This window comes from Colossoma macropomum, unplaced genomic scaffold (genome assembly GCF_904425465.1).
Source record: "Colossoma macropomum unplaced genomic scaffold, Colossoma_macropomum, whole genome shotgun sequence".
In the NCBI taxonomy this organism is placed as follows: domain Eukaryota; kingdom Metazoa; phylum Chordata; class Actinopteri; order Characiformes; family Serrasalmidae; genus Colossoma; species Colossoma macropomum.
Window position 1 is genome coordinate 50,108 of NW_023495818.1, and position 72,089 is coordinate 122,196.

A 72,089-nucleotide genomic window follows, 5' to 3' on the forward strand; every position below is an offset into this window, starting at 1 on the left:
GGTTCTCCAAATCTTTTTTTTTTTTTAATGTCAGCACATCCACTAACAACAAAGCCATATTTTAGAAAACAGCTATTGTGGCAGACTACTGTGAAATTCTCTGAGTTCTAGCCAGAAGCTGTTACCTGACATCATGTTAGCTACCACAATAGTAACGTTAAAGTTAAATTAAGGTAAATTCAAACAAAATCCGATTTGATGTGATTAGTTCAGCGTCTGACCAAACAGGCTCTGGATCTGGTGACATGTTGTTTTGTTACAGAAGGTGGTCATTGGTAATTGTGTGAAAATTTGGTCTCATGGTTTGTTAGAAGGGGAGTTTGACCAGCCCTCTGGTAAATTTATACACAGTAATATATTTTGCAATCCCCTGTACTCAATTTAAACACCAAATGTTATCTGTTGAAAGTTGATTTTTGAATCTTAGGTCAAGATTCAATTTGATTTTCGGTATTTTGTTAAAAAATATCTTCACTCTACAAAAACCTATACCGATTATTTTGGCTTAGAAAAGTAAAGTTTATTTAAAAATGAGAGATTTTTTAACGTTCTCCTCGTTACCATGAATTAACAAGCTTGCCTTGTACACTTTGATTAGCCCAGAGTGTAAGAAGGCACTCGTTTTGGGGATAACCTCAGCCTTCATCTTACATTTCCTTGTTTATCTTCTCACCTGCTAGTCAGCACACGGCAAACGCATTACCTCTTATGTAACCGTATGTGGACACAGAAAAAGTATTCCATTGACACTTGTGTTGAATGTGGTCCAGATCCGTCTCTGAATGTGGTCTGAGTGATCCGGCTGTAATCCGATCACAATGCAACCTGGGTGTGTTTTCAGCTTTTCATGCTGTCAAGTAAAATCTGATAATGGACCGATCAGTGAATACGCTTGTTGATGCAAGGTGTAAACAATCCCCCAAATCTACATATATCAACATCAACATGTCACAAAGGACAATAAAAATCTATGTTCAGTCTGACAGTAAGAATTTAGTATTTCAGTATCAAGACAGCCAATAAGAGAGGTTCGGAGGAGTCCACAGAGCGTATCACTGATACAGACATTTCTGATTTCTCGATACTGTATTTACATTATTAGGAAAGAATTATCAAAAATGAATGACATGAATTCCAGTCCTAAGCTCCCAAATGTTCTACTAATGCTTTGAGCTTTTTAGCACCACCAGTACAACCAAAAATGCAGCTGCAAAGCACTGTCAGGAGATTCAGCTCTGCAGGCTCTTCTAGGATTAATAGGCTCTCTCGGTGCGGGTGGTGGGTACCAGCGAGAGGTTCCTCGACAGCTGAGATGATGAGAGCTATGCTCCCTCATGAACACTAGCAGGCTCGTGAGTGCACAGCTCTAAGACATTTCAGCTCTCCAATGCTCGGTTCAATGCCAGAATGGAAGAGTAGCTAAATAATTCTCTGTTATCACTGCTGAGGATCTGCTGACACTGTCATATCAGAAATAGCTGGGAACTGTGACTTCTATAGCCCCTCGCAGCTTCTGAACGTGTGTGGGGAGGGATGTGTGGTGGGAGTCTCACTGAGCTTGTTGAATGCAGCAGAACATTTTAACAGCAGAAAATGGAAATGCCGAAACATCCCAGACTCTGAGGTGTCTGTAGGGCCATTAAGGTCCGTTCTTGACACTGATGCGGCTGCAGCAGAGTTTAAAATAGCAGGAAACGTAGATCAGTAAAGAGAGAAAGACCTCATGTAGCCGACACACCTGATGATAAGCAAGTTCGTGCCAACTTCACAGTGTATGGTGGTCAGTTTGAAAGCGAGAGGATGGCTCAGGGAAAGTGTGCCTCTTATCTGGCTCAGGCTGTCAGTACTGAAACAGCATCATCATCTTATTCAAACATGAAAATACACAGCAGTTATTCAAGACTCACCACAGGAAAAAAGATACGAACCCAGCAAAGATGAAGAGCCCCGTCTCAACGGCTCACAAACGAACCTGTGTCGACAAAATCTCTGAGGAGCTGCCAGACGAGGCGTTTTTACCGCCAGTGCGGAGTTGGTATCACGGTTACCCAAAAGTACAGTCTTCGTAAGCCGAGTTAAACTCACATCACACCGTTTCTTCCCTCACAGCATCGTTTCTGAGTAAAAACCACGGCAGCAGAAAGACTTACTGACGTGTTCCGTTACAATTCCGTTACTCCGTCAGGGAGAACGCCGCTCGCGAGCGTCGGAATCCTCCAGCAGCAGCAGCGTTCCATCCGCGCGCGGACAGCGGCAGCGATTTGGCGCTCAAGCTGAGGGCGCGCGCCGAGGGGAGGAGTCTGAAAAGGCGGGAAGAAAAAAAGAGTGGCTGGATGAAAAGTAAACTAAACCTCGCTGTGAATTAAAGGCTAATTTAAAAAGTCAGAACATCATATTTGTTGAAAGTCTACTCGCGTTCTGGTAGCTTTAAAAAAAAACTAAATAAATTATGTACACATAAAAGAAAAAATCCCGTGCCTGCGGCCACCAAAGGCTGTACAAGGATGGGCAAATGAATGACCACCCAACATTCAACATTCAACCAATAAGGATAAGATGTATGTGCTTGCGTTTATGTGCTCGTCAGCCAAACAAGACAAGGAGGCTCTACTTGTCTGTGACTCCTGTTAATGAGAATGGAGCTGCAGCATAGCCACAAACTAGTGTGCTTCCAGAGTGGCTCCACAGTTGCGGTGCCAAACCTGTATTTAACCATTTAACCTGTGTTAATCCATCTCAGGAATAACATCTAATTTTCTCTTTAACAAGGTTTCTTTGTTGACAATGTAGTCAATGAGTAACAGGGTTAAGTGTTTAAGCATAGTTTGTGGGTTTAGACCATGTCTCAACGTGGTGGTAGTATGAGGGAAGACTGATTAAGGGAGGGGGAGAACTATGACAACTTGGGCTGGAGTTCTGGGCAGCTTCTGCCTGTAGCTAGAAGGCCAGACTCCCCAAAACTCCAGGATGAACTCAGAAATTGTCCAAATATCTATTTTCAAGAGCTAATTCTTCAGTGACAAACACTGTAGCAGCCTCGGTGGAGAACTTGGTATGGCTTTATGCCAGTGGAATATGGAGCTGGAGTCAGAATCAGGCTGGTCAGATGCTCTAGCATTTGGGTATCTGAGGGATTGTATGGTTAAGTAAAGAAGTTTATCCAGGGTCTAGTTACACTGGCCCGTTGTGTGGTGCTTGGAGTTAGTAGTTTTGCTATTAAGGTTGTAAAATCAGAAGAAAATGGAGCAGATGAATTTGATTGAGTGTGACATGGTGTCATGCTGCTGAACAGACATCCGCGTCTGAACCCCTGATGAGCAAGCCAAGGGCGACAGTGGCAGGGAAAAACTCCCACTGAGGAAGAACCCTTGAGAGGAACCAGGACTCGACAGGGGAATCCAACCTTGGTCAACACCGGATTGTGAAGACTGTGTTAAACATGGCAGGCAAAGGGGTTGGATGAAAGTAAAGCAGATTATATACCCCGAAATGAAATGAACATGGAGCAGGAATGACTGTTGGAAGGTAGTTGGTCCATACAGGAGTTGATGGCCGTGATGACGGATTTCAGAGGGATGTGGACTGGACTACATCTGGAGAAGGAGAAGGCAGACAGCCAGAGGAAATTCAGGAGAGAGAGTCGAGGTCTGTGGCAGAGTGGCTTGTAGCTTCACTAGTGTCTCACAACTGACTGCGAACCTTTCGTCATGGGAACAGCAGGTGAGCGTATGAATTTATAGGCTGTTAGATTGGAAGGAGGGGTTTCAGGCATGTTCTTCCCCCCAAGTTATAACATAACTACATAATTAACATAGATACAATATGTGGTTAGCTAACATCAGTGCTAACTGCAAAAGATTTTCTTGACATGGATTTGTTTGAATTGATCATTTATTTTCAGTTCACGATTTTGGGATCAAGGGTACTTTTAAAGTGACTTTTTCAGGGTGACAATTTATGTTTCTCTTTGTCAAGGGCTTCAGGAAATTTGGATAACTTCCACGTTGAAAATGTGATCTGTAGAACATGTCAGGCATTAGAAATGGATTTGCACATTGATGCATGTATAATAATCCTGCTGAAAAAAACAGCACACACCAGCATGAATTCCATTCTGGCCTATGCTGGTTTATGCCGGTCTGGTGCTGGTTTAGCTGGTCACCGAGCGTATTAACCTCCATTGATGCTGACCAGCACACCAGCATCCAAAAGAAAACATAAGCTGGTCTTGCTGGTGATCAGCCATGCTGATCTATGCTGTTTTTTCCAGGGAACGTTATTAAAATATTTTAATGGCTACATTTCAAGGTAAAGTGTAGTAACAGTCCCCGTGACCCCAGAAGGATAAGTGGCTTAGAAAATGTGTGTGTGTGTGTGGCGTAACAGTGGGTTGTGACAGGTAAAAATGCTAAGTGCTGTAGACAGATTTTATCAATGTTTTAAATATCATATCAGTATTCAAAACACAACATATGCTGGTTTTGATGATGACTAGCTGTGCTGGTCTGTGGTGGTTTTTCCAGCAGGGATGCATATAGGTTGATATGAAGGACACTTTACCCATGTTTAAAATGTCTTTTAACTTTACATACTTATTTGTAAATGTAATATCACACAAATCATACCCTATTCATGGAATCACCCACAAACATGGGTCAATAGGACAGCACACTCAGCAGCTGTCTTAATAACCAATTATTTCCAATATTACAAACAAGGCTCCTACTTGCTTGTATGAGGAGATGTGTCTAAACCTGAAACTCTTCTCCTCCTTTATAATTTCTCTGCTTGAATTCTGTGAATATCAAGTGCAACAGCTTGTTAGTTATTCAAAGAAAAAATGTCAAGGAAAACTAGAGGGGGAAGTTTCTGAACGAACTTTACATCTTCTTGACAAATCTGTTCCTATGAAATACCAGGTGCTTGCGAAGGTGTTGCTGGGCTATTGCTATGGTATCCCAAGTTGTTGCTGAGGCGCTACTATGTTATCCCAGGTGGTTGCTAAGATGTTGCTAGGGCATTGCTATGGTATCCCAGATGGATGCTAGGATGTTGATAGGCCATGCTATGGTGTCCCAGGTGGTTGCTAAGGTGTTGCTAGGACATTGCTAGGGCATTGCTATGATATCCCAAGAGGTTGCTAAGGTGTTTCTGAACAAAATCATGTGATCTCTCCCATCACATGTTTATGACACAGTTTTGTCAATGATACGTAGCAGGTTTCAAAGCAAAGTTTTAAAAAGTAGCTAGGGAAACTATCGAAATATGCTCTGGGCTCTGAGGAACTCAGTCCAACACAGCTAAGATTAGCCAGAGTTATCTGATGTTGGCGAACTAATTAGCTGTGTTGACGTCCACTCATGTCATCATTTAATTTATGACAGTTGTTTACAACTTGTGGATATTTGTTTGGCTGTTTCAAGATAGATTTTGATCTATCAAAACCAATAACTGATCCGAACATAACCGAACAGTGAAACTTTTACCACAGTCAAACATTTACATTGTTCTTACTTTGAGGCCACTGAATATAGGCAAATAAAGAGAGTATGTTAAATATGTGAACTGCAAGTAAACCCAATCAACTGAGTTTGTCAATAAGAGTGCCTACACTAACAATGCAAGGACTGGGCAGTAGACGCATAGGCATGTAGACCTTGCCCACCCATCAGGGAGGCATGCGTCTGGAGCTGGGTAGGTGTTTGTACAGTTTGGAATCAAGCAGACAAATTGGACTTCCCCATGCATGTTTCCATTGGTTGACATACCTCTGCATCATAATCTTTTGCAGCAAAATTTTAAATGGTTTGAACTTTACCAGAATCTAGGCATACCCAACTCGGCATCAAAACTGAAATATATTGAAAGATTTCTGTTTTTGACACTTTGTCAGCCTCTGTAGTGCAGGCACCCTAAATTGAATGTAAGAAGGTTGAACGTCCAATATCATATTAACTCAAACAAATTGAATGTGAATGAAATAAGTAATCACAAAAGTAATGATAGAAGAGTGGTTTTATATGGAGTGCTCCATGATAAAATCCAGTTTTTTTGCAGGGGTGATAATAGGAAAGAAACATCCAAAATGTTTAATTCTTCTAAAAGCTACATCACATTAAGTTATTACATGGAATGGTTATGAATACACTGTCTGATACCTGATGCTTTATGACAGTTTTGGCCTAAATACCTTTTTAAACACTATTTTACCATCATCAATATGACATACACCAGCATCAACGTTGACATACATATCACCATTGCCAGCAAATTTGTCTACAATGCAACTTCAAACCACTTTAATTGACTTCCTTGTTTACATTTTAATGACTGAATTTAATGACTAAATATTTGGTAGAACTCCTCTTTGAGTCAAGTCCAATATGAACACTGGTTGATTATGTCAAATGCATCAAATTACGTTGAATGAGTCAAATATCGATTAAGTCATCTTTATCTGTTTTTCGGTCAGAATTCAGTCCCAAATATCATACTTTATGTTGATTCAGTGTGTTACAGCATCATAGGCAAAGCCAGTTCAAAGCCATTCTTTCATTCAGTTTTCAATAATTACATTTTCAACAGTTCAGACAGTTTGATAAGTTTGATGTAGTATATAAACACTGTTAATGTTCAAACAAACATAAAGTTCAGTCCTAAGTCCATACAGTCCATTGCAAAAACATTCCTTTTTAAATGAATTGTTTTTCAAATGTCACAAAAACCGATTTACTTTTGTATATCTGCCTATTTAGGCTGCAGCAGTTTAGCCTCACCCATTCTTGTCAAAGTTATAAGGAGTGTTTCAGCCAGTTACTGATTTTGGAATGAGGCACAATACAGGGCAGCCAATCAAAAACAGGGCTCATTTACACATGTTAGTCTTAAAAGCACAACAACTATGACAACCTGTTTGATTTTAAGGGCTAAAAAAGTTTGGGAAATGATATGTAGAAAATAATTATGACTGTTTTTTTATACATATCTACACAAATATTATGAGTACAAGGAAAATGTAAGACATTGGCCTATTCAATGAGCCTAATTACAGTATTTTCTTTTACCCATTTAGAGGCACCATCTTAAATTGGTATAGGGAGTTTCTTAAAGCGTACCCTGCTACCTAAATCCACCGTAATACTATTTGAAGTCAAAGCAAATAGCTTCACTCTAAATTTTAGCGCCATGGTTAGATGTTTTAGGCCGTTGTCCAAGCACTGTGGGGGGCCCCGGGCCTGTAGTATATGATTCATAAAGAGTGGCCAGGGAGCCTTCAGCAGACTCTTAGTTATGTAACGGATGAGAGGGTGTCAAACGCATCAGATTATCCCTCAGCCTTGGACATACAACACACACAAGCTGCCAGCTATCCGTTCTGCAGGAGCATGATTAGATTTCCAGACCCATTGTGCACACTTGATGAAGCAGAGAGGATAGAGACGGTGTGTGCGCACACGTGTGGCAAGTTGAGATAATGCATTCTAATGTATGTGCCTGCGTGCCGGGAGCAGCGATGGGGAGAGGAGATTGAGAGGTGATGGAGGGGGTCGGAGCAGCGTTATGAATTTTTGGTGTTGGTGGTTAATGAGGTAAAATATACTGAGGGAGACTGATGAGGTCAAAGTGGCAGGTATTTAACGAGGGACCAGAAGGGGTTAGAAAAATGTTTGGTGTTAGAGAGAGAGAGCAAGACAAACAGACAGTCAGAGACAGACAGAGAGAGTGAGAGGGAGAGAGAGAGAGAGATAAACAGTTGAACAGGTGAGCTGGCACAGGAAGAGAGAAAGATGGTTGGCAGTGTCCTGGCAACCGGGTGAAGCTCTTGCGCAGTCTGTTTCTTTATGCTTTTTCCTTTTTTTTTTCTCCCTCTCACTCAGTCTTCCCTCAAGCAGAAAATTCATCACTCAAGCTTCTCTCTCAAATGCAGATTTGACAATCAGAGGCTTGTGTGACTCAGGAATGTTATTATTATTTTAGTTATTTTTAATTATTTATTTTTTTCTTTATTTTTATCCAGAATTCAACTTTGAAGAGGCAATGAAACACAGTCATGTTATTTACTCCTAGGATCTTTTGTACTGAATCAAATATACATACAAAACTGGGTCTAAACCTGCTCCAGTAGTAGCATTAATGTTGCATGCATAATTCCACACTTGAGTCAATCATACATTGCATAGAATACATAAAATATATAACATATGCTTATATATATATATATATATGTATATATATATATATATATATATATATATATATATATATATGTATATTTACATATATATATGCATATGTATGTATTGGCCACCACAGATCTCCTGGGGCCACCCCTCTAAAACCAGTCTGAATATGCCACTGTGCATTTTTCCAAAGCATTAAAATTTAAAATATGAACCACAGAGTTGTTATTGTAGGAATTAAAGTAGAGTGTTGTTCTGAAGTGATAGCACTGCAGTGGACCAAACAATGCTCCGCCCACAAATGCATTCTTTCATGGCCACTGTTGCTAGGTTGGGCAAGCTTTATAGGATATTGTTCAGAAATTCTAACTCAGTTTTGTTTAAGTGCCTAAATTTAGACTGTTATTCAATTAAAATGGCTTTTGTTTTGAATGTGCCTAAAAGGCATGACAGACTTTTTTTCCTGTTTAATGAACATCAGCATGATGGTGAATTCTTTACTGTTGTTTTCAGCTGCCTAGTTTTGATTAGCTACAACAATGTAGACTAGTTTAACTCAGTAGCATAGTATTTTAAGTAGAAACTCAGTTTCATGTAGCAGCTCCAAATAAAGCATGCTTGAACCCCTCCCCCTTTTGTCTCAAAATAAATAATGCCTTTTTTGATGAGCTGGTTAAATGAATTACCTGCATAATTGATATCTTACATCGATTCAAATCCATTTCAGAAAATAAAAGTTTAACAAAGAAACAAAAAAAAAAAGATACAGCAGTGAAGTGCTGCCACACGGGTGATTATGTTGCCTGGGTTACAATTACTGTGCAGCCAGAAATGCACAAACAGTCCTGCTCAGGCAGATAAGTGGAGCTTTTATAGCTTTTAGCTCCATTTGAATATTTTTTTCAAATCTAACTGTGGATCGTTAAGTCATATATCTTTGGGATTATTCAGAAAGTTTTAATATTTACAGTCAAGTTGCCAGCGCTTTAATAAACAGGCTGCAAAAAGCAGAGGGAAGAGATAAAGGTAGAGTGTATAGTTTTCTGTTTATGGATAATGTGTCTGGACGGGGTGTGTGGAGTCTATATAAATTTGTTATTATGGTACAATTATGTTCCCTGGCTAAAGCTACTGAGATGTATCCTTGAGGGTCACCCCAGTGAGTTTCATAACTTTATTTCTGAGAGGTCAGGATTAGATTAGTTCTAGGTCCTTACAACAAGAAAAATGGAACTGAATGTATATTACTGTTGTAATTAATATCAGATTCGCATACAGAATACCACAATATGAGAATAGCTTTGTTTATAATGGCTTTTTCATATATGGAAGAAAATGGTATGAACTCTTCCAGAAGTGCCCCCACAAAAATGCCCTTTTGAAGGGCACCTCAGCCCTTCAGCCCCTCAGTCTGAGCACACCACTGGTCATAATGTACATGCTGCTTTAGATTTAATGTTATTTTCAATGGTGCATTTTACTGAAGTGATAGAGCCGCAATTATACACATTTAAGAGCTAAGATTCCCCTAGTGTATTTTCTTGGAAGTACCAGAGTCAAACTGATGAGCTGTATGCAGTGTACTCAAGGCACAGTTATGAATGGAAGCTGAAGTGCAGAACACTTAACCGTTTTAACAATGGCTGTCCACCCGTCAGCAGGATGATGATTATGATGATGGCTCATGACAGCTGTAGCCCTTTCAGAATCAGAAGAATGTCTAGACAGCTGCATTTTGAACCGCATAGCACCTAGCTTTCGAACTGGGTGCCATACACATAAGCCGATTTTAATAAAGGATTAGCCTCTTTAATTTGTGTCTGCTCTTATATCGAAAATACAGTTTTCTATAGCTTACTTATAAATATGCAGACATGATATCACTGTGCCTACAGTATAGTGTATCTAGGTCATCCGAATGCAGCAATATATTCTGCCTGCATTTCAGCTTCTGTAATGTTTCTCTATCTGTCTAGATTCTCACCTTGTTAGTAAGAAGGGGCAGGTCAGTTCAATATCGATCTTCCCATGCACACACACAGGCAAATAGGCTGTGGAGGTGCGAGGGGTGTCAGCGCTGGCAGCTCTGCGCCGTACGTCAGGAATACCTGAACAGGTGTTGATACATACACCTTGTTAACTGTTATTTAGAGCATTTCCTCCCCTCAATATGAGCTTGTTTTACTGACAGCTGGGTTATTGCGAGCAACAATCTCGGAACTACATCAAATCCCTGCGTCAAAGTGCAATATTGCTTTCTCCAAGCCTGTTATTTATCATTTCAAAACCAATAAATGGAACATAATGGACTTCTTAGTCCAGTGATGAGCTTTCAGAAGAGGTGCAAAAGTGATATACAGTGTGCCGTTGCACACAAAGTAGTCTTACAGGGACAACTTGTGAATCCTTTAGTGCTGGATTGCAGCGATGTCCACCGCATACATGGATGCACCTCTTCTAAAACCCACCTACACCGTCTGCTCTTTTAACTGTTAATAGATAAGACAAGCAAAACAAGAGTTTAACAGATAAGACAAGCAAAACAAGCTAGCAGGCAGAACTGTTTACTTGGAAGAGGTGATGTTTACTTTTACCGTATATAAAGTGTTCTCCACACACGACACACATCTACAATGCTTAATTGGAGTTTTCTGGGTGGGGGGGCGGCGTTTGGGTGGGGGGGAGTTCAGCCATGTTTACCACCATGATACTCCAAATACATCGGTTGGCTTGTTGTCTGTTGGACAATATTGGGGGACACACCATCACCCCTTACTTCGAGTTTCACATTCACACATTGAATTGGTTTAGAAATTTTATGCTCAGTTTGTTCCAACTCTAATAATTCTAAATTTCCATCCACATTTAGCCCAAAACTTTTATGGTTGTCCCCAGCCAATCTTCATGCCTGGTCCTATGAGACTACCAAACTAACAGGAATGTAAATTAAAGAAAAAATCAAAGGAAAAACTCTAATTTACAGAATGTTCCCCTTATCCCAAGTGTAGTTTATCAGCCAAAACGTTTGGTCTCTAAAGTTTGTGTCTTTAAATTTTCACAAGGCTAATTCATCGAACATGTAATGTGGTCACCAATCATGGTCCTGGAGATCTACCTTCCTGAAGAGGAGAGCTGGTGACCACTGGAGTAATGGATGCTTATGAACATTAGCTGGCATTATGTGAACTGCATGCTTAATCATCACATTCTTACCTCAAACTGCATCAAACTTTTAAATATCCTAAAATAAACTATGACACATTGTTATCTATAAACATGAACACATAAAAACAGTAGCAGTCTTGAAATCTAAATTTATGTCCATATTTTTTGCCACCATTGCCAGTTTCTCTACAATGCCAAACTTCTGGCCAAGCTATTCCTTTAAAAAAGGAATTTTCTTCTGAAAAGAAAACAAACCATTTCTATAAATATATGGAACAAACAGGATTTTCTCAGGGGCTCTCAAAACATGTTGTGCACTGGATTAATGAAAGCTATTTGATGTGTGGTGGTGGTTGGAGATGAAGGTGGACTATTTAAAATCCTGCTCCTGCTTTGAACCTGTTCAAATCCCACATAGCCATGTTGCTGCTATCCACACATGGCTTGTTCGGAGCTGGTGAGATATAGTAGCCCTGTAGCATGCGCATAGCTATCTCTGTGTTTGATCATCATCAAACGATCTTATTGCCCGCACTTTTGCTCATTTGTTTTCCCTCAGCATCCTGCACACCCCCCAACCCCTTTAGTCGTCTCTGTATGTGGGAGACAGAGAGGATAAAGGTGTATGTCAACGTTCCTCTGTTCTCTCTCTCTCTCTCTGTTTCCTCTCTCTGTCTGTTTTCTCAGTGGGCTGTATTAGAGCTCGGTGTGTATCTAGGGCACGGAGAGGGGAGAGTGTGTGTCAGGTACATGGGACCCAACCTCTGAGCTCCTCTTTCATCCCTGTTGACACAGCGCACAATCTCAGAACAGACAGAGAACCAGACGACCTCGCTTTGCACTCCAAAACCTCACTCAACACCAGTGTGTTGGAAGTAGACCACATTTTGTTGTGAACATTTTGGTGCCTGAAAAGTGCACGTGTGATGCCTGCAGAATCTGGGCAAACTTGGATGTATTAATTGTTATTAAATTACATTTTTATTTACGTTTATATTATTTAGATTTTTTTTAAAAAAGTAAATATTAACATTGCATATAAAAAAGAACAAATTATGGGATCACGTAAGTTTTCTATGGCAGTGTAACACACATATTTACGTATGACATTCTTAAAAGCCTTGAGAGCGAAGCACCAGCTAGAAACAATGGAAAAACTAATTTTACTCACCTTTTTCACCTTCAGCCTTCTAACTCAACGCAGAAGCTGCCCAGAACTCAATCCCAAATTCTCAGAGTTCTCTCCCCTCCTGTAATCACACAGTCTCTCCCCTCATGCTACCACCATACAGCGAAGGCACGGTCCAAACTCACAAATATCGATTCCCAATGGTGAAATAAACTGGATGATGTTTTTTTGGGAACCATGAACGCCAAATAGCTCAGGTGAACCCAATATTATACAACAAACATTTAAAAGAGTACAGATCACCCTCTTGCCTTTTTCCACCTTAAATAAACAATCTAAACAGCTAAAGCTCTAGATAAGAGATAATGGATAGATAATAATCTATTTTCAGTGATAACATTGTCACCATGACAACGTTTGCTGGCTACATGCTGTGTTCGCTCGTATACCGCTATGAGGCACAAAATGACTTTTTTTTCAATGCTAACATGTATACCCAGCATTACAATTAAGCAGTCTGTTTTTGTTAATGTGCCTTCAAGACTGATATACAGATGTGTGCAAAAGTTTGGGCACCCAGGTCAAATGAATTTTTGTTGATTTTCTAAGTGAAAATAAGTTAATACATCCTCTACTGAAAGCACAATTCTGCAGATTTTAATGCACAATTACTGTTTATTTCCTTAATATAACATATTTGATAAACAAAAATAGTAAATAAACATAAAATGTGCCCTGTTCAAACGTTAAAGGGATTTTTTACATTTCCTAGACATTTTACAAATGTTAAACTCAGCAAATAAACAAGAATTGTGCACTAAAATGCAGGAAATGCTGTTTTAAATTTTGTCCCCCATAGAGGATGTGTTAACTTCTTTTTATGTGGAAAATCAACAAATGTGACCAGGGGTGTTCAAACTTTTGCATACAACCATAGGTAAATCTTCTCTGTTCTGATTGACTTCCCTTTTTTGGGCCTTATTTAAGTGCCTCAGAGTTTCAATTTGGTCTGAAACACTGCTTATAACTATATATAGCTTATAATGTGAATGGGCTGAGTTTAACTGCTGTAGGCTGAAGAAGTTGATGTGTAAATATATTGCGTTTTGTTATATCATAAAAGCATTGGGCCTCATTCACCAACTGTTCTCAAGAACACATTTCTTCTTAAAACACATTTTTTTTACAAAGATTCTGACATTCACCAATGTTTTCTTATTAGGGATTTGTTCTTAGGTAAGAACAGAATCTACACACCCTCAAGAACACAAGGTGTGAACAATTCTGCGGTTTAAGAACACGTCATGAATCTGATGTAGACTTTTTTCTTAGGACCTTTCGGAAGAATAACTGAAAGAAAAAACATAGGAAGATATTGATGAATGAGGCCCAATGAAAGCAAAATGGGCAGTTTTTTGAAACTTAGTATATATATGTGGACTGTATAGACTGGGGAGAGAAAAGTACATCCAGAAACTTTAAGTGTTTTCAAAAATGGGTCCTCTAGCGTATGGGTCTCTGTTTCTCTGTCCATCTGTCTCTCTCTCTCGCACACACACATACACAGCAGGTCTAAATGAACTCTACCGGCATGTGCCATCTCGGTTCAACAGGACGGGGCTTATAATACCCTGTGGTGCCGCTTGCATGGGAAACAGCGATAAGGATAACAGAAGGACAGACATTCGCACAATATAAGACAAACTCCCGGGTGTTTCAATAAAAGCTTCAGCTTTATCTCCATCTTCAGCTCCTGAAACAAAACCAGGAAAGGTGGATAGATGCACAGACATGATAAACTTGCCATTATATCAGTAATCTGGTGCTTAAATAGTCCAGCAGGAGCTATACTGACTAAACACCGTATGGATTGATACAAAGAGGGATATAGGATTCATAAAAAAAGCCAATAAGGATAAAAGATCTTTGATCAAAGCTTTTTTTTATTAAAAGGAGGGGTGTTCAACTGCAGAACAGGTGCTGTTTTACATCAGTTCAAAGACAATTAGTTTTATAGGTTTCCATGAGCGTGTGTTCGAAGTCAAAGTTGAACGTAAGTGGAGATGTGTGGATATCAATAGGGTTAGAAGTGTGAGCTCCAGCTCCAACTACAAAGCCGACATTGACTGAGCATGTCAATGGACTACAAGCATGTCAGTATTGATGCAAACCCACAGGAAAAGGTTTACATTGACCTTAGTGTAAATCTCTGTTCAAACATTTGAAATCAGTTTTCAGTAATATAAAATTTAGCTGCAAATATATGCATGAAATGATGATTCTGTAACGACTGAGCTATTTAATGAAGTTATAATAAAGGTACCATCTAAAATGCCTCATATTAAAGAGTCATTTTATTTATTAAAATAGTGTATTATAGTACATACACCAATCAGGCATAACATTATGACCACCTCCTTGTTTCTACACTCATTGTCCATTTTATCAGCTCCACTTACTATATAGGTGCACTTTGTAGTTCTACAATTACAGACTGTAGTCCATCTGTTTCTCTGCATACTTTATTAGCCCCCTTTTACCCTGTTCTTCAGTGGTCAGGACCCCCATGGACCCTCACAGAGCAGGTACTATTTGGGTGGTGGATCATTCTCAGCACTGCAGTAACACTGGTGTGTTAGTGTTTGTTGTGCTGGTCTGAGTGGATCAGACACAGCAGTGCTGCTGGAGTTTTTAAACACAGTGTCCACTCACTGTCCACTCTTTTAAACACTCTTACCTTGTCAGTCCACCTTGTAGATGTAAAGTCAGAGACAGTAGCTCTGCTGCTGCACAGTTTGTGTTGGTCATCCTCTAGTCCTTCATCAGTGGTCACAGGACGCTGTTGGCTGGATATTTTTGTTTGGTGGACTATTCTCAGTCCAGCAGTGACACTGAGATACTTAAAAACTCCAGCAGCACTGCTGTGTCTGATCCACTCAGACCAGCACAACACACACTAACACACCACCACCATGTCAGTGTTACTGTGCTGAGAATGATTCACCACCCAAATAGTACCTGCTCTGTGAGTGTCCATGGGGGTCCTGACCACTGAAGAACAGGGTAAAAGGGGGCTAACAAAGTATGCAGAGAAACAGATGGACTACAGTCTGTAACTGTAGAACTACAAAGTGCACCTATATAGTAAGTGGAGCTGATAAAAAAGGACAATGAGCGTAGAAACAAGGAGGTCATAATGTTATGCCTGATTGGTGTATGTACTATGATACACTTTTTTAATAAATAAAATGACTCTTTAATATGAGGTATAAAGCCCCAGAGTGATGGAGCTCCATCCAATACCTTTGTGATAAGTTGGAGTGATCCAGGACTAATCGTTCAACATCAGTACCTGACCTCACTAAAGTTCTTGTGGCTGAATGCAGTCAAATCCTCAACAATGTTCCTAGAAGAGTTGAGTGTGTTACTGCAGGAAAGAGGGGACAAATTCCACATTAATAGTCTCGATTTCAGAAGAAACATCAGTCGATCAGGTGTTTACAAACCTTTGGACATACAGTACTTCTCAGAGTCAGAAAACGTGCATTTAACAGAAAATTAAACAGAAAAGAAACCTCAACAACTGAATGTAATATTAGTTTCTTACATTATTTAGTGTGTCTACCCTTTATTACAGCTTCCATTCTTTTCAAGATACTTGCTTTCAGTTTTCCAAAGAAATCTGCAGGGATATTTTCCACACCTCCAAAGCTTAGTCTTGGTTGCATTTTCTGCTTCTCACAATCCCTTACACATCCAGTGATGTTGAGGTCTGGACTCTAAGGTGGTCAGTACTTTGTTCTGAAAACACCAGCAGCTTTTGCCAAATTTTCTTTTTGTCTATTTCTTTTTCTCAGTAACGGTGTCTTGACAGCTACACATCCTTTCATAGTGTTGAGTTGTCTTCTCACAGAGGAAGGATGGACAGAAGCACCTGTGGATTTTTTCAGATCTTTCACATTTTCTCTATATTGTTTAATCATTTTTTGAGCTCCAGTTTTGGAAACTTGGAAAATTTTCCTTTGACTTCTCTTCCTTATATAAGTAGATTATCTTCGGTCTAATCTCCCCAAAATATTTTGTCTTATTTATAATATTTAAGTCTATTGCTGAAACCCTCGTATCTGCATTTTTGAATGGACCAAAAGAAACGACCCAAAATGACTTGAAAAAAGTCTTGTTCCATTGACTTACATTAAAAGTAAAGTTTTTTCCATTTCCTGTAAAGTGATCATTTTGGAGATACAAGGTTTTCCTCTGATAACAGCGCTATACTGCATAAAATATTACTCAATAAAATACCAGCAGGGAGTAATATGACAAGCAATTACAAACATATGAATGTCAGTGTATATCTGAATGTGTTCATATGTACACTGAGTATATCTGCTATTGTGCACTACATCTGGGCTTTTACTGTTTTCATACTGTTGCCATCATTAAAGCAGCAGTCAGAGGTCAGCGCGTTCATGTCCAATAAATGGCCACTGAGATACGAGCCCACTCTGGTGAAGCTAACAAGAGTGACTAGGCAGTTAATGGTATGGTGATGAGGTATGAAACGAAGCAGCTACGCTCATGATGACCACGGTGAGATAATGAATGGATTCTGATTTCCCGTGCACTCGATCGGAAATAGCGAATAACAGCTGATAATTTCACTTTCACAGAATCCCAGAAACCCAAATTGTACAATTTACTTGCTTTTAGCTGCCAAATGCATTCATTATATTTGGGGGCATCTAACCCACAAGCAAAAGCCTCAGCTGCTCTCAAAGTGATGCAAAACACTGGAAATTAATTACATCTTTCCGCAAATGTGCTGCGCCCTCTCCAGCAAGTATATTGTTAAAGAGTGTTTTGTTCGAGTGTAATGAATTGTTTTGTTCCCTCTCTTTATTGCCCTTGGTAAGGGGCCACACACAAAAGTGTTATACACCATCCTGCCCCAGTTCCTCCTGGCACACAACCATGCAGACAAAGCTTTTATAATGAGCAAAAGTTAAGAAAGGTTACAAGTCGCCCTCTGTGGCAGGCAAAGTTGTATAACACCTGCAGCCTCAGCTGTAATGCTTAATAGGTGCTGCCAAGATCCAACCCAAGATGCTGATGGAAATTAATACGACTTTATGAGCCAGAACAACTGTCCCTGACCTTTGTTATGCAACACTCTGCATTAACGTTATATACGACTAACGGCATGCCCATTGCCTGAGGATCAGTCTCAACAATGAGCTGGTAGACAAGGGGGAGAATGGTCTATGAATCCTAAAGCTTCCTCACAGAATTGAGTGAGCGGCCATTCGGTCTTGGCATTTGTGTTTGGACCCAATCCAGACCTGATTATGGAGAATAATGACACAGAAGCAGTTGTTGAGCTCACTGCGCCCTCATGACGTCATTCGGACTCTCATCTCTTAATCATGAGGACTTTTCATCACTCTTTCCTGGCGCACAGGTCTCTTCCTTTCTATCTCTCTCTCTCATCTCTCCCCCCTGGCCTTTCACTATAATTGGAGATAGACGGCTGCATCTATTGTCTGTGCCAACTGTACAGGGCAGAATGGAAGTAAAATGCCAACACCTGAGGTGAAGTCGATATCTATCACTCTTGGTTGGATGTGTGCATTCCTGTATGGCTGCTTCTCAGTCTCTTTTTTGGTCAGACAACTTCCAACTTTCTTAGATGTATGTTGAGTTGCCAGTTTATTAGGTACCTACCTACACTTATTGGCCATTTTATCAGAAACACCTACTATCAAGGCGTGCTTTGTAGGTTTATAATTATTGACTGCAACCCATCTGGTACAGTCAGTAATTATAAATGACTGAATATATAAATTATGCTAGCCACTCTGTACCACGTCCATCAATAGAAAGGGACTGCCATAGATGCATTTGACAAAGAGAACCCTTTCAAACACAAAACACATTTTTTAAATTTATTATTTTATTTAAAGAGCAAACGCATCAAACATGTGAATCACCTTTGTGAAAAAGTAATCACCCCTTAAGGTTACCAAGCATCAAATTGAACAGATTTATTCGATGATGACATTCATCTGCTTGAACACTGCCACGTTTGAATGCAGCCAATCCTGCTGAATATAAACCTCACTCATATTGAAGTTTACTATCAGTCTGATGTAGTTGCCAGAAGCAGACCTGAGCATGGTCAAACGAAAATCTAAAAGGGACGAGGGGGAAAAAGTTGTTCAACCATTTCTAGTGTCTGAGACATCACTGAGCCAAAGTCAAAGCATCTGGCAGGCCAGTCACTCCTAGGAAGATTTACCAGCCTGCCAGATCTCCCCAAAGGTGCAAAGGCAAATCATCTTCGTCACTAAGTCACTAGAGGTTCCAGGAGAACATCCAAGGAACTGCAGGTCTTAGCCAAGGTCAGTGTTCATGACTCCACAGTAAGAAAGGGGCTAGGCAAAAGCTGCAATCAAGGAAGAGCAGCAAGGCAGAAACAAACTGCTAGCCAAAAGAAACATCAATGGGCCTCCTACACCAATATGTCCCTAAGTTTTTATTAAATTGTTCTTGAGAAAGGTCCTAAGAAAAAGTCTATGTCAGATTCATGACATGGTTTTAAACCACAGAACTGTTCACACCTTTGTGCTCTTGAGCATGTGTAGATTCTGTTCTTACCTAAGAACAAATCCCAAATAAGAAAACATTGGTCAAACAATTTTTAAGGAGAATGTCTTTATCTGTCCATGAGCTAAACCTGCAACAATCTGGTTTTGCAGCAAGACAATGATCCAAAACAGAAAAGCAAATCTACATCTGAATGGCTGAAAAGTAACAAAATTAATGCTTTGTGGGTCCTGACTTAAGCCCAATATAGATGCTGTGTCATGTCCTCAAACAAGCAGTTCATACTGAAAAAACCTGCCTGCATATCTGAAGGGAAGCATTCCAGCAAAGAAGAATGAGCCCAAATTCCTCCACAATAATGTCAAAGGCTGATATCAAATTATAGGAAGTGCTGGGTACAGTTATTGCTGCTGAAGATCATGAAACATGTTATTAATTTTTAGAGGGGTGATCACTTTTTTCACATTGGTGAATCTTATGTTGGATATCTTTGCTCTTTAAATACATGAAATTTTAAAAAAAAAGTTTTGCATTTTTGTCTAATATTACATTAATAGCATTCACTGTTATATATATATGTGGTAATAGAGAAAGGAAAGGCAGGAAAGTGCTTTTGTACAACAGGGTATATGGTACCTAATCAACTAGCAACTTAGTAATTAATAAAAAAATGCTTGCTGTGGGTCAATCTTAAGATTCAGTAAGACAAGTGGTAGACAAATGTGTATCTGGAGGGCCAGTGTCCAGCACAGTTTGGTGATTTTCCTGTTTAAACACACCTACTAAGCCTGCTGAGTTGAATCAGACGTGTTTGAGCAGGGAAATTACCAAACTGTGCTGGACACTGGCCCTCCAGGATTGGAGCTGGCCAGCTCGGACTTAGACTGCTTAGTCAACCAAATATGTTATTTCTTTTCGCTCAAATCTCACATGCCATTCTTCTTTTGAAATCCACAGGCATGAAGTCTGATAGGCCAACTTTTCCATTCTGACTGTTTCTTACATTTGTATTCTCTTCGGTAGAGAGATCCCAAGCCAGCGGCATGTCTAAACACTCTAATCCGATCAGGTTAAAAATGAACAGACTTGAAAAAGATCGGGCTGAGGCAGCACAGTCTGCCGTCTGAGCTTAGCCTCGGGCGCACATCAGCACAGTTTTTGGAGGGGGGGGGCTGGCTCTTGTGTTTTCCAAGCAACTCCTCTTTTTTTGTATTGATCATTAACGTAAGCTTTTTGGGTATGCTAGTAGCCGAACGGCTGGCTTATGGAAGGCATTGCATTAATGGCTAAAGCTTTCCTTAAGGCTTTCATAAAGCCATTTATAACTCTGACAGTGAAAGAGAGCAGGGCAGAGCTTGAAGTAAAAATTGATCGACATGAGTCATAAAACGTCGTGCTTCAGAGACTTCTGAGAGGTCTTTGGAGTCAATGCCCTCTGTTATTTTTCCGCAGCTGGACTGTCCGTGTGTGCGAGGTGTGACCTGAATGAAGAATCCAAGAGTGTGTGCAGTGGAACGATTACCTTTGAGACCACGCGCATGTCACCATGTTCAAAGAAGTGCGAAGTGGTCCTATATGGTACAGCCATATGCCTTTTGACCATCTTTGTGAAAAGATGTGAAAATACGAAGGTGACACATTATAAGTGACCTTCAAAGGACTCAAACAGTACAAACTTCAGTATGAAGCAGGTGTGGGGAACTGAGGGCTGGAGTCCAGCACAGTTTGTGTTAACCTGTTCTAACACTCCAAATAAACCTGGTAACTAACTGAGTTGCTGAGTTGAATCAGGACTGCTTGAGCAGGAAAACCACTGAACTGTGCATGAATCTGGACCAAAGTTCCCCACCCCTGGTTTAAAGGAACAATATAGGTTTTAACAAGTCCTCATCCACTTGGCTTCACGATTTCTCCTCTGGGGAATCCCTAGTGCACTCTAAAGGGCCATTCTATTACTTTATTAGCTCAGTTAAGTCTATTAGATGAACTCTTAGAAGGGTGAAGGACTGAGTGAACACAAGTGTTGAGTTCAGCAGCAGAACTTGCCCAGAAATCATTGTGACTTGACACATTTCCCTTTCCAAACATGAAAATAATGGTGGACAAAGCTGTTTATAAGCTACAGCAGTAAACTACTTTACAGTGCTTAACATTTCAAAACCATAACATTTAATTTGCGGGGCTTTAGTGTAAACATTGTCATGTTGGTTAGCTTACATAGGAATGCTGACTATAAGACAGTGATGTGACTATGTTAACTCCCAACCTGCACAAAATTGACCACATTCGACATTCGACAGTAAACATTAGACATTAAATAGTAACATTAAATTAGTTGACTTCAATGGGTAAATTTTTATGAGAGCCCATCCCTCAAACAAAGGCAACATTAGCATTAGCTACGACTTACACTTCCCTTGTTTTAAATGGATACTTAAGAGAATAAATTAAAAGCTGTCCTTTCAGACATATGTTGGATTTATTCAATGACATATGATTACAGTTACCAAACAGGATACACATTAACCCTTGCATCTGAAAATGTATCTTATCAGTTAGTTCAATGTAAAATCATACACAGAATTTACATTTTACAGACATTTAAATTGAGTCTGATTCCCAGTTGCAGCTGTCAGTTCTGTCATGGCATATATAGGTACGTCGAACCACGGGTAATGATGAACCTGAATAAGCAGGGAGGGCCCTCCAAAAGCCTTGGAAATAATTTGATTCTGGTTTCTAATTTTATTACTCAGAACCTGTCAGACACAGAACCTGTCATGGAAGATGCAGTGGTGAACAATTTCTCTAATAACAGATTATTACAGAAATTGTACACCGCTGCATCTTCCATGACAGGTTCTGCTTATCTACTATTGCTTCCTTGATCACCCCCCCCACCCACTTCAATGCAGCTTCTGCAATCATAACCAAACAAAGTTAGCCTCGGCCCAGCAGCTAACTTGTGAAATGCACACTGTTAGTTTCCAGAGGCAGTCACTGAGGGAGAAATAGTAGCACCTCTTTCTTTTCTGATGCAGCTGAAGACATGAAACTTCAGTAGGTAACTAAAAGGTGTTCCAACCAATAAACCATTTGTTGACCAGTTTCAGTAAAAATGACAGTAGTTATATTTACTTTTTCCTTCCTCTGATTAAATTGATTGTTTTGAACATAGGCCAAGTTTAATTCCAATCCTTATTAAAATGAGCAATTCAAAAAATACAACATAATGAATGAACTACTTTTTTCCTTTCCTTCATTTTCTTTGGAGAGGGGAGGAGGGGCTTGGGCAATGTGCTTGGGGCCCAAATTTTCGTGCTTCACCCCTGGGAATATATAGGGCACATTTTTACATACAGTATGTTCTGGGAATGTAAATCTATTACAGACTACTGGAAATTCGTTAATATTCGATATGACTGCAAGCCTGAATAAGGCCCAGTCAAAGGCGACACAAGATGGGACTGAAATGGCATCTGCTGTTGGAGATTTTGTATAGACAACATCATTGTAACAGCATCACTTCAGTATGCATTCGTAGCTTTAGTACACATGTATCTATATCTGTGCATCACGCATCTTTGAGTGTCTTCTGAGACAGATGGAGGATGACGCATAGTGACCGGTTCCAAAGGAAAAAAAAAAAGTTTCCCATAATGCCTGCGCTGTGGGGCAACATGCAAGGTGCATTTGAATGACAGAGATTTCTCACAGATCTGACTTTCATGAATATGACGTGTAGATCACAGGAGATTACGCAACTTTAAGTGCTGATACAGAATCAGGTGCCCTGTATCCATGTCACTGTATCCATTATGATGTACTGGCCTAAACAAATACTAGACCAGCACTCCAGAGAGGTTTCACATAGTACATCCCCAGGAAACAGGAGCACTAAGCACAGAGGCCAAATTTGCTCAGCGAAGCCTGAGCACTCCCAAACTACAACGTAATACAATCTTTAAAGGTCCAGGATTCCAATCCCAGCCGTATAACCTACTATTGGGGATTTTGTGTACACAGCCTCAGTGCACCAGAATCACTGTGCCAAAGAAGGCTTTAGTACGCATGTATCTATATCTGTATATCATGCATCCCACCTCCCTCTTTTCCCCCTCCAGACTGCTGTCAGCTCATACTAGTCAGTCGTTTCTAATTGTAAACAAATCTCAATAAAAACAAACAAAAAACAAACAAACAACAGGATGGACTTGAATTTCCACCTCACTTTTTAAACACACTTTTTGGGATGTGATTTGCTTGAAAAAAAAAGCCACAAAGCCAAACGTCCTTGAAGAAGAAGGACTAGCTCCACAGCATTAGCCAATGGAGCTAGGTGATATTATTTCACCTGGAATTAGAAGTTAGCCTATGAGTGACTCTGTGTTCGTGCAACAGAATAGGTAGCATAATAAATTCATGCCAAGAATAAATGTGTGGCAAAGATTTTGTATTTTCTAGAACACTTTTAAAAAAGGTGGTTCTTCAAGGGCTCTTCAGTAAAGAAAATGGTTCTCTATAGAACCATGAATACTCAAAGAACCCTCTGCAAGATTAAAGGGCTTTTTGCATCATGAAAAGGTCCTTCAGATTGATGGAAAATGTGCATGACAGGTGGTTCTGTGTAGGTTCTATGTAGAAAAGGATTCTATTTAGCACCCAAAATGGTTCTAGATAGAACCATTTTCAGAAAGGACCAGTATAGAACCATCTATAGCACATTCTCCGTTAATCTGAAGAACGATTCTTTTATGATGCAAAGAACCCTTTAATCATGCGGAGGGTTATTTAACTGTTCATGGTTCTATATAGAACCATTCCTTTATTAAAGAACCCTTGAAGAACCATCTTTTTTTAAGAGTGAATGTCAAGCTGGTCATCGTTTACCCAAACCTGCAACAAAACGCCCAAATCCACCGACCCGAACCCCCAGGACAGGCATGTTCAGATGTTTTTCTAATAGGTACATCCATCCTCTAAAAAATCTTACATAAAACAAATCTGTCCGTGATCTAGACTTTCATTGATCCAACACTTAAAAGCAGTGACGGTGATGAAAGTTTTGCAGTCATATGCATGGAATTTTAATTAAACTGTAATTAAAAGCAATGTTGAAAACCTTTGGCCGAGCTTCAAATAAAATTTGATCACTTGATCACAGGCTGTACCTGATGTTACTAATCCGGAAAAAAAGCTTGAGAAGGGCTTTACTCGAAAAAGCATAGCGAGGAATCAGCCTCCTCTCTGTGAACGAGAGCTAGCCATCTGATAGCAAATGCAATGGTGTGATAACTAGCCTCAGTGATGTGTTAAGTAACAAATCAGCAGTGTGACAAATTGAGCCACAGAGATAAGGTTTAGCGGAGTACATATACACCACGTAAACGGCCCCACACCTAATCTTTTAACTTCAGATTCTATTTAGCATGCGAAAATGCCAGGATTAACAATGACAGTGGCATATATACATACCACACACTTGTCATTGAGACGTGCAGTTGCTACCCCGTCACAGACTAAAATAACTCAATCCTATTATATACGGTGCCTTGCAAAAGTGCAGCCCCCTCGAAGGTAACCAACATTTTCTGTATTACAAATGAAACTTACAGAGTCCCTCCAACAAAAACCCATTTATTATTTCACCTTTTTCAGGATTTTCAGTTGTTTTGTTTTTATTTTGAATACCTTTTTATATTAAAAAGCAAAACTGTACTTTATTTATGTGTTAGTGACCCCTTTATTTTAAATACAGGACTTCAAACAATGTCAGGCCATTCTTATGATTTTTACAAAAACTGTTGCATATATTGTTTTTTGTTATGGCTCAACTGGAATTTGAACTAAAACAAATAATAATAATAATAATAATAATAATAATAATAATAAAAAAGTAATTTGTCTGCAGATCTTGCAAATAAAATAAAAAACAACATATTCAGCTTTCATAAGTATTCAACCCCTTGTGCTCTGGAAGATTCAAGCTCACTCAGATTAAAAACTCTCTCAAACATGATCACAGTTTGCCTTTAATTAAAAAAAACAGGTGCCAAAAAGAGCTCTTTAGTGATTCCATAGAAGAACCATTATCAGTTTCCTAAAGAGCCTTTCAATGAATGGCTGTTTAAAGATCAATTTTGTTAATGAGATGTTTGAATAAACCTTTTAAAATGTAAAGAACCTCCACAGCTAAAGTTTCTATATTTATTGAAGGTTTTGCTAACACCTTCCTGTAGGGTGCTGTTTATAAGGCTATATGACACCTACATAAGCTTGTCATGACAACTGACATAACCCTACATAAATGTTTGCAAATGCTTATTCTCTATAAGCACCATTCGTTATAAAGGTTATATTTGCCAGTTTTGATCAAAGTTAGCCAAAGTAGCCTTTAAGACAGATGCTGCCTATTGGAATAAGCATTTATTAAACATTTTTGTAGAGTTATGTCAGTTGTCAAGACGAGCTTATGTAGGTGTCATGAAGCCTTATGAACAGCACCCTACAGTAAAGGGTTACCAAGGTTTTTCCTAGAACTGCTCGTCCAAGCAAAGCGACTCTTATTTTTCAATCGTCCTTGTTTAAGAATCTTTAGTCTGGCTGTGAAACTGAAGTGCAAGGAAATGAAGACTAAGAACATGCTATAGAAGTTAGAGATAAAGTAATACAAATGCATACATTAAGAAAAGAGTACAAATAATATGTAATAAGTGTTTGGATATTCCATCGAGCACTGCTGGATCCAGTCAGGAAGTGGAATAAGACTTGTGAGGGAAGCCACAGATAGACCAGAAATCACTTTAAAGGAGCTACAGAGTTCAGTGGCTCAAAAAAGAAGCTATTACTCAAGAACAATTTGCTGGAAGGGATGATAGTGACACGACTAAGATGTGGTAAAAAGCTTTGTGGTGAGATGGGACCATGTCTCAGTCTCAGACACTTTGCTCACAGAGGTATACGGACCGTCTGATATTCATTGTAGGAAAGAATACAATTTTGCATAAGCAAAAACCATCCATCAACCTCCATAATATCTGCTCAAGGGATAACAGCTTGTCTACAATATTTCCAATATGAAAAATAAGTCAGATTTGGTCTATATGGTCTATGTGTGTAGCCTTTCAAAATAAATATCATTTGACATTAATAACACAAGCTAAATTATTTATAGTGTATTATAACATATTATGACTAAAACCTCATCTCAATCTCATTATGTTGAACAGCATTTTTGCCACCATGTAAAGCTTATCCAGTCTCGCACCCATTACTATAAGAACGTGTTTTGTGAAAGCCAAAGCCAGAAGCTTATATAACTTCAGGACTGAGTGTCTTCTGAGACAGATGGAGGATGACACATGGTGACCAGTTCCAAAGGGGAGAAAAAAAGTTTCCCATAATGCCTGCGCTGTGGGGCAACATGCAAGGTGCATTTGAGTAACAAGGATTGCAGATCTGATTTTCATGAATATGACGTGTAGATCACAGGAGGTTACACAAAGAAAGCTTTAGGCTTCACTCCAAAGCCTATATTAACTTTAAGTGCTGATACAGAATCAGGTGCCCTGTATCCATGTCACTGTATCCATTATGATGTACTGGCCTAAACAAATCCTAGACCAGCACTCCAGAGAGGTTTCACACAGTACATCCCCAGGAAACAGGAGCACTAAGCACAGAGGCCAAATTTGCTCAGCGAAGCCCGAGCACTCCCAAACTACAACGTAATACAAGCTTGAAGGGTCCAGGATTCCAATCCCAGCCGTATAACCTACTTGAGTTTCTCATCTCAAGCAACACAGAGTTTATCGTCTCGCCGTGCTTTCACAGTGCCCTCTAGTGCATGACAAATAGCTGGAGATTAACAGTGCTGTTTACACACAGTATTATGGAAGTTCAACACTCGAAATGAAATCCAGACAAAACAAACTTGAGAGTTGTAAACATGCTGCATTGTTAAAAAGGCATTTTTATTCATGGCTAACAAAAAAAAAAAGAAATGTCCATAATGTTGAACAAAGAACTGTTAACAGATGTCAGTTACCCATATCCCAAAACTCTGATAAATATATGACTATGAAATGAAACAAAAACTCCAATTTGCACTATTTACACTGTTAGAGTATTGCAGTGCATAAACAATGCTCTCCCAAAGCACAATCACTCTGTATGTATAAAGGGAAACCCAACCGTTTTTTCAGATTTTCTGCACAATTAAATTGTTAAGATCTGACCCAGAGTCATTCAGAGTGGTTTGATGTGAAATGTGTTAAGGAGAAACTTACTGAGTCAGAATCGTTCACAATGGAGGTGATAGGAACCAGACGTACATGGAGTTTAATGCCTCTAAAAGCTCGAGCACAGGCTGTTATTAGACAAAATGGTTATGAATAAGCAGCCTGATGGCTGAAACATTGTTTTATGACAGTACTAATATAAGGTTTTTATCTGAAACAATTTTTTAAAATCTATTCATGGTGCAGAGGTACAAGCAGGGTGTCGTAAGGCAAAATGTTCCCTGAAGAGAACATAACATTTCAGATTTTCCACTATTTTACCTTTATGAGCATTACATATAAAACTCAGAAGACATGTGTAGATTCACAGGTTATCTGAATAGAAATAAAATGGCAATGTGTGTGTTGGAGACACTGGGACTCTTGGTTCCCATCACCACCACTGTAAAGAAATCCATAGTACTCCTCTACAAATGCACCATTTCACATCAATCCACTTTGAAAGACTTTACATCTTAACAAATAAACTACACATAAATGTTTAAAAATTGGTTGGACTGCCCTCTAAACCTGCCACGTTTTCAGTGGATTAAACCTGGCATTGGGTTAAAGCTGGGTTAAAATAGAGAGCCATTGCCGTCGTCACAGACTAAAATAACTAAATCCCCATTGTTGATTGTGATTCTCAATCGAAAATCCATCTTAGTTCCAGAATAGACTCAATCTTTGGCTGTGAAAGCTTCCCTGACTGTTGAAGTCCAGGGATTAGGTGGGTCCAAATAACAAACTGAAAAGAGGGAAAACGTGCATATCCTTCATATGAGAATGTTCATCTCCATATTCACCTGAAGACGCAGAGATTGGCCTGCAGGCTAATCACTATAAAGTCTAGTTTGCAGAACCCCTACATTTATACATGATTTATCAACAGTGGCTCAATGAAGCTTAGAGGAATACACCAACGTTTTTCAGTCTAATCTCTATCTGCCAAATCTATAGAATACAGTCAATTACCACAGACATTATCACTGACATGTTTGCCTGTACTTAGTAAAAGAACAGAAAAAATGTGACTCAAAACACATTTTTTTTTTATTATTTCATGCTTCACCACGTGCCCATTTACTTCTATTTGAAGTTTGTTTTAAATCAGGGAAATATTCTTGCGGTAATCGACTTTATGCTACAGATGCAGCAGATGGAGCTTATGCTGAAAAATGGAGCATTCCTTTAAAAAGGCAGTCATCAGGAAAAAAAGAAAACAGCATCCACAATTTCTCAGCAAATTGGAGTGTACAGTCCGTTCATTCACTCCTGACAATGCCAGCAGCTTCATATGCTTTGGTCGCCAATGTGATAAGCAGTTAGGATCCTTAAGGGACAGTACTGCCAAATACAATGGCAAACAAAAATGGAAGTGAGCAGCAGGGCATCAACGCCAACAGCTAGCTAGCTGGTGGTTTTCATGCCCTGCCAACTTCTATTCACTGTTAGGCACATTTGCATTTTTGGCCAAATTACCTCTTCAAACTCGCACTGCTCAGATTTTAAACACAAATACACAGTGAGTTAGTCCCAGGACATTGTGCTCACCATGAGCCAAAGCACAACATACATCACTCAAACCTCAGACGAGGAGCAATCGAGCAGAGAGATTGCCAGCAGACATAACAGAAGAATAAAGTGCTAAACTATAAGTGGGATTTGAGGATTCATGTTTTAGAAGACGTGTATCTCGCTCCAAAAGGCTTCAGATGTGCCAGGAGTCGGAGTGGGGTTGTTTTAGGACAAGATGACAAGAAGAAGCTGATGAAACTTAGGATACGTCCAACTCCCCACAAGCACAGTGCCACTGCTTTCAAATCATAGAGGTAGATCTCTCTGGAGAATCTCTGAGACGTCTGCAATATGCAATACAAGGAGAGCCTTGAATATTTATTAGACTTTGTTTTTGTGTTTTTTGTCTTATATTCACCATGCGAAACTACCCTACAATCTTAAGAAACATTCAGTATATCGTCGCAGTCATATCAAAACTCAAAAATCATTTTAATACATCCGTTGTCCTTTACATTGTATGGACATTTCATGATAAACGGACCAACAGAAATGGTCCAATTCAAATTTTGACGTTATAGTACATTCAAGTAAAGAACACTATTCCTTCTCCTGTAGAGGTACCATTTGAGATAAGAGGTTTTGTTACAACAGCGACAATATTCAATAATTTCATGCTGACTTTTCATTTTCCCATAACAATACATAAAAGACGAGATAGGTGAGCATGCATTTAAAAGTATACAGTACTGTGCAAAAGTCATAGACCACCCTTTGTTTATGTCATTTCCAGTTAAAAAGGCCTTTCAGAATAAGTTGTTCATTTTTCAGGAGTTATTTCTGATGAGACACAAAATAATACACTTGCATTGTATAAGAAAGGGGAAAGTCACAGGAAAATAAGTGAAAAAAACAGGAGTTTCCAAATCTTGCAAAAAATGATTAAAAGATATAATGAGACTCCAAACAATAATGCAAGACCTGATGTGTCTGTCTTTCCTTACACTGTGAAAAGACCACTCAATATTATTAGTCTGAAAGGATTGGGTTTTGGATTACTTCTATTGTGATGAGCAGAAAATGCAACCAACCTCTAAAACCGAACTTCGGAAGAGGGGAAAAATATCCCTGCTGATGTTTTCTTTTTTTTTCCTGATGCTGAAAACTGAACAACTTTTACTAAATGGCCATTTCAACTGAAAACTGAATAAATGAAGGATGACGGCCTCTAACTTTTGCATAGAACAGTATATTTTAGCCGCATTACTAAAAAAAAGGGTCATTTTTTTTCATTTTTAACCAAAAAATGTCATGAGGAGCCCTCTGTGAAAATGAAAATGGGATTAACTTTGCCTGCAGTGGCATTTTATCCCCGAGTAGGCGTGTGTATGTGACTGCAAACGTCAAGTGTCCAGTAGTGTGTGCTCCGTGTACTTGAGGATGTAGCACTGCATGTTTGTCGCCAGGCAATATGGAGATGCGTGCGTCTGCGTGTATGAGAATTAGTCCACTCCGAGAGCTCTTAGCTGTCTCTCTATCTCCTCATCTGATATCCCATCTGCTTTGGAGGTGGAGGCGGTGGGGTTGTTTCTGCTGGCTGAAGGAGCGTGGGCCATCTGCCGAGGAAACAGGAGGACATGGGTCGACCATTACAGCTCAAAATGTAACGGGACGCAAAAAGAACATGAGAAGAAGCCACTCAAGGCATTGGAAAGGACCCTAAAATCTCTGAATGTCTATGGAAGTCTATCATGTCTATGATGTCTATCAGAGGATTAAAGGAAAAACTATGTTCGGTTTACATGACGTACACAGTGTTCCAGGAAATTATGTTATCAAGATGCTTTTACTGCCATACACTAATGGCAAATGCATCAGTGCCATTATAAATAAAGAGAGGTGTAAATGGGTTTGCTGCAATGCTGTTGGATGTCTTTCTGATGATAGATGAATAAATAAATCCGTCTTGCTAAATGGCATAAAAACATCCGCCTGAGAAGTGAGAGAAATACTTCAAGTAGTAGTTCTTTTCTGATAAGCTTGTCACTCTCACCTTTCCTGAGATTTCAATGCCGATCTCATCCAGCACCTGGTTCACAATGTCCTGAGATTCTTCCTCATCGCCAGAGTCCTCAAAGATCTCGTCCAGTGTGTCATTAACTTTGAACGGAAGAGGAGATATCATGAAATCACTGGCCATATCATGGAAAACTGAATTGCCAAATTTCTTGTTGGTTTCAATAAAGACGTTTGATGTAGTATATAAACTTATCTAAAGTTTAAAAATGTAACATTCACTCTCCATTCCTTACAGTCCATACGCGAAAAGCGCACTGCAAAACAAGCCTGTTTTGAAGTCAGTGTTCCAATTTATTTACATATATCCACAGCAGTTTAGCTCTGCTCACTCACACTGAAGTTATAAGGAGTGTTTCAGTTTGGACTGCTTTTGTAATAAAGCACAAAGCAGGGCAGACATTTAGAACAGAGGCCATTTACATATACCAGTCCTAAAGGCACGATAACAAAAAACAGCCAGTTTCATTCTAAGGGATAACTGAGTTCAGAAAAAGTTTCTTAAATCAAATTCAAAGATTCTTAAACCTTAACATTACAAAAATAATAGCACTTCCTCCACATAGCCATACACACAGTCAAAAATGGCATGTATTAAATAACTTTTTACTTTTAACTTAACTTTTTTTTAGGCTATTGGTTAAAAAATAGCCTAAAATATATGCTCTGAAATTGCATGACCCTTACACAGTCTTCTCAGGCTTAATCAGTTCTGTTGTCTTCTAGTCCTTCCCTAGTGATTAGTTTAGACCACAAGACGGCCGCTGGCTGAATATTTTGTTTGGCAGACTATTCTGGATTAGTTTCATATACAAGATGACTCAAATTTTGAGGTGGTATTTAGGCATCATCTTATAGTTCAATCAGGAATGTCCTGGTAAGTTCTGCTTTTGCCCCCAACCTGATCCTACCTAGCCCTTTGATGTTGTGTATCAACAAAAATCGAGTCTGATTCTCTATTTGTGTTTTCACAAATAATGTAGCTGCACAGTTTAGGTAAGATTATGCTACTCTGCCATTTCATAGGGTCATGAATATGCTACGATTTCATACTGCTTTAACATAGCAAGATAGCTGCTCCTTTCTCTCGCTTTTGAATGCACTAACGTTTCTGCTAACATCAATCTGAAACCAGAAATGACGCACGTGGCTAGTAAGGTATAACGTTTCCGCAATATTTTTGTTTTCAACTGGTCATTATTCGCAGGTTAAAACCATCATGGTTTTGGTGGTATGTTGCTCGTGGGGAGTGGCAAAAAGCAGTCTCTAACCACACGCTCACATTTTACATGCCTATCTTTCAGGCAGCTCGTTTAAACACAGTGGACACACTGGAGCTGCAGATATTAAGCTTTCTCTTTAAAACAATTCAATACTGCAGACACTAAAACCTTTGGAAAATGCTGCTCACTGCTTCAAGTTGTGAGTAAAGTTTTTCAGACTTTATAAGACTTTAAGAATTCACAGAAACCCTGCTTTAAAAGTCTTAACCAAGCAATAAAAAAAACAAGCACTGCTTTCGAAAGACTGCAAAATACATCAAGGGAAGATAAAGCCTTTAAAAATATTTACTATAAACATTTATAAACAGTATGTGGTAAAAAATACATATAAATATAAATTGTAAATTGTGCAAATTTTAACCAATATGCTTTTAAACAATTTTAATCACAACAGCACTTGTCTAATTTCTCTCCCTCTCTCTCCCTCTCTCCCTCTCCCTCTCCTTTTATTTAGGAGCATCAAAATAGGGACAAGCTTACTCATTTCTTCAGTCATCTCCATCTTGGCTGTCTCCTTCTGAAAGTTCTGCATGGTCTGCAAAGTTTTCTGAGGATCCATCTTCTTATTGACTGCCTGCATCGTCTACAGAAAGACACACAAAGGATGAATACACCCATTCAGCAGGCACAAGCGTTACTCTCACACAAATGAGTCATGCTTGAGCGTCTATTATAATGGAACATCCGCAAGATTACATTATAGTCTCAAATGATAGCTTCCATTATAGCCACTGTAACAAACAATCCAACAAACTATTGCTAGCGCCGTGTTTAAAATGGCCCCCTAATCACTATTCCTTGCACTGGGAAAAATCAGGAACATTATATGGAACTCTATTATAGGGAAGAACTCTATTACAGGGAACAGATTTGTGATTCAAGTAAACAATTACATACAATAACAACATTACACAGGTTTGCTCATCATTCACCACTGTTTTCAGACACCACTAAACAGCGAGCACTATATAAAGAGTAGTGCATAGTATCAGGCACAGACCTACAGTGGTTACAAACAACAATGCTCTTCATATTAACTCGATGGACTGGTACTGAGTAGACTTGAAATAAAGTCACATCAGCAAGTTGAATAGAAGTCAACCTTTAGTTGTCTTACTTTAGTGGTGGTGCTCATGGCCCCTGCCATCTTCATCTGAGAGTGCATGAGTTTGGTCTGGGTGGACATGGAGGTAACTTTAGAGCTGACGGCGTATGTTCGGGTCTTCTGTTTCCTCAGCTGCACCAGCTGTTTGGCCAGGATTTTACAGGCCTCCTTATTACCTGTCTTGGCCATCTTCTTTATCTCCAACTCCTGTGGGGACATTGAGAAATAAATGAATAAAAGTTAAAGAAACCATCATGATCACTGTCATAACAAAACTGTCTAAAATGTTAACTTTAAACAAGAATGAAAACATACATTAGCACTTAGCTAACACCCAAATTTATTTGCTCCAGTCTGCTCAATGTTTATTTAATGCATGGTTGTATGCAAAAATTTGAAAACTATGTTAACACTTAAGTTAACACATACTTACAAACACATCCAACAAGCTTGAAAATTACACAATTTCTATTTATTTGATATACGAGTTTAACACACTGGGGAAAAAAGATAAAACATAAAATCTAAAATGTGCCATCATTTTTGCACACGCCACATTTTATGTTTGATTTTCCATGTTAAATTCCACAAAGAAAATGTGTCCCTGTGGAGGATGTGTTTATTTATTTTCACTTAGAAAATAAACAAAACATGTCATTTGAACGGGAGCAACCAAACTCTTTCATACGACTATATTCTATGTAAAGGTACTCTTCAGATCCCACCAAAAAAGGTTCTTCTATTGCTATGATGTTAAGCTTGAAACAATAGAGGAACACTTTTTGGCGCTATGTAGAACCATTTTCAAAAAGGTTCTATATAGAACCATATACCACACATTCTCCATCAATTTCACTGTGCAAAGAACCAACTAAATACTCTAGTTTTATGAAGAGGTGGCTCAGCATTCAGTCTTTTCACCAAATGAAGTATTGACTAGCATGAAGACCTGTTTGAGCATCAGTAATAATTCTTGTAAACCGATCCGATGATACTGGCAGTGTTGGGGTAGTTACTGAAAAAAGAAGTAATTCATTACAAGTTACTAATTACTGCCCTCAAACTGTAATGGGATTATGTTGCCCATTACTGGAAAAAGTAATCTCATCACTTATTCCTGTAAAAGCCACTTGTACCAAGTGTACAAAGGAATACCCAATAGTCCTTCACAGTCATTTATTTAAAAAGAAATAGTCAATCACAGTAAAAATCATTTAAAAGGCATGTCAGTATTTCTTCCTTCAAACAAGACACAGCTGGTTATGCTGATTAAAATGATCAATTTGACTGGTGCTGTTTGAATACCAAGACACTAACCAGTAAAAACTGCTGCCCCAAAACAAAACAGTTATGAATAAACTTACAGAGCTGTTTATGAATTTAAGTAATTTAAGTAGGGTATGCTCTCTTTATCCATCAGTGTCATAGTGTGATAAGATGCGTTGACAGATCGTCTAGTTTACAGTGCTTCCCTTGCTCGCACTGTGCTGCTCATATTCACAGTCAGAGTCAGTAGTTGTGATGTAATTACAAGAACTTACCTCACATTACTTAGTTATATGAAAAGGTAAATCACTTTACTGTAGTGTATTACTTTGTACCACATAATCCTCCCAACACCGGATACTGGTACCTTAGTTATTACATCAATTAGTATACAGCTGCTGCATTAAGAGACATTATATGTATGAATTAATGATTCCCCACACATACATAATGAGTGAATTAACAGAATTTCATGTACACTTAAAGTGTTACTGTTACATCATATACAGTAGGTTAGACTCTGTATTGCGACTTGTTCCAATACTAACTACGAAGTAGGCAACAATTATTTCTCTAACTGATGCAAGTAAAGCTTTCAAAACGTAAAGATCTGCTAAGAAATATATTTTGGAGATAGCAAACTGTACTATGAATCCAGAGTTTTGATCATAACCCTATGCAAATAAACAGAAGCAAATACATAGCAGAGAATATAGAATATATAGCAGAGGCCAATGTACCATATTGGAGTAAACATTTTTTTCAGGACTGTGAAAAAACAGTATCAAAAGTGGACCTGTCAGAACTGATTAATACCTGATCTGTTTAGTAAGATCAATATCTGTGTCGATACCACTGCAGTTTATTGGATTGGTGCCTCATTATCTTTAATGGAACAAAACTTTATTTCAACTAATTTTTGTCGGCTTATATTGGAGCATTTATCATGAAATGTTCACACAATGTAAAGGCAGCTTCTGGTTTCAAAAGGAGTAAACAATTTAAGATGAAATGTTGATGTGACAGTGACGATATATAGAGAAGAGTTTATCATAGAGGTTCAGTAGAATCAATAACTAATTTCATATGTGGGAGAAGCTAGAGCACTGAGAACACTGCCTATATCTACAACTGGATTTGCTTTAGCTGATAAGCTGTGGCATAAATGACTGCTAAGAATAGAATCATGAGGTCAGACATAGTTCTTTATCAGGTTGTGCTACAATGACATTGTACATTTATAGACTAATGTACAACCGGTTCTCTACCATGACGTACTTGTAAGACATCATAAAACCAGGAGATATCTACTCAGAAGTGAGACTGATAAGTAAACATTTTTCTGTGTGTGTAAGTTTTAAGGGTGATTATTACAGACAAATTGGAAGATTTGCTCTGGAAGCCTGGTTCTAAATCAGTGTGAAAGTGGCCTAATCCCAGATGGCGCCCTAAAACCATTAGCCCTTCCCAAACCTGGTCCTGCATATTTTAGCATTTCCCCACTCTGACGCATCCAAACCCACTAATCAGCTAATGGTGCGTTCAACCAGTTATACATTTCCAAGTTTACCACAAGGGATTTGCTCTAGAATGGCTGAGAACATCCTAAATACAAGAACAGCAAACTGACACAAGTTCCTTTTTACCTAAGTTTACAAGTTGTGATTCATCACCAGACAGTACATTCTCAGGTACTAGGTTAATTCAGCAGACCATTATGTCAAACAATGCACCACTGGTAAATATAAGTACTGTGCAAAAGTCCAAGGCAGTGAGGCAAATCATGCAAAACCTTTTATCTGAACAACACGCGTGTTTTTCCAGTTAAAACACAACGTTAGTATAAATGCACACAAAGCTTAACATAGTTAAAAAGTAACAAGATTTTTTTGTTTTGAAAAAAAGGAGTTGATATCTTATAAGCTAGTTATAAGAACACAGGTTTTGTTCTAATTTAATGAAGTACTGATTAGCCAAACATGGTACTGGATGATAATACAAAATGATACTGGGCTTCCTGTATCATTCACCTGGGCAAACGTTTGAGGCATTAAAGAAAATTACATTAATTATTTCATTTAATTTTTTTTTTTTCAGGAAACATCAATATTACAATAAACACAAATAAGATTAATACAATAAGTGCTTTTATGTATGTCAGTGCTCCTTTTTGTCCCTTTCCAAACCTCTTCTTGTCGCAGCCCACCTTTATTTGTAATTATCATCTAATACTCGGCTTGGCTAAGCTTCATTAAATTAAGTAAAGTGCTCTGGTGATGTATTTGAACAATTTGCGGATGGGCATCGAGGTGAAGACCGGAACCAAACCCTTGTTTTTCTAACTAGCTTCATCATATGTGTTTACAGGCACTGTTTACTTTTTATGTTGTACTGTATTGGTTTTATTTACTTATTGTATTAATATCGTTTTATTTACTCTAATGTTTGTGTTTTCAGACACTTTTTAAACGTAAAAACATAATTTCTCAAGTGATTAAGACTTTTACACAGTCCTGTATATCAGTGGCACTTCAATTTCCACACTATAATGTGCGTAAAGAGTTAAACGATTAATCATGCCTGTAGTGAAGTCAGTGATCATCCCTACACAAACAATTGGTAATTATGATTAGAAAAAGTGACAAACAATTTTTGAGCTGATAAGGACTGTCTGAATGTCCCATAATTAAGAATTAACATGACAATGAGTTGAATTGAGTGTGCTGAAGTAGGGACACCTAAAATGTGCAGGACAGAGTGCTCTAGATCTAGGTCTGAGTATTGCACTGTCTATTCCATTGTAGTGCACTATTTGGGTCTAGTAACCATTCTTTTTTACTTATTGTACTACATTATATGGGAACTATCTGAGACTAAGGCTCAAATGGCTCTCTACTTCCTAAATAGTACGCTACACAGGTCATTGAACTATGACTTCCACACCCAAATAGTGCGGTGGGAAGATGTACAGCCTATGACTGAATCCCAAATGGCTCTCTGTTATACATCCACTAAATGTCCAAAAGTTTGAAGACACTTGTTCATCCATTCTTCTAAAATCAAGAGTAAATCAAGATGGAGTTTGTTCCCCTTTGCTGCAGTATCAGTCTCTACTCTTCTGGGAAGACTTTACACTACATGTTGGAACACTGATGCGAGGATTTGATTACATTCAGCCACAAGAGCATTAGTGAGGCTGGGTAGTGATGTGGGATGATTAGTTCTGGATCACAAACACGCCTTCAACTGATCTCAAAGGTATTGGCTGGAGCCTTACTCAAGAGAACACTGTTCCCCTGCTCTACAGCCCAAAACCCTTCTTGCTGATGGTTGGCATTGGACATTGACACTGGACCTCATGTGCAGCTGCTCCAGAGCATTTCTATTGAGATTTTACAAGTTGTGAGTACACAAATGAACACCCATTTCAGCAACAGATGCTCCTTAAAGTACCTGAATTCACTTATTAGAAGGATTATCTGGAAACTTTCTGATATAAAGTGTATTATGCATTACTGACGTATAGACACCATCACTGCATAACCTACAAATGGAGTAGGGAGTCACTTGAGATTGAATCAGAGATAGTGAGTGTGATTTGCTTTCTGTGGAGAGGTGTGTCTCTTTCTCTCTCTTACCAGCTGCTTTTCCTGTTTCTCCAGTGCCGCTCGGTCTCGCGTGATCTGTCTCTGAGTTCCCCTCAACTCTTTGTTCTGCTCTTTAATGACATCTGAAAATTAGAAAAAGAAAACTTATAATAAAAAGTGTGATGTCTTAAAAGGGAATTCCACTGATTTTTCCAAATGTCCACATAATTAACTGGTTAAAGGGAAACTCCACCAATTTTTCAAAATTACTTAATCATTCAACCGTTTAGATGTAAACAAAATCATTCAGAATGGTTTGGTGCGAAATGCTGCGTTCTAGAGATTATTGTTCACCGTGGTGGTGACCAGACATCCAAAATGTTTAATGCTTCTAAAAGCTATCCCAGTGAAAGTTACATAAAACAGTTATACATATGCTGTCTGACACCTGAGACTGTGTTTTACAATAGTTTGAGAAGGTACTGGCCTAGACTGTAACACATTTATGGTTGTAGAGGTACATGGAAGGTGTTGTAAGGCAATACTCATCAGAGAAAACTTGTTTCAGCTTTACCACAATTTTACCACAATAAGCACTACATATAAAACTCAGAAGACACATGTAGGTCACTAGTCGTTTTGGGGAGTAAATAAAATGTCTATATTAGTGTTCTAGATAACTCAGCCCCTGGTTCCTATCTTCCTGTAAAGAAAATCTGAGTTGTTAAGTTTCAAACCATTCTGAGTTAACCGGTTTACATCGACTGAACTTCTCTTTCATCCGGTTGCTTTGCTCTACACTCTTGAAAAAGATGGTTTTTCAAGGGTTCTTTAGTGAAGACAATGGTTCTACATAGAACCACGAACACTCAAAGAACCATGTGTAACCTTAAATGGTTCTCTGCATGGTGAAATGGTTCTTCAGATCGATGGAGAATGTGTTGTATATGGTTCCCTTATAGAAGCTTTTTGGAAATGGTTCCATACAGCACCAAAAAGCGTTCTGCTATTGTCAAGCTTGTAACAACAGAAGAACCCCTTTTGGCATAGGAGCGTTTTCAAAAAGGTTCTGTACAGAACCATATATATTATAACACATTCTCCATCAATCTGAAGAAACGTTTCAGGAACATTTTAAGCTTGAAAATGTTTCATTTTTTCTAAAGAACCCTTGAAGAACTATCTTTTTTTCGATGTGTCGTTAACTAAACACACCAAAAACGTGAAGAGCAGTTAGACCCAATTCACCACCGGGTCCAGATGTCTAACACCGAACCTTCGTCACACATCTGTGACTTTAATAGATCACATTAAAGCTTAATTAAGTCAATGCTGTCCATCAACGTCGCTGATGTCAGCTTACTGAAGCTACTGAAGCTAAGCTAGTCGGTGACTGACGTGAGATGCTTGTTTGTTTTTTGCCTACCATTAACGATACCATCAAAAGTCACCGTCTTCTTGAGGAAACTTACCATCTACCGTCTTCTTCTTGAACAGCGAAGCCATGGTAAGAAAAACAGTCGAGTGCTACAACAAAAAAATTAAATAAAATGTTTCCAGAAGACTTTCTCTCCACCGCCTAACAAAAATGTCATGTGTATTTCCTGGTTCTTCTTTAGTAGGCGGGTCAAATCAGTAGCTAAGTGAACGCGCATCTCTGATTGGTGCAAATTTGTGTCACGTTTCGGAGGAGTCCAATCAAAACCGTCGCTCCTATTCTTAGACGAAGATACAGAAAGCTTTTTACATTCGTGCCGGGGATAGATATATACAATTTTTAGTAACACATAAAGACGTTTATATTTTAAAAGACACGAACCGAAAACGATGAAACTTTAGATTAATTATATTTTTGGTTCGTTATTTGTCCAATCACGTCCAGACATTCCACGCATGCGCTGTGCGAGGGAAATAAAAAAAAAGGTCAAATTATAACTTTTCACTCTGGACCTTAACAGGTACGCAAGCAGGTACTCTGAGTAATACGCCAGGTAACTACATCGACAGTCGTCACTGTCATATGACTGTACTTGTGTCAAAGCCAAGTCAGCTGTTATCCAATCACGTTGGGACTTTCCACGCCCTGCCCCTCGCGGTGATTCAGTTTACCGAATCGATTCTTTCGGACTGTACGTTCCAACGAATCGATACTCCGATTTAATAATTCACTGAGGCAACTTCATTCTCATCTCACCACCCTGCATGTTTAAAATGTATACTTAAATACGACCCGCACATCAATATTTCATATTTTGCATTCTGGCTTTGTCTTTAACTTATTAGCTGTACAAAAAGTCTTAATGCACTAGCATTGATGACAAATGTTAGCTGGTACTGGACAACTGTCTTTTAAGAAAGATTAAGATGTTTTTAAACGACTTTATATCATATTCAGCAGGCCGTTCCTTCGGAGAAGACCACGTGACTAAAGGCCCTAAAGTAATCTGAGTTTGAGACCCCTGGTCTATAGAGGGCAAGGATGCTTGATTTGGCCCACCAGAAACCCCATCGCCTCAATCAATAAGAATGATATATTTTTATACTATATAAGACTTTTCTCTTAATTTCCTTTTAAATTGTATTTTTATTTGTGTTATAGTAACAAAATATAGGGTAAAGAAATGTTATTTACATTATACTTTGTCAATAAAATACAAATATAGTTTATATAAAATAGTGTTATAAAATACATTTTACAGCTCTTTTTTGTCCTAAAAACTTTGCACTTTGACGCAAAAACTTTGGAGTACGCTATAAAAAAGTATGATTCAGTTTGGACTTGGGAATCGGTTCGAATAATTTAGTGAACAACAACAACAACACTAACAAATTGAATCGGTTCGTTCTTCTGAGTTTTGTTTGTTCGGCTCCGCCCGCCCGGCTTCGTGCTTCTTCGTGCGGTGTTCGACTCGTTCCGTGGCAGAAGCGGCGCTGAATCCGAGAGAGGGTGGATATTTTTTTTCGTCCCCCTCGTCTCTCTCTGGCGTTGTTGTCCTCGGTGACGCGACGGAGGTGTAGCCTGACGCGGTCTCTTACGTGTCGGACCGAATAAAAGTGGAGCTCCGAAGGCCTGCGAGTGACGGGGAGAGTCCGTGTCGGGTAAGGAAGGGAGCGAGAGGCTCGGCTGAGCGCGATAAGCGGCTGTAGTTTCTCCGTGCGGTTTGTTTTTAACGCTGCAGTGGCCGATTCGTTTCTAACAAAGAGATCATGGCGGCGGTGGGCATGTTTCACAGCCGAAGCTGGGACTCGCTTCCAGACAATGAGTCAGACCGAGTCGGAGGAGGAAAGGGAGAGTGGGCTGCTGCACATTTATAGCAAACGACGGCGTGTTTAGAATAGCTAGCGTTAGCGGCGGAGCTAAAACGGCGTAACGGCGCCGTTTTTTTGGGGTGGGGAGATTTTCGTGAGCGCGGTAGCCCACGGCGTTAGCTCGCTAGCCAAAATAGCAAGTTAGCTAGGTTATCTTACCTAGTTCAGATACGCGAGGCTGAAATAGGCTTCATATTCTCCGGCTTCTTGCTCGAATTACCGCTTTCCACCTTAAATCCTGCGTCAGTTAACGCTACATTCTGGCTCCCGAAACTGCACCATTTAAGGTGGAACGGGGCAATTCGAATAAGGGGCTTCGCCTCAGATAACCTAACCTACAGTACATGCGAAATCTCAGTGCTAAGACTCAGATCTGGTTTTGTGTACGATTTGATGTTTCGCAGGACTTTAAAGTTCAATGTTTATATGTGTTAAAATGTACAAAATAAAGCTTTCCGTACGACAACTCGGGAGCTGCTAATGCTAACACCAGCCCTGTTGTTTTTCAGGAGAAAAGGGGTTTGTAAAGTGATAAACAGCTACAGTCCGCCAAATGTCTGTCCTCGTTCCTCATATATTAACTGATCTGAAGCCGTTAGGTTATATTTCTGCCTTTTAGCCCCACGTTTTAGTGCCTCATACTTGGTAGTGAATAATCCAGCCAAAAACTAAACAAGCCCTCCAGACGCTGCTCTGTGTATACGGAAGAGAAAAAGGCGGTAAAATGGACGGAGAGGGTTTGTCTGGCTGCATGGCGCACATGTAGCTGCACATTATGGGTTTTCATTCAGAAACGTGGGCCACAGTGTGCTGCTGTTTCAGCCTCGTTGAAGGGGATTTCCACCGATTTTTCTAACCTCCTGCGTAATTCAGTGGTTAAGATATTAACACAGTCGTGGTTTGGTGTGAAATGCTCCCTTCTAGAGAAGCTTGGAGTCAGAATCGTTCACAGTGGTGGTGATAGGAACCAGACGTCCACCTCTAAAAGCTTCACAGAAAAGCAAACCTCACAGAAAGTTATTATATGAAATTGCTGTGAATCTTCAGCCTGATGTCTTATTTTATGATTTTTATGCTGAAGTTTTAGCCTAAAGCAATTTATTTTATTACTTGTTTTAATCCGTTTGTGGAGAAAGGATACATGAAGGGTGTTCAAAGGCAAAATAGTCCATAAAGAAAACTATATTAAAACCACTATTTTACCATTATCAACATTACATATTAAAAATAAATAAATAATAAAAATTGGTGGAATTCCCCCTTAACTGTGAGCCACGTTCTGGCCTGGTGGAGACAAAATACACAAATAAAGGTTTTCGCACCCCACTTTACACAGCCGTTCCTGAGGGTTATTTCACAAAGCATGAATTTTTCCCAGTTTCCCCAAATGACTTAAAGTGGACGTTCACAGATATTTAAAAAAAAATTCTGCGTAATTCAATCACTAAGGTGTGAACAAAGTAATTCAGATTGGTTTGATGTGAATCCATACATTGTAGAGAAACTTCATTGTCTCCGATTTCTTTACAGTGGTGGTGATAGGAACCAGGGGTCATGATGTCTTCGGTACAAATATATCCATGTTATTTGCTGTCCAAAATACCCAGGGAACCTACATGAGTCTTTTGGGTTCTTATATGTAATGTTAAAAATATAAAAAAGGGGAAAAAAAACATTTTCTTTTGCCTTACAATGCTGTCCATGTACCTTTCTGTACGGCATGTAAATTAAAAATGCTTTAGGCCAAAAAACAAAGCTGTCGTAAAACAACATGTAGCTTTTAGAGCAGATGTGCCCAAACCTGGGGGCCTAAATGCAGTGTTTTTGGTGGGCCGAGGGCCAAAAACACACAACATACGTATACTAAAAAAAGAGGGTGGTTGGCTTTAAATTCTTTAAAATGTTAAAACATTTTAAACAGTGTATTTAGTTACTATAATGCTTAAAAAATATAAACTTAAACATAAAATCTGAATTAATGAATTATATATAGCAAAAAACAATCTTTCTTGCAGGCCAAATCAAACATCCTCATGGGCCAACTTTGGTCTGCAGGCCACACTTAAGGCAGTAAATGCTTCTGATATCTGGTTCCTGTCACCACTGCTCCGTTAGACGGCGACTTTGCTTACACTATAACAACTGATTTGTGCAGAAATTTGAAAAATAAATGGGTGAAATTCCTGTTTAACCTAAAAGTCAGGTCTTGTCCAGTAGAATCAGAGCTAAGGTGTATTTTTATTGGACAACCATCAACATATGTCTTAAATTATCTAGCTAACTGAGCAGTCCTGCTTTATGAAACAGCTTATCTGGTCTTTCTGAATGTTATTAATGTACACTATTACTGCTCGTCCTGGAGCAGTCAGTATGAACACTGGCCCTTTTGCCCTCTATCATCCTGCAGTTCAGGAAGGTCATATTACAGCAGCTGAGTGGGTGTGGGAATCCACAGAACTCTAATGAAAGTGGGTCATCGGTCATGTCCCAAATGGAGTCGGGATGAGTGTACACTAGCCAGAAGCAGTGTCCCATTACTTACTAGTGCCCTTTAGTTGAGCTCTTCCTGTAACTATGTTATATAATGCTTTTTAGGCCTTATTGCACCATGTTCTGCTCTTAGCTGCTCAAATAGAGGGGCACTTTTCTGTTTGTCCTTTTGCAGCCAACTATTTTAGGACTAGAGATTCATTTGTGGTGCTGCTTCTTCCATTGCAAGGCAATATGTTGCAATATTGAGTGCAATACTGACCCACTGACCCCATGTTCATTACTTTAATAAAGAACCTTTGAAGCTACTGTGAATCATTAGCAGAACATCCCCAGTCAGTAGGACAGGACAGTATGTCTCAAAGCATGATTTGTCAGTGATGGGCAGCACAATATATTTGTTAATTATTTTCCCAAGGAAATCTGTTGATATTGCAGTATTCAGATGAGCCCTGTAACAAATCATATTTGCCAGATCTTTTTTTTTTGTTTTGTTTTGTTGTGAGGATCCTGGCCAGTCAGATATTTAGTTTCTGCAGATGTTTCTTCAAATCAAGCCAGTCACATGATCTAACAATTCTGAATACTTCTGGTCAAAATGAAGGCTGAAACAGTTTTTCAATATTATTGATAATGTCAGCAATGAAAAATTGTCAAAAAATATTTCTGTTTTTTTGTGATGTCCAACCTAGGTTGAGGTGTCTTAATGACCTAATCTGAAAAGAGCAGAACTTTACTTAAAAGATTGAATCTGTGTAAGCGAAAGAAAAATAAAAAATATTTCTGAAAGTTTTAAAAAAGGGAGTAAAATCTGGGGGCATTTTCTTAAAATGAAGTCTGTTGCAGGGATTCACTTGAGGTTTCAAGGGCAGCTTCCAGTGAGTGCCGACCAGAGTTATGAAATGGGGGAAAAATACTTTATTACTTTCACAAAGCCAAGAATCAAACAATAGCAAAATCAAAGCATGAGATAAAATCTCAGAACAGGATATAATATCTAATATTTAGAGAAGTGTACAGGGCATTTCAGGGGTCTCATAACATCACACAGAGAGATGGTACAAAACTCACTGGTCAAAATAATAAATAACTAAAATGTGAAATGGGAATGGATTACATTACCAATCTCCAGATAAAATAATTACTCGAACAGTCTGGAAGGTTGATGACTTGCGTCACTTGTCTCTGGAGAAAAGTACGTTTGGACTAGATCAGAACCATTTGCCGTATATAGAGCTAACTAGGGGTGGACGATATGAACTCAAATTTGGTATGGAAGCAGGTTTTTAGTCATTCTCTCCTGCAGCCTCTACACGTTTGTTTTTACCTCTTCACTTATTTTCAATTCCATTTTACACCTTGTGGTTGGTGTCTAAAATAATACTTCACTGTTTGCTAAGTTTAATGAAGACAGCTCACTATTCCAGGCTTGTTAAGTTTATCTCATTAAGTTAAGTCCACGGTCGTTAGATGGGTTTTACAAGCTGATCCGTTCTGCTTCGTTGTGTTTAACAGTTTCCTGGTCCACCAGGCTTGAGCCCATTGCTCAGTCACAAGTCAGAATGCTTTCCAGGGTAAACAAATGTACAGTGCTCTCTTAAGAATTATATTTATTATTGAACAAAGTGGCAGATTTGACTGTTTCTTCATTTGGTTAAAGCTTTGTGCTAGAACTTAGTGCTGCTGAGCGAAGCAGCGACAAATGCTGTATGTGTGAATGACCAGCGCGTACGAGCTGTAGCAGCCTGAAACTGACCCAGATGTGTCCAAACTTAAATGTCTGAAATAGAGTGGAAAACACAACGTATTTATTAAAATAGTACTATATTTAAGACGTAGTCCAAATAAAAACGCTCTTTGCTATTGTATAGTTTCAATCTGCGCTTTAAAACTAGGCGGATTTATGGAGGGAAGCCGCAAATCTGGCAACCCTGAATAGCATGGAAAAATCTGTTTTGTCCAGTAGAGTGAAACAGAAGATTTTAAATGGAAATCCTCGCAGCGTAAAAATACCTGCAAACACAGTGTAGCATGACTGCAAAGCTGAACACGATCATGATGCTTCATGCACATGACTTGCACCCAACAGTACACTTGCTTTGTGCACACGCCCACATAAACCTATACTGATTAACGCAGGAGCGACTGCAAGCAGCACTCAGCGGTGCAGTTTGGGCTAAAACACAATTTTGTTAAGTTTTTAAGAGTTATTTAAGCTGTTCATGCTTATATTTACTCTGCCCTGGGGGTGGCGCCGTTTGTGGTTCACTGTGGTGTGTTTAGGCTTATCACAGTTTTCATGGTACGGCAAAATTCATAACATGAGAGAAGGTCAGACCGGTATTCACGTTTATACCAGTATGCCAACCTTCCAAATGTGCTTACATGCCAAATTAATTGCTGACAGACAGCAGAATCGGATATCAGACGGACACAGATCAGGAAACAGATCTAAATATGTATCAAAAGAGAATTAAGATTTCTGGAACTTAAGGAACTTAAAAACATCAAAATGACAGAACACACTTAAAAACAGTTAATCAAATATAATGCATAATACCAAAATATCATTCTAATTACTCTCAAATCAGAAGTGATTAGAGGTTATTTCATAAAACATTAATGATACCATAGTTAGATAATCATTTTCAGTCAACTATCTCAGAATAATTGATTAACTAATATGATTCCAGAGCAGTATACAAATCGTGTCTGAATCATATCTGAGTCATGTTTTAGTTCATCGTCCTTTATAATTAATGATTTTCAAAAACACTGATCAGTGCTCATTGATTTGATTAAGGTCTTTAACAGTGAATCAGTCAGTTAGCCACCATCTCACTACCACATAGTCTCATACAGCATTTGCTGACTTGGCTTTCCACAGTAGCAAAACGTTAATTTAATGTTTGATTCTGAAGAGGCAGAACTGTCAGTAAATGGAAATTTTCCCTTCATTTCAGTGTTCGGACAAACCAGACTAGCCCCCCCCGAAGATGTGCATTCACACTTAAGTGATTTGTTAAATGGGAAAAAACATTCTTCCTACAAACATCACTAAAGCTCATCATGTTACATTAGTCACTGGAATATTCTAAGTCATATTGGTTCTGTTCATTAGAAATACTTGGAGGGCTACTTTCAAAAATGACTGAACATTCAGCAGCTCGTCCCGTCACAGCATTACTTACACAGCTAGTTATGTGAAACTGATACAGCACAGCTCATTATAGCACGACTGCATACATGTTTATTAATATCCCATTTAATTTTAGTTATCACTTATTCAAAACTGGAGGTGGGCAGTCTTGATACAGATACTTTAAACAAAACATAAAATATGTATTTTATACATGATAAGGTATTCCGTGATCACTGTATATAGCGGTATAGTTGTTCAGGTGAGCTGGGAGACTTCATCAAAAGTAAATATGCTTCAGTGGGGCTGTTTCTCATGTCAGGCTTACGTTTTCTTGTTTTTCTGCCTGATAGTAGGTTGTAGTTATTGAGTATGTTTACATGTACAGAATAATTTGAAAACTGCAGTCAACTAGGTTTGGGCAGTAATCGGTTAATCGCATTTACAAGAACTTAAGAAAACTGATAATGGGCAAAACTCCTGGTCTATATGAACTAGTCAGTAATCGGATTTATTCATAAATATATGTATCTCTAAGGTTGCTTTGCAACCGGTCAATAAACCCACCAAAGAAGAAGCATGTGGTATAGAATTCAAACTTACTGTCATAGTTTTGTGTTTAACGTGATGTTGATTTACTTGCCAGTGTTATTTGGGCGTTTTTATTCCTCCAGATTGCACATAATGCTGTCATGATGTGTTACATAATAACCCAATTATTGGGTTAAAATAGAGGAGTTTTTTTATCAAATGGGATTTAATGAAATCTTGAAGCTTGTATAATGGGTGCCTGCTTAATAACTATTGGTTCTATGATTAGTGTGCAATTAAACACACTCATTGACTTCACTGCTGTTTCTATACAGGTTTTCTAAATGACCATGGAGGCAGGAGCAGACGTCCAGCAGGGTGGCGACACTGCTGTGTCAGAGACAGACACCCAGCAGATTGCCACTTTGGCACAGGTGAGCAGTTCAGAGGCTACATCCTGTTATACTGCCAAAATACAGGCAGAATAGAAGTCTGTGCAGGCAAGAAACTGCATACACGCAAGCTTGTGCCCATGCCTCAGATTGAACAAGTAATCCTTCGGTCTTCTCCACATTCTGCACGAGCATTAGAAGAGGATTTTGTAAATGGGGGGAAAACAATACTTAAGCCAGTTGGCCAGAAATTCAGTTGTAGCACAGAAGGCCTTTCTTTTTGTCTTTTTTACACTCCATTTCTGGCTAGTTTCTGCAAAGAATTACAAAGCAATATAAAAAAGTGACAGCGATTCAGTGACATAATGCAATAACAGGGCACCAAGATGTACTGTTGGTAAATACGTATGTCAGAAACAACACAAGCAGTTTTATTTGAGTTTTTTTTTTTTTAACATTTTCACAGCATACGTAACAATATTTCTTTTTTCTGAGATTTAGTAAGTTGGAACAGACAGAATAGAACCTGTACAGCCACATATAAAAATACCTTAATAATAATAATAATAATAAACCAGCAGCTACCATGATGTATTCATTGATTTGCAGACTGCACTGCTCTAAATCCAATTAAACAGGCCAGTTAACATTTAGTCAGTGTTGTAGTATTGACAGTAAACACTATATGCTCAGAAAAGTGTACTGTGACCTAATTTATCATGATAACGATAAAGTACTGTATCATCATATTGCCCACTCCTACCTTATCCTGTTACAGTTTGTAGTCCAGTATCCAAGTTTCAGAACCAGGGTTTCTGTCCCACAGGTTTCCATGGCGGCGGGTCAGGCTTCAGCCAGTGGCCCCACCGTGACCCTGGTGCAGCTGCCCAATGGTCAGACAGTTCAGGTTCATGGGGTCATCCAGGCTGCCCAGCCTTCAGTCATCCAGTCCCCACAAGTCCAGACAGTACAGGTGAGCGACTGATCATATGATGATGCACAACGTCTTCTCAAAGTATGCCTTCTTTGTTCTTTACGTTGCTATTTCTTTTTTTCGTAGTTGTTAAGGAATGCTGTTGAGTGGCCAGTTTATTAGGTACAACTGCCTTCGGTCTACATATATTGACCCTTATATCTGATATACCTACAATATAGGTGCACTTTGTAAAAGAATGTTCCCCTTTCCTGCAGTAACAGTCTAGACTCCTCTGGGAAAGGCTTTAGACTAGATGTTGGAACATTGCAGTGAGGATTTGATCACATTCAGCCATGAGCATTAGTGAGGTCAGGTACTAATGTTGTTGATTAGTTCTGGCTCACGAACACCACTCCAATTCATCCCAAAAGTAAGGGAGGGAGCTCCAGCACTCCAGAGAACACAGTTCCACTGCTCCACAGCCCAGTGCTAGGGGACTTTATACCCGATGCTAAAGGGGTATAAAGTCCCACTTATTAAAAGGGATATCTGGATCCTTTTGGACATGGTGTAACTGATAAAATGGCCAATGAGTGTAAATACAAGATATATCCAATAGACTACAATTTTGTGTAATGTTCTTGAAAAAGTAATGTTTTGTGTTGTTTTTCAGATCTCCACCATTGCAGAGAGTGAGGACTCTCAGGAGTCGGTGGACAGCGTGACAGATTCTCAGAAACGGAGGGAAATCCTCTCCAGACGTCCTTCTTACAGGTACACATCCTGTTTGGAATTGAATCTTATTGGTATTGATTAAAAGTGCAGTGCAGTAGCTTGTCTTTCCAGCCCTTTGTTCATTAATGTTATTTGAGTTCCTGTTCAATGTTTTTTTATACAGAAAGATCCTAAACGACCTGTCATCAGATGCTCCAGCAGTTCCACGGATAGAAGAAGAGAAATCAGAAGAGGACTCTGCTCCGGCCATAACAACTGTCACCGTGCCAACGCCTATTTATCAGACGAGCAGCGGCCAGTACAGTGAGTGCCTGATTTTTCACTTAATGTTAAATGACATACTGTATCATTGAGTTGAGGATGTTAATTAAGGCTGTCACTATGGATTATATCAGCAATTGAGTTATCTACTTTATTGGGAATAGATAAATTAGGAAGCCTTTTTAAAAGACATAACCTAAAAAAAAAGCATGTTGTTTGACTATGTTTTTATAAGAGAGACTAGAAGGAAAATGAAAAATATCATGCAAATTTGTTGATTCATTGACAGAGTACATTTTATTTATTCATTCATTTATTCAAGTATTCAAGTTTACTTAGTCTGAATTCCCTAAAATACATAATTCATTCTGGTGAATTAAAGCCATGATAATTTTGAATTTGTCAGTGGCATAAGTTCCACTCAGTTAACAATTAAAACAATACCCGTTTAACCTTAACTAACCATAACTAGTTGAATTATCACTAGTAACCTCTGTAGCTCTATTTCTCTGCTTAATGGCTTCCTGTTTCCTCTTCCAGTTGCCATCACACAGGGTGGGGCCATCCAGCTGGCCAATAACGGAACAGATGGGGTTCAGGGCCTCCAGACACTGACGATGACCAATGCGGCTGGCACCCAGCCGGGTACCACCATTCTGCAGTACGCCCAGACCAGTGATGGCCAGCAGATCCTGGTGCCCAGCAACCAGGTGGTTGTGCAAGGTGAGCATCAAACAAAAGCACATGCTGTCATCTGACTCCACTGTGTTCAGCCTAAAGCAATGAGTCCACCCAAAATCAAATTTACCCTGTTTGCCTCTTAGCCCAAATGTAATCAGCTAAGACATGTTAAGATCTAAAGCTTGTTTCTTTAGTTTTGCAGCAGTGCTAGGAGGCTTATGTAGCTAACAAGTAATGGAAGCCTATAGCCACCAATTAGTTTAGTTTAAATTAGATCCTAACCTCACTCCTGCCTCAAACAGAGTCAAGTTGTTTGAACCTCAAATAGACTTTATGTGGTTTCCCACACTGTATGACATGCTGTTCTCTATAAAATGGACACAATACATTCAGGCACCAGGATGAATGCTATTTCTGTTTTTAGCTATGCAACATTGTGCATTTACAGTCAGATTTACTTTAGAATTATTTCAGAACTGTCTAAAGTTTGCTTGTTATGCCATAAATTCGATGTTGTATCCGACCCCTGGGGAATATGTCATGAAGTAACGTTTTCCAGTTGGGTCACTGACTAAAATCAAACACCAAGATTGCTCAACTGGAATCCCCCTTAGATTTTAGTAGAGTTATTTTTTCCTCAAGTTGCCTGATGAAATGAGGAAATTCTTTGTTATGAACAACAAACTGAGAGAATTCTTCAGGCTAACTGCTTTGCTTCATTATCTGATCAGGTTTTTGTGATTTGATTGGCTATTAGCATATATAGACATATGCAAAACTTAAACACATTTTAATAAGACACTTTTTCTGTTTTTCAGTTTATTTCCCCACATATTGGAAAAATAAAACAAAAAATGTGATGTGACCTTTGCACAGGCCACATTTTGTTTTCTTTGTTTTTTTTCAGTATGTTACATTCAGCAAATAAACATTAATTGCATATTAAAATATGCATAACAGTCTCAGTAGAGTTTGCTTATTTTACTGAATTTGTTCGCTTATTTAATGTAATTTGACAAAGGGTGCCCAGACTTTTGCATATGACTGTCACCATCTGCTGAAATGTCTGTGATGATGATTTATAGTGTGATTGGCCTGGAATCAAAAATATTGGATTTCTCCCTGTGGAAAAGCTTAAGGTATATGATTAAAAATGAGATTTGATTGCTAGGTTTTTTTTGTTTTTTTTTGTTTGCTTGTTTGTTTGTTTGTTTGTTTGTTAGCCCCCCCCTTTTTTAGACAGTCCAGAATATGGGGCACTTCATTTATGTTGTGTCTTCAACGCAGTTTGTGTCATAAGATATGGCATTGTATTAAAAATAATTTTACAGTGTATAATATGCTAATAGTTAAGACAGTATAAACTTATTTGATTTGTTTATGGAATAGTGTACACCGTACTAGATCTAAAAAAAGTTTGTAGCTCTGACAGACTGTCTCTCTTGTGTTGTGCAGCTGCTTCCGGGGACGTCCAGGCATACCAGATCCGAACTGCAGCTGCCAGCACCATCGCTCCTGGAGTGGTCATGGCCTCCTCTCCTGCTCTGTCCGGCCAGGGAGGAGCTGAGGAGGCCACACGCAAAAGGGAGGTGCGCCTCATGAAGAACAGGTATGGCCAGGACAGTTCTCCTTCAATAACGACCTCAAAGAATTCAATTATCAGTCATGATATTGGCCCAGGAATTTCATATTTCTGTATTGCTTATGAAAACTTGATTTAACATTTGAATTAATACAAATGAACATAAATACAGTAAAAAGCTTTTCTTGCCTTCAAAAAAAAAGCATGTCTGCATTTATAAAAAGTCCTAAATTATATTCTACATAATTACAGTCTCAAGTATCTTTTCAAGTAACTATTTATTTATGTATTTGTTTGTATGTATGTCACATGCATGGAGGGTATTTTAGATAAATGTTAGCTGCTGTTGACCTACTTTGAAGAGTGTTAGGTTTTATACGTTGTGAATGTATAAATGTGCATTTATTCACACATTTGTTCCAACATAAGTGTTTTACAAAGCTAACAAATGCTTACTGCCCAGATAAATGGAGATAGATTTAAATTAAGACTGTCACTATTGATTATTAATAATCAAGTAATCTGCCAATTATTTTGATGAGTATTTGGCAAAGTTTTTAAGATGGCCTAAAATACAAAAGAACCTCATTAGTAGTAAACAATACAAACTTTTTATAGAATTTAAAATCTTGGATATGGAACATCTAAAACTATGAAGCATATAAAAAGACTTAATTTAAATATAAAAAGACTTAATAAAAAGTATTTAAAAAACACAAACAGGTGTGCCCAAAAGTAATATATGTCAGGGTTCAACAATAACGACTGGCCGAATGCCCGGGGCAAGTAAACGTGATGTCGGGACAGCAGCGCGAAAAATCACTTGCCCGATTAGTCAAGTTCATGTTGGGCTAAAGGCTGCAGTGTGTGAACAGAACAACATAACTGAGGCCAAAAATATTCACTTGAATATATAACCCCTCGCCACACAAAAATGGTCTAATCCATTCGTGCGTGTGTTATAATGTTTTACAGCCATATCTTAAATCATTGTCTCAGGAGGCCAAGGACTTTCTCCAGTATTGTGAATATTGTGATATGTTTGCAATCCTTGATTTATTACAGATGGATTTATTCAGATTTCCCACCTTTGTGCCACTTTCCAGTAAAATACGTTTTGGGGCTGTATGGTTGGCCACAGTCCACTTTAAAAGTTTCCAACAAGTATTTAAAACATAAAACAAAGCTGAGGCAAATCTGTTGAAATCTTCTTGCGTTTTCTGACTGTAATGCTGTGTTACGGCCACAGGGAGGCAGCACGGGAATGCCGTCGGAAGAAGAAGGAGTATGTGAAGTGTCTGGAGAACCGCGTGGCCGTGCTAGAGAACCAGAACAAAACCCTCATCGAGGAGCTCAAAGCACTTAAGGACCTTTACTGTCACAAATCTGAATAGCTCTGCTGCTCCGCATCCACACACATGAACACAAACACACGTCCCTGTCTCAGCTGCCAGACAGACAGTTCTCTGAGTTCACCCCCAGGTTCTTCAGAGACAGAGACTCTATCTTGCCTTTCACATGTACCTGGGTGGAAGTCTTCTCTTTTTCTATCTATACATTTTTTAAGAAAAATAAACAAATATTATTCATGTGTAAAAGTGGAGGAGGGGAGAGAAAACTACAGTGGATTTGAGTGACTCTTCAATCATTTTTCTTTGTTGTTTCCTGTTTAAAAAAAAAAAGAGAGAGAAACAGTCCTTTTAAGAAACCAAGTACCTATCACTTTGCCCCACTTTAAACTCCAGTAAGGCCCGATGGGAGGCAGTTGATCAAGTCAAGGAGGGCTAATATCTGACCATCAGAAGAAGAGCTACGGCTGAACAGTCACACACACAACTGTAAGAGCACCCAGCAAGAGCCATCATGTAGAATGGAGTCGTCATGGAAATCCACTGATCTGATTTGACCTTGATGCTTTCTAGGCTTCCCACTTTGAGAGTTCCTGCGGTGCACTAGTTTTGAGTGACCATGCTTCCACCAATCATGACATTTAATGGACATGTAGATGGTCTGTTTCATTGAGTGGGACGACTAATGGGTTAATATCAACATTTCAGCAGCTGGGCCCATTCCTATTGTTTTACTGCTTCTGTTACACTTGATCTCTTGTTTTGTTTTTTTGTTTATTCTGTTATGGAAATCTGCAGATCAGTTATGAAAGATGTTTTGACATTTAACTTGCACCTCTGCCTTGTTTTTGTTTTGTTTTTTTCCTTTGAGAAATTAGCAGTGTTGGTTTTCTAATGAGATAGAATATCAGATCTCGATCTTTGATGAATTTCGCGGTTTTGGGTGTACTGTTGCAAAGCACTGAATATGACTATTATAAGCTTTCCAGAGGATCTTGGGAGCTACAGTCAAAACCCCCTTTTAGATCTTCAGGCTAGTTAACTAGCAACCTCTTGGACATTGCAATGCTAAGACATGGATTCACCTATGCCAGTTTTTCAGAGAACAGTTTACTAATATCCTCTTATTCATGTAGTCACGCTAAGACTGCCGTTGGTGCTTATACGTGTTCGCCCTTTCATGCTAAACTGAGGTCAGTAAGGTGGTTTACCTTGTTATGGTTAAGGTGAGGGTGTGGATGAGGAATGACTGATTTTTAGATCAGAAAAAAAAGAAGCCTGTACCTGAATCGCATTGCTGTAATGAAACACAATGTTATGTTATATATTTCTGTCTTCTGCCATGAAATGTAGCCATCTGTAACAATATTATATGCATCCTATTTTTTAAAACTTTTTTTTTCTTTTTTTTTCATTTATTTTGTGTATACATTGTATTTTTAATCATTACCTGTATGTAATATAACACAGAAAATGGCCTACTGGAGCAGATTTTCTTCAATAATTACACATTTGGCAGTTATTGCTAATCAAACATGTCAACTGTGCATTGTGATTGTTTTGTATTTTAAAGTTCTTGCTAGTTCAGTGACTTCCTTCTTCCTTCTAAAGCTCCTCTCTTGTTTTTCAGATAGTGATGGTAGTGAAAGCCTACTCTTTTAAATTGCTGACCAGTGTAGTGCACAGCCTGCCACGTTCATATGTACACAGCCTGCAGCCTGGCTGCAACATGTGGAGAGAGGCGTTTTGAAATCTCAGCGTAAAAGGGTTAACTAATAGGTATGTGCGTTCTGAAGAATTTTTGATTTGGGTAGTCGTAACAGCGCTGTTGCCTCACAGCAAGAAGGGCCTGGGTTCGATTCCCGGCTGGGCGACCAGGGTAATTTCCGTGTGGAGTTTGTGTGTTCTCCCCGTGTCTGCGGGGGTTTCCTCCGGGTACTCTGGTTTCCTCCCACAGTCCAAAGACATGCAGACAGGCTGATTGGACATGCTGAATTGTCCCTAGGTGTGAATGTGTGTGTGATTGTATATGTATGTCTGTCTGTCTGTCTGCCCTGCGATGGACTAGCGACCTGTCCAGGGTGTATCCTCCCTTCCGCCCAGTGACAGCTGGGATAGGCTCTAGCACCCCACCGTGACCCAGAAGGATAAGCGGTTTAGATGGTGTGGGGGTGGGTAGTCATAACAGGTAATGAATGGATAATTAGGAAAACAAGGGAGAAGGGGGGGTTTGTAAGAATTAGAAGCACACAGAGAAATAATGTTTTGTAAAAATAGAGGAAATTTATTGATATTGCTCAAAAGAGGCTTCAGATGAGCTTAGTTACTACAGCTAAAGGGTGCAACTTCGCATGCTGATGGAGACTCGTCACCTAGCTCTTAGTGGACGCTGTGCTAGCATGTTAGTTTGTCAGAGAAATATATTTCCACTGAGTAGCTAATTAGCTACTAATGAGCACTAATTAGCGATAAAGTACCTTTTTAGGAAGTCCTTCACAGGGCATCCTTGGCAACAAACTCATGTTAAGGCATACTCAGTTTGGAGAAGCAAAAGGTAATATACATAATTACTTGCAAATATGAGCAAACAGGCTGCATTTTACAGTCCTTTTAACATTAAAATCTGCCTTCACTGTTTGTAATCAATTAATTGGTAATCTTCTCTAAGTGAAACAGTGAATACCTGAATAGTGGTTTCATTATTCAAATACTGGCATCCAGTCACCTCGACCGGTTAACCGAGTGTTCTCTGCACATCAGTAGTAACTAAGCTCCGCTCACTTGCTTGTCCCAGAGGCCTGTCGCTCAGAAGAAGAGTTCGGTCCTGGAAGATGGCTTAAATGATCAGTCTTATTTACAGCAAGATTGATTATGACTCTACTATAGAGCAAAAAAGGCAAATAGAAGTTAAACAGTGTATAATGTACGGAGGTACGTAAGGCTCAAACAATACAGAAAATGCTAATGTTAGTGTTAACAATTGGATAGACAATAATATTTTTCTTAATTCTTAACAACATTTGTTTCTTCCATCTGTTTATGCAGTCTTCCTGTGGCAATGTGATCAAGTCCAGCGGGGGCCAACTCACGTTTGTCACTGTTTCACACAATGACAAATAAATTCCTATTAATGAATAAACAAAAACCTGAAACTAAAAACTGACTCGCTATATACATCATAAAAATTCTTTTTTTTTTTGATATTGAGCAATCCAAATTCCAGTTTAACCATACACCGATCAGGCATAACATTATGACCACCTCCTTGTTTCTACGCTCATTGTCCATTTTATCAGCTCCACTTACTATATAGGTGCACTTTGTAGTTCTACAGTTACAGACTGTAGTCCATCTGTTTCTCTGCATACTTTGTTAGCCCCCCTTTTACCCTGTTCTTCAGTGGTCAGGACCCCCATGGCCCCTCACAGAGAGGTACTATTTGGGTGGTGGATCATTCTCAGCACTGCAGTAACACTGGTGGTGGTGTGTTAGTGTGTGTTGTGCTGGTACGAGTGGATCAGACACAGCAGTGCTGCTGGCGTTTTTAAACACCTCAGTGTCACTGCTGGACTGAGAATAGTCCACCAACTAAAAATATCCAGCCAACAGCGTCTTGTGGGCAGAGTCCTGAGACCACTGATGAAGGTGCACATGAGCTACTGTCTCTGACTTTACATCTACAAGGTGGACCAAGAAACAGATGGACTACAGTCTGTAATTGTAGAACTACAAAGTGCACCTATATAGTAAGTGGAGCTGATAAAATGGACTGAGTGTAGAAACAAGGAGGTGGTCATAATGTTATGCCTGATCGGTGTAGCTATGAGGCATTTATTAAGCTTCTCAAGCTTCTCAAAAACATTTCAGACAGCCTGCCCTCCACTATCTGCCCCAGAATGCCTATTGTTTTTAAAATGTTTCTCCCACCTTCAATATGCATCATCAGAAGTGGGTTTTCTTAGCATTTAAACAGGAAAATCTTGCTCTAGATACCTCTGCGACATCACTGTAGGAGGCATGTTTACAACAAATGTATTTTTTTTATTTTAGGCACAATGTCTCTGGGAATTCCTCTTTTTATATGTCAGCATAATTAATAATCATTAAGATGTAAAGAAAGTCATAGAGTGGTTTGATGTGAAATGCTTTACTCTAGAGAAACTTACTGAGTAATAATATGAATTTTGGCAAATTCTTTTGACCAATAACTGATCATTATTAGTCAATGATTAAACAATAACCAACAAACTTACAAACACAGCCCATTGAACCCATCAAGAAGAGGACTGGTGGTGATGGGAACCAGACATCTGAGGAGTTTGCCTCTAAAAATGACCTTAATATCCGTTCTAGAAAAGAACAGCTTAGCTGGTTACCAGCAAAACAAGCACACTGTGTGGACACATTGGATGCTGGTCAGCAGCAGTGGAAGTGGTTATGCTGATCACCAGCAAGGCCAGCATATGTTGTGTTTTGGAAGCAGGTTCTGCTCAACCAGCACAACCATGTTGGCATGGAATTCATGCTGGTCTGTGCTGATTTTTTCAGCAGGGAACTAAATTAGTTATTTCATGAAATAGTTACAATATGCTGAGACTGAAACAATTACGAATACATTGAGATTGATTTTTCATGATAATGTCTGGTCTAAAATGTATTTTTTAAAAATACATTCATGGCAGAGAGGCTATTAGTTATGGCACAATAGACCCAAAAGAAAGGTTTATTTATTTATCCCCCCCCCCAGATATACCAGTTTAGTTTATCATCATCATTTTATTCAAAATTCATGGAGGTTCACTGGTATTTTTAGATAGTAAATAAAATGTTATGTGTGTTACAGACATCCCTGCTGAAAAAAGAAAAAACAGCACAGAACAGCATTCATTCTATACTGTCAGAAATAAGGTATTGTGCAGGGACATTTCTACTTCATCAAAGTAGAAACAATATAAAAGTACACTATATGGACAAAAGCATTAGGACACACCTCTTAATCATTGAATTCAGCTGTTTTATTCAGTCCTATTGCCACAGGTGTATAAAATCAAGCACCTAGCCATGCAGTCTGCTTTTACAAACATTTGTGAAAGAATGGGTTGTTCCGCCTGACTGCATTGTGCTAACTGTAAAGTTTGGCGGAGGAGGGATAATGCTGTGGGGATGTTTTTCAGGTGTTGGCCTAGGACCCTTTGTTTCAGTGAAGGGAAATCTTAATGCTTCAGCAAAGCAAGACAATTTGGACAATTGTACGCTTCCAACTTTGTGGGAACAGTTTGGGGAAGAACCTTTTTGGTTCCAGCATGACTGAGCGCACAAAGCAAGGTCCATAAAGGTATGGCTGAGTGAGTTTGGTGTGGAAGAACTTCACTGGCCCACACAGAGCCCTGACCTCAACCCCATTGAAGACCTTTGGGATGAACAAGAATGGAGCCAGGCTCTCTCATCCTACGTCAGCGTCTGACCTCACAAATGACCTCACAATTCCCACAGACACACTCTAATATTTTGTGGAAAGCTTCCCAGAAGAGTGGAAGCTAATATAGCTGCAAAGGGGGACCAGCTCCATATTAATGTCTGTTTATTTGGGACGGGATGTCATAAAAGCTCCTGTGGGTGTAATGTATAGGTGTCCCAATACTTTTGTGCATAGTGTCTGTACCTTAAATACATTTTTTTTCTAGTAAAAGTACACATTTTTACCTTTTTATGACCCAATTTTTTACGCAGAACAGTAAAATAAAAAGGCTTAAGACAAGATAAGGTGTACATTCAATGCAATTTAAAACAATTCATTGTAGTGAATTGTGGTACAATTATATTCCATAACTAAAGGTACTTAAGGTATATTAGAATTATATTAATTGTATTATAATATAATTAGGTAGTTGTATTCTCTAACTAAAGGTACCCTGAGTGTATCACCCTAGTGACACTTTTTCCTGAGAGTGTATGCTTGTCTAAACTGGTCTGATGCGGGTTTATGCTGGCCATCCAGCATGGTCATGCTTTTCTGTACTGATTTTTCTAGCAAGGATTGTGACCTCTAGTTCCTATTACTACTACTGTAAAGAAGTTGTGCTCTATTTCACGCCAAACCACACTGAATGACTTTCAACGACTGAATTACCAGCCCATGCTGGGTGACCAACTAAGCCAGCACCAGACCAGCATGGAATTTATTTTTTTTGCCCCTGTGCTGAAGTACTGAGGGCAGTGATCTCCTCAGTTCACTGCTGTGTGAAGGTGCGCTTTCAGTGCTGCCCGTAGCTGAAGGAGGAACTCCTTGTGCCCCTCGACGGCGCACTGCAAACAGCTCGTGAAGCTTGCCGCACACGCGCATCTCACACAACATTAAGCTCCGACAGCTCGAGTAACCACGGCAACGGGGGAGTCCACACGCGGGGAGGGATTCCATTAGAGATAGCGAGAGAAGAAGATTCAGCATAAGAGCCTGGATTCAGTACTGTAGCCTCCTACAGGGAGAAACAGCCTCAATATTAGCCAGTAAAGAGGAAGATCTCTCTTTATGAAACCATTCAGTGCATCACATAAAATCGATAATTTCAGCATGAGTTGATTATATTACATTTAGAAAGTGAGTCAATGCATCATAAAATCTAAAATTTAAGCATGATTTCATTTCATTTTGATTAGGAATTGATTTAGTGCAGCATTAAATTTCATTAAAAACCCTGTTTCTCTAAGATTTGATTTCAATTAGGAAACAATTAACTTCATCATTAAATCTTTAATTTCAGCACAATTCAACTTAAAAACATTTAGTGAGTCAATTCATTATACATTTCAGTGTGACTAGGTTTGAGTACAATTCTTTGGGAAATGAGTAAATGCATCATGACATCTCAGATTTCAGCCTGGTTCAGGAACCATTTACACAGTAGTGGAATATAGCATTTTTGGGTGGTTTTACATCAGAAATAGTCTGAAAGTTTTATTTTAGCCAAAAAATGAATGTGTACTTTATTGAGTATTAGCTTTTATCAATTATATTTGTGTCTCACATTCCAAAAATCATACAGTTGAATGTACATCCTCAGATGCATTTTCAATCCCCTATTTATTAGTAATTGAATAATAAGTCATTCAATTAGGATTTGAATTCCACAGAATAGAAAGTTAAGCAGCAACCCCGTTACCTTAAAGCTGCACTATGTAAGATGTTATTGTTAAAATTGAAAGAAGTAGCATTTCTGAGCCAGGAGGAATAAAAGAACACTCTAAAATATCTTCGTGTACTGCTGCGAGTCACCCTGTAAAGCCTGAAATAGTAATTTAAAAGTCAGAGGCTTTCGCGGGAGGTTTCTGAACTGCCTCATATATTTTTACCTGTTAATGCCACACAGACAGTCAAAAAGAAGGTCCGGCTCGATGTTTACATCTCAAATCAACTCTACACTGGTGAAGATATAATGACAGTAGTAGTTCATTCACTTACATCCTCTGAAGACATGTCCTTCAGCAAGTTTTGACTGAGCTCTCTTTGAATATTCTTTAAATGCACTCGCAAACGTCAAATTCATCTGCTCATCGGGGTCCAAACCACAGCCTATGTTACAAAATGTTCCTCTGTACATTGGGTGCAATTACACATTTCCATCAGAGAGGCCTCCAAATCCTCCAGACTTCTTTGTTTGGACTAATTAAATAGTTGTGTTAACCCCCTTTGCTGTATGATTCAAGCTCTTTGGTATCAGGAACCTCTTTGGATCTTTCAAAAGCCCTAAGCTAATTACCTTGTAAGGCAATGTGTGGAAGTAATAGAGGGAGGACAGTCCAGGCTTTGTCACAAAGAAAAGCTAAAATCAATAGTGATTATCAATATCAATAGTTTCCATTTCTGTTTACGATCATTCAAGATCCAGATGCTGCTTTGAATGCTCATTCATGGCTAAGTGAGATTAGCATACTGAAGCATGATCAATGATGACTCAACAATTAGTATTGATCCACAAAATGATTAGACCTACAAATGACCCATTACCCAGGCTCAATAGTAATGACATCTCTCTGACATTCAGCTAATAAGGGAAGCTATAGGAGTTTGATTCTTTTAATTAGAAAACATTAATCTACACTACGCAGCAGAAAATGTGGTTTGAATTGGCTTGTGTATGAATTGTCGAATGATGTAGTCAAATCTTGGGATGTGATGCAGCCAACAGAGAGAACGCTTAGTGAAACAGAGCTTGCTATTTGCACAAGCCAATACCAATTCCCATGTCCATGCAGATATAGGTCAATAAGCTGAAGGAGAATAGAAATGTCCAAGATCCGCACTACAATCAAGACAATAATCCAACAGCAAACACGTACATTGGCCGCCCTCCATCAGCTTCCCCACCTGGTCGTTCGTTAGTCGGTTCTGATTAGTGGTCATTGATATGCACAGAGTGATTGCTTTTGCACTGCTACAGCTGTGTCAAGATGGCCAGCTGAGATCGTCCGCTCTAGGCCATATGGGGGAGGCAATGTCTGTCTCCCTCTCTTGCTCTCTCTCTGCATTTCTCTTTTTTGCTTTCTGCTTGTCTCTCAACTATCTCCCTCATATGTTCTGCCTCCTTCACACACACACATCTTTGGCTTTCCACCTCAGGGCCCAGAATGAGACAGAGTAAGCAGATGGTTCAGCGTGCCTGGACTGCAGATAGAACCGATTCAGTACTGGGTACCGTTATCAGGCAGATATCCACGGAAAATTCTGGATTGAATGTTGGAGGGGAAAAAAAGAACAAATTTTGCCTGAAATTTCACAGAATTGCTGAAGCACAGTGGTCAGCAACCCTGGTCCTGGAGATCTACCTTCCTGCTACCTTCCTCCTGAGACTAAAACAGACCTTTTTTTTGACCTTGTGTGTGTGACGTTAATAGTGAAAGACATAAGACATGGTCCAAAAAACACCCATGAAATCTGACCCAACTTTTATCCTGACTCAGTAATGCTGCTTCTTTAAATTTAACAAAACTGTTTACATAGTGTAGCTTTAAAAGTTCATGTATAAAGGGAAAAAAAATCACATCAATTTTAGTTTTTCAGCTTTTGGTTTTGGAGGTTTTGGTATCTGTTTTGTGAAAATGATTATCTTGCTGTTTCTAGTCTGGACATTTCCATTAAATTAACCAGAACTTCAGCATTTAGCCCCCCAAAAAAGCAAAAACTACTGAACTGACAGTAAACTGGCTCAAAAAACCAGACAGAGTACTCTCTGTCTAGGAGGCAGACATGACTGACAGTGCATTAAAATTCAGCAATGAGGCTGCGTTTGTATTTTCGTGTATTTGCCATTCTGGGATTTTATTAATTTCCCTGTATAAAATGATCTGTGTCATGATTCTTCCAAACAGACTGCAAATTGGTTCTAATTAAACTGTAATTAAATAACAAGTGATGTGTGAATGCTCTGGAGCCTGCAGTCTTCTTTCTCAGCTTCTTAATGTCGAAGAAATCTGAATAAGGAAAATACATGAAAAGAGATTTTGATCAAAACCGCACTATTTGATCCACGTCTCTTATGAAAAATAGCCTAATTCACTTTTTACTTCGTTCTCTGTTCTATCTGCTTTTGTTCTGATTCGACCGTCTGTATCAATTTCACTTTTCTATTGGTACGGGATTAATTTGCAGTTGAGTAGACCATACAGTACAGATCACCATACAGAAATGAATCATCCCTCAGAACAGCTACAGGTTTCACGCAATGACAAAAGTCCATTCAGCTCCTCAATAGCAGGGCTAGGCTCTCTGCCTGAAGTCCTTTTGCTTTTGTCTAGACATTTCAATTATCCACGGAAAGTGCGTGCAAGGTGCTCATGGTCAGACAGAGTCCAGTGAGATAGCCAGGCACACAAAGGCTAGCCACAAATTGACCTTCAGTCTGTTACTCACAGCCAGTGGTGGGTGGATGTTAAAGGAAGAGCTCAGGCATACATGCTAATGTTGCTAATAATGAACAGAAGTGAGTAGCCACCAATCAGCATGCTGTCATTCTCATAAGGCTAATTTGTGGCTATTCATTTTCATTCATTGTTAGCAACATTAGCATTATTGGCAGAACCATTTCTTTAACAAATCACTGTAAGCTTGTTCAGGCTAGGCTAGGCTAGAGGCTACTCTTCATTCACACGGCTGTTTTTTTCTGTATGCAGAGACATCTTTTTTCTCTCAAGGACACTGCGGCTAGAAGAAAAATGGGTTTTTGAAGGAAAACATATTGAACCCTGAATTGTAAGTGGCTTATACAACACATTATTTTAGTCGGCCTAGTTACTAGTTTTAGCTTAGGCCTGCTAGGCCAAACTAGTCCACATGTCTGATGTGTAAAATCTGAAGGAAAAGTTGTAGTTCTATGATTGCAGTATTTTCTTTTAAAATGATTTCAGATGTTTTCTGTGAGGCTAAGCCAGTCTATTGTTATTTAAATGAATGTACATTATTAGTTCAAATCATCAAAGGTACTTTTTGTTTATCCTTCATTACTCAGCTTTGCCATCACATCTCCAAATTCGCAATATACTGTGATACCAGGGCGTGATCTGGGGAAGGCGCTGCTGCTAATCCACCACTGCCTCGGTAGTGCTACCAGAGATTCGCTAACATAACATCAGGAGACGGCTATCTTTTGCTGTTTAGCTTAGGAGAAACTATAACACAGGCTCAGCAAGTCATATCAGACCTCGTAAGTTGTAAGCCAATCATATCAGACATGAGGGAAGGTCTCTGGTGCTACTCACTCTGTGAAGTAACATCAGCAATCGTTGAAGGTGTAACAGGACTTTAGCTACAAGTGTATTAAAATAAAGATTAAGCCTTATTGAAAGTATATAATATACAGTTTGAACCAGTAAGTACAGAGTGAAGATATCTCTAATATGGGTTTGTGCAAATTTTGGTCAATATAGCTGGCTAGCATGTTTTAGCCAGTTGCTTGTTAACTAGCTTGCTTTTAGTTAACCCCTTAAAATCCCAGGCTTATTACCTGTTAAGACTTCTTATTCAGTAACTTTAGAGGTGCACATTGGCTGAGCTACTCTTGGGTTATACAGAGAGATTCACTCGAAAGAGGCCCTGAATATTCTGTTGTAACTCCTGTCAGGATGAAGCATCTGAACCAAAAAAAAATACGCTACATACCTTGACGTATGTGTAATCGATTGCATTACATGCGATGCTGGAAGTGATCTCTGTTTTCTGCCAGACACATGAAGGGGTTTGGGGTTATGCACCTGGAAGTAGCAAACGGAGGTTAAACGTTGTGACGGCTGTCCGGTGCCTACTACCTCATCGCCCCGACGCAGGGGCATCCCAGCTTGTTTGAAGCTCCATATACCGAGGAGCACGTTGCCCATTGTTTCGTTCAGATTTCTTTATCCTAGCGCGAGTTATTACAGAATATTTGGGACCTCTTTTGAGTGAATCTTCCTGTATAATTGTGTAATAAACCTTTGGGCCTGCTGGAGGGCCCTGGTCAATTAAGGGGTTAATGTGAGGCAAATAAAAGGCGATCATAAAGCATGAACATCTGCTAGCTGGAGAGCCAACTCTATAAGAATTTTAAGAAACTTCAGAGGATATTTTTGCATATTTTTATTACGTGTTTCAAAACAATCACACCAATATTAGCTATATTTTTACTGTTGTTCATAACATAGTTTTACATCTCTGAATTCTTCATTTTGTAATATTAGGTGGTAATTAAGAGATTGAAATGCTATTACCTTAATATATCCTCATTTGTGAGGCAAAATAAAAAAATAATTGAGCGTGCTGTCAAATGTCACTGACAATGTCCACTAGACATTGTCAGTGACATTTGTAAATACAAATACAAATACAGAAAATAATCAAACTCTGTCTGATTGCATAAACTGAGACTGCACCAATCTATAATCTGTGCATTTGAATAACATATTTAGGACCTGCAGCTCATCTAAGAGAGAGGAGATAGCATTACTTGACTTTAATACCTTTGTTTGATCTGTGATCTGTGTAGCTGGACAGATATAGTATTTAAGTCATAAAAGATCAGCTTAATACACCATGAAGAAACAGGTCTTCTGTGTGCCAGCTTGACCAAATGGCCATTTTTGATCAATTTTCTGTAGGTTGGCCCACTTCTAGTCATATAGTCTACCTGCAATTGAGTCATGTTATTACTCAATTATGACTTTCATTTGAGTCATTTTACCCAGTTATTAAGTCTTTCTTGAGCTGAATCATCCCCCCCCCTCCCCCCACAAAATCCCCTCAGGGCTTCAATCAGGTGTGTTAGAGCAAGAAAAAGAAATGAAACTGCAGTGCAGGTTGGTCTCTAGGAAAACAAACTAAAATGGGTTTGTTATGACAACGACGATATAGGCTGAGCTAAATTTGGTGCATGACTAAGTCGTGTGTTTTTCTTATCTCCAATCCGCACTTGCTCTTTTGCGCATAAATTTATTAGGCCTACTTTTCTCTGTGTTTTCCTCCATAATGGGCCTAAGAAATGCTAGTGTTAAACCAAGCCTCGCAGCAAATACAATGACAATGTAAACCCCTCTTTATGATCTCTGACAGGCGAGAGAAACAAGGCCAGGAACGGCTAATCCTGAATTTCCTCAAAGCCTGTGCATGGCTAAAGCCCGGTCTGTTTGTGTTAAACCTTAACGTGCGCGAACGAGGCTGTGATGACAGTCGGCTAGTGATGATGAATATGTCTGTTCCCATGACACTGACAAATCCTATTTTCACCCCCGACCTCGGCCGCTTCGGATATGTGTCCGGACACATTCCATTTTCTCTCAATAAGCCGCAGCCCACACAATCCCTCCTGCCGAATGGCTAGGCTAGGCTAATTCTTCAGAGCTTTCTTTGAGAGCTCCCAAGCATGAGCAAGCAGAGGCAAAATTGCAGCCCATATGATTAAGCACTAACTGGTAATGTGTCATTGTCACATCTTGATATGGAGCATGAAGGAGGGATGGACGAGTCTAAGCTAGACTGTGGTTAGCGGAATGTGTCTGAGAAAGATGAAGATAGAGGAAGCAATGAGGGGGAGTTTATAGGCCTTGATTTGACATGAGGTTGAAAATGAACAGATATAGCTAACATTTTTCTCTCTATGCATACCAAAAACTAAAAACCAGAGTATCTATTTTGGCTTCAATTGTTTTAATAGTTTTAAAAAGCATTGGAATATTTTGAAATAATGAACAGCTCTTTTGGAATTCAGTCATTCTGAATGAAGTGAACTGTGTATGGATCATTCTACCGAATTGGTTCATAGTCACAGTTCAAAATCAGTTCCAGACTTTTAACTGACTTGGACATTAGACTGAAATTCTTTTGCTTTGAATGACCATAACCTTAGTTATTTTTAATTGATTAACACAAATTGAATGTACCATTTTGTCACTACCAAAGCAATCATAACACTACAGAAACTTTACCAAATGTTTAAATAGTGACTGTATTTACAATTTTAGCCGATTTTGAGCATAACAATATATTAAAAATATATGGCATAACAATAAATAAAAATATTAGCCCGTACATGACTAGCAAACAAAGCTTTGAACAGTTGCACACACTTAAAATCATAATTTTTCATTAAAACACAAAAAAGTTTACTTAATTGCAGAAAGTTAGTTTCAGTAGTGGCAGTTCTTCATGTTACACAGTGATTTTTAGACTTTGGAACACATTTGCTTCCAATGTCGCAATGTGGGATGTGGCTAAAATAAGGCTCCACCTATGGACTGAAACTCTTTTTGTTTATGTTAGTGATATGAAAATGTGAAACAGCATTTTTTTAAATAAAGTTTCTATTTAAAAAATAAATCTAACTCTTAAACATTTAACCCTGCTTAAACATTTTAAAAAATAAAACAAAAAAAATGTTAGTTTTTTTTCACAAGTTTGAAATTTAGGGATTAGGGTCTCCCAAAAGAAACTACCCTATGAATGATGATTTTGTACATATTTATTCCTATCTCAATTAATGCCTTATTTTTTAAAAAGATCATAACATGATCTTTGTAAATATCTAAGATCTAAATATTTTTTTTAACTATGAGGCTGCAGTTTGAACTAATTTGTTAGAATAGTTCATATAACCTGAATATATATATATATATATATACATATATATATATATATATATATATAAAAATGTCCAGGAAATGAGCATTTACCCTCATCCAGTGCCCTAAGTTCAGTTCATGGAGGCCTTGCTAATTAGCTGATGAGCTGAATTAGGTGTATTTAATGAAGCAGTGTGCTGAAGTCTGCAGTGTTTTGGCCTGTGGGGACTGGAGACTGACATGTGATGCAACTGAATCTAAATCAGAGGGCTGACAACATGGTTCCATGTGTGGACTCTTTTGTCGTGTAGACAATAATTATGCAAGGTTGATACAAATAAAAGGTAGTAAAGTTAGCTGCTAGGCTAGCTGTTTGGGTAATTGCTGCTGCACACTGACAGAGACTTTTATTCTGCACCTCTGTGTGTGTGAGGTCCTTACTTGCATTGCCGGCCTGTTTTAAGTTCAACAACCGTATTGCTATGCTGAAACTGGTAAAATAATGTGTGTTAGGCTATTCTGCCTTGTATAGCCACTTGTAATTGAACATTCAGTATGTTTAAAAAATAATAGCGTAGCCTAAACAAGCTTACAGTGATTTGTAAAAAAAAGAGTAAATCAGTAATGCTAATTTTTGCTAACAATGAATGAAAGCAATTAACTATGAATTAAGCTTATGAAAATACTGAACAGTGAAAAGTGAATTTTTGGGCTACATGTGGTCTACGGTTGTGGTAAAAATGTGTCTGCAGTGTTAGATGATGGCTATCAGTTACAAATAGGTGTTTTCATAACCTTCAGATATTCTTAAAGATGTACTCCATCATTTTTCAAACTAATCTCTATCCACCACGTCTCTATTGTACAGTTGATTACTGTGGACAGTAATTTCAACACATTTCTTTGTACTTTGCTCAAAGCCAGTGGGCAGCAGGGCTAATTAGGTGCTCATGTCAGGTTTGGTCGCGTTTGGACTTACTTCTCAAATATATGTCTGGCTCTGATTGAGTTCAAATTTCACATTTAGTTCGGGAGAGAATTATAATGAATCTGGTCGAGTTCAGACAAAATTTTGACGGAATTTATCCGGGTCAGACTTGTACAGAATTTGAACAGGTCGGGTTGTGCTTAGACAGAAAGTTCTCAGGCTGTATTTGAGTTTGGACCCAAAATTTCTGACTGATTAAAGCTCCAACTATCAAGTGCTGAAGCTTCTATTATAAATATGTTTTGAGTCCAAAGATTATCTGTTCTGCCTTGAAATTCAAAGAGATTGAAAACGATCTGAATGGATGTATTTTTTCCATATGGGTTCATTTTACTACAGCATTGTATCTATCTGTTGTTGGGCCACTCGCTACTGCAGGGAGCTGATTACTTCTGCTGTGTGTGTGTGTGTGTGTGTGTGTGTGTGTGTGTGCCTGCAGGTCTGTGCACAGACATCAAATAGAACGCCTCAAGTGAAGGTCATTCACTGCACCCATATAATACAATCTACATTTGCTCAAGCGCTGTTCAATTTTGCATCGTGTTGGCAGTAAACTATCTCTGCTCATTCTCCCTTTTGATACAGCAGTAGTAAACTACCTCACTGTGAATACCCTGGTGCTGATAGCGTCATCTATTTGCTGCCTGCTATGTTATGTTGAGGTCAGTATTACTGTTGTGTTCTATAATTATGGGATTATGTTTATTGTTATTGGCTGTGAGTTATTGGCTTTTTATTTTCCTGACCCTCCTTGTGCGGAAAAACCTGAGCTAATTTCAGTCAACAGTGCAATATCAGGGAATTCGCAGAGGTTATTGACGCCTGTGGCTAACAGTGAAACGTGCTGCAGTAAAATTTGCATCGAAATGGGAAATGTGTGCAGAAATCAAAGTGAGTAATATTAAACCCATCTTGACGCGTCTGCTAGCACTGATGCATCTGTAATTACGCTCCCAAACGCTTCACTTTTAATTGTTAACCTTGACGTGTAGAGCCAGAGGTCAGCAAGCAGTGCCTGTAGTAGTGTCTGATTACTGACTACTGTAAATGTGTGAGTGAGAGAGAGAGAGAGAGAGAGAGAGAGAGAGAGAGAGAGAGAGAGAGAGAGAGAGAGAGTGAGAGAGAGAGAGAGAAGCACTGAGAGATAGAGACAAAGAGAGAGAGCAACAGAGAGTCCAAATGAGAAAGAGAGTGTGAGGCTTTTAGAGTGAGATAGAGAAACAGAGAAATAGAGAGAGGAAGTCAGAAAGAAAGTCTCAGAGAGAGAGAAAGAGATAGAGAGAGAGAAATAAAGATGAAAAGAGAAAAATAGAAATAAAGAGAGACTGAAAAAGAGAAATGGAAGGAGGGAAAGAAAGTGAAATGAGAGACAGAAAGAAAGTGAGACTGAGAAAGAGTCAGAAAGAAAGACTGAGAGTCAGAATTAAAGAGGGAGATTAAGAGAGATAGCAAGAAAGAAAGTAAGACTGAGAGAGTCAGAAAGAGAGAGACTGAGAAAGACAGAGAGTCAGAAAGAGTGAGAATAAGAGAGACAGCAAGAAAGAAAGTGAGACGGAGAGTCAGGGAGAAAGAGACAGAGAAAGAGAGACAAAAAGAGAGAGAGAGAGAGAGAGACAAAGAGTCAAAGAGAGGGACTGGAAGAGAGTCAGAAAGAGAGAGTGTGACTGAGAGAGAGTCAGCAAAAGAAAGTGAGACAGTCAGAAAGAGTGAGTCAGAGTCAGAAAGAGAGTGAGATAGAGAGTCAGAAAGAGAGTGAGACTGAGAAAGAGAGACTGAGAGTCAGAAGGAGAGAAAAAGACTGAGAAAGACTCAGAAAGAGAGAGACTGGGAGTCAAAGAGAGACCCTGAGAAACAGTCAAAAAGAGAGAGTGAGACTGAGAAAGAGAGAGTGAGACTGAGAGTCAGAAAGAGAGAGAGACTGAGAAAGAAAGAGGCTGAGAAGAGAGAGAAAGAGAGAGACTGAGAAAGAACGAAGCTGAAAAAGAGTGGCAGTGAGAAAGAAAGAGGCTAAGAAAGAGAGACTGAGAAAGAAAGAGGCTGAAAAGAGAGTGACACTGAGAAAAAAGAGGCTGAGAAAGAGAGAGAGACTGATAAAGAAAGGCTGAGAAAGAGAGAGACTGAGAAAGAAAGAGGCTGAAAAAGAGAGAGTGACACTGAGAAAGAAAGGCTGAGAAAGAGAGAGAGAGAGACTGAGAAAGAGAGTCACTGTTGGCTCTCTGTGTGTGAGATGTTGTGGCTCCATGTTTAGCTGCAAGCTAGCAGTGAGGGGTGAAAAGCGAGGGGGGTGAGAACCGCCTGCTCTAAAACAGTTTACAAAATTGCATTTTATATCTACTGTGAAAAGATTTAATACCATTTGTTACTGTTATTTTGTGATATATTTGGTCAGTATCGTCCAGCACTGACGGCAGTGGTAAATTTAGGTTAAATCTATAAATGTTCGTTGTTGTTTCAGTGTCTCTTTAGCCTCTTAAGGGTAAACATACAAACAAATGATATTAAATTCTATTCAATTCAGTTCAGTTAAGTAGAAAGTGAAATACAGCCACAGCCAGAGCGGGTAAGTAAAAGTGGAAGGAGGGGTGTGTGGACGCTGTTTGCTGTGTGATTAATGACTGTAGCGCTGAGCTGTTGACCTTGAGAGTTCAGTCATTACAGGTGGCTGCTTAGGGGCGGAGAGAGAGCAGATGGGCTGCATTAGTCCTGCATATCAAAATATCAAAGGAGTGGACATTTTACACAGTATTAACACTCCCACTCACCTCAGCATCAAACATGTGCCATGGGAGCAATTTAGAACCATTTACAAATAAGCATAGTATGAACGTCTGGCCACTGTAATTGGCCATTCATTACAGTAAGTGATGACTCAGTGAGGGTCTGCATGAGTCTGCAGTCTGTTTAGATTTGTGCTTTCACAATTCATTTTGAATGTTTTTGTCACCATATCTTGTGAAACAACACTGCAATAAGCTATTTGAATACTCATTAACTCTTCTTATAAATAAATCAATTGAATAATAGTTTTGTTTAATTACATTTTAATTAAAATAAATATTTAGTTAATAGTTTCAACAAACAGAAACTATGAAAGCCAAACGATTGTATTTACCTTGAAACAGTAACAAACCCCTTTATATATGATGTTCTTGAGAGGTTTTAGAGAAGTTTTAGCCTTAGTCAGAAAGTAGTCATTAAGTAAAAAAACTGTAAAGCAACTTTTTCAGAAATATGAGGTTTTGTGCCAACAGTGAAGACATGAACATATATTTGATCAGTTCAAAAATATATGTGCAATTTATGCTTATATGTTTTATGCTTTAAAATATATTGATTAAATATATTTAAACATGCCAGTTTAAATATTTAAATGTAAGCCTATTGGTTTTAAAAAACTGTTTAATATTTTTAAATGTACTAATTTTAATAAATATAATATTAGTATT

General features: G+C 38.9%; 2 protein-coding genes across 2 annotated transcripts; one reads left to right on the forward strand and one right to left on the reverse strand.

The window, feature by feature from the left end:
• Positions 1–27,028: 27,028 nt before the first annotated feature.
• chmp2bb (charged multivesicular body protein 2Bb) lies at positions 27,029–39,824 on the reverse strand. Its single transcript, XM_036563548.1, has 6 exons — positions 39,664–39,824; positions 38,243–38,334; positions 33,351–33,545; positions 32,714–32,816; positions 30,928–31,034; positions 27,029–30,490 (listed from the first exon to the last, which is right to left on the reverse strand). The coding sequence occupies exons 1-6, from the start codon at positions 39,695–39,697 to the stop codon at positions 30,377–30,379; spliced, it is 645 nt and encodes a 214-aa protein (XP_036419441.1). The 5' UTR covers positions 39,698–39,824; the 3' UTR covers positions 27,029–30,376.
• Positions 39,825–40,986: 1,162 nt separating this feature from the next.
• On the forward strand, positions 40,987–55,114 carry creb1a (cAMP responsive element binding protein 1a). The gene is made up of 8 exons (XM_036563547.1): positions 40,987–41,290; positions 47,996–48,094; positions 48,879–49,025; positions 49,642–49,742; positions 49,867–50,006; positions 50,505–50,687; positions 52,101–52,254; positions 53,477–55,114. The coding sequence occupies exons 2-8, from the start codon at positions 48,005–48,007 to the stop codon at positions 53,619–53,621; spliced, it is 960 nt and encodes a 319-aa protein (XP_036419440.1). The 5' UTR covers positions 40,987–41,290; positions 47,996–48,004; the 3' UTR covers positions 53,622–55,114.
• The last annotated feature ends 16,975 nt before the right edge of the window (positions 55,115–72,089 follow it).

Bases quoted from the DNA above. Each gene is read 5' to 3' on its own strand.
- chmp2bb (XM_036563548.1), bottom strand. From the start codon at position 39,697: ATGGCTTCGCTGTTCAAGAAGAAGACGGTAGATG. The intron at 33,546-38,242 runs GTAAGAGAGAGA...ATGTCCCCACAG, and splicing joins AGAAACAGGAAAAGCAGCTG to GAGTTGGAGATAAAGAAGAT. The intron at 32,817-33,350 runs GTAAGACAACTA...GTCTTTCTGTAG, and splicing joins CCATGAGCACCACCACTAAA to ACGATGCAGGCAGTCAATAA.
- creb1a (XM_036563547.1), top strand. From the start codon at position 48,005: ATGACCATGGAGGCAGGAGCAGACGTCCAGCAGGGTGGCGACACTGCT. The intron at 48,095-48,878 runs GTGAGCAGTTCA...TCTGTCCCACAG, and splicing joins AGATTGCCACTTTGGCACAG to GTTTCCATGGCGGCGGGTCA. The intron at 49,743-49,866 runs GTACACATCCTG...TTTTTTATACAG, and splicing joins TCCAGACGTCCTTCTTACAG to AAAGATCCTAAACGACCTGT.